The 72,089-nt window shown below is 38.9% G+C and overlaps 1 non-coding gene and 1 pseudogene across 1 annotated transcript; one reads left to right on the forward strand and one right to left on the reverse strand.

Annotated features, from left to right (window-relative positions):
• The first annotated feature begins 40,647 nt into the window (after positions 1–40,647).
• On the forward strand, positions 40,648–40,811 carry LOC136321390 (U1 spliceosomal RNA). Its single transcript, XR_010728648.1, has one exon. It is a non-coding gene; the product is annotated as a U1 spliceosomal RNA (small nuclear RNA).
• Positions 40,812–44,848: 4,037 nt separating this feature from the next.
• LOC136319875 (45 kDa calcium-binding protein pseudogene) lies at positions 44,849–46,344 on the reverse strand (annotated as a pseudogene).
• Between the last annotated feature and the right edge of the window lie 25,745 nt (positions 46,345–72,089).

The raw sequence follows: 72,089 nt of genomic DNA on the forward strand, positions 1-72,089 counted from the left end.
TGGAATATGATGAAAGATTATATGTCACCAAATTCAACAATCTAGAGGAAATGGATAAATTCTTAAAACTATAAAATCTTCCTACACTGAGTCTCAAAGAAGTGGAAAATCTAAATAGATCTATACACAGGGAAGAAATAGAAACAACTATTAGAAACCTCCCCAAATATAATAGTCCAGAACCAGATGGCTACACTAGTGAATTGTACCAAACATTCAAGAAGAATTGGTACCTATCCTTTTTAAAGTCTTCTAAAAATAGGAGAAAAAGCAATACTCCCTAACAGATTTTAATGAGGCCAATATTACCCTGACACTAAACTTGGCAAAGACTCACAAATAAGTAAATCTACAGATAAATATCTCTAATGAATACAGATGTAAAAATCCTTAACAAAATACTAGCAAATTGAATACAACAACTCTTTAAAAAAATAATACATCCTGTTCATCAGCCTTCAAAAGAAATGTAATTTTTTTTAAGTAAAAAGCATGATATGGTAGACCCATAGGAGTCATTGGCCTGGTGTGCAGGATTCCCGGGTTTGATTCCTGGCCAGAGCACACAGGAGAAGCGCCCATCTACTTCTCCAACCCTCCCCCTCTCCCTCCTCTCCGTCTCTCACTTCCCCTCCCGCAGCCAAGGCTCCACCGGAGCAAAGCCACCCTGGGCACTAAGGATGGCCCCATGGCCTCTGCCCAAGTCACTAGAATGGCTCTGGTTGTAACAGAGCAACACCCCAGATGGGCAGAATATTCCCCTCTGGTAGGCATGCCAGGTGGATCCCAGTCAGGCGCATGCGGGAGTCTGTCTGACTGCCTCTCCATTTCCATCCTCAGAAAAATACAAAAAATAAATTAAATAAAAGAAAAAATACAACCCCCCCCCCAAAAAAAAGGCATTCCCTTGTGTTAAAGCTCCCGGGAGCATGGAGTGAGCATGTCCTATGAAACATGGAGCTCTATGTTGACATATAAGTCTTTAAAGAAGGAGGAACTGCTGAAATAGTTCTTTTTCACCTGCAAACTACTATCTTCTTTATTAGATCCAGCTAATAACACTGTTTTGTCTTTTTCCAAGTAGCTCCAGATATATGGAAAAGATTTATATAGGCGGGTGGGGATCCTCAAACCCCTCAGCGAGATCTTCTGAGCATGGCTTTTAAGATACCTAGAGGCAGAAAAAGCCCAATAGAGATCAGGGGAACTACCAGCTTTTAGGATACACCCTTAAAGGCTCCAATGCCCCAAAGGGGTCTCATAGGATGCCATCTGGGTCCTGCTTCAAAAGTGGAAAGGAAGGTCATTGAGCTAAAGCCTGCCAGGCTTACATGCTTCTGCTGTGAGGAAACAGGGACACTGGAAGGTAGGCTTCCCCCTCGCTCCTCTAAGGGAGGGTTCAGTCTCTTCCAGCCCTGCTCCAGCCACCTATGACCTAACCTTGCCCAGAAAGCTGGGGTTTGCCACTGAAGGCTGAAGGTGCCCAGGGCTGTTGGCCCCATCTATGACATTGTGGACGAGCCTAGGGTATTTCTTCCAAGAAGCAGGTAAACTGATCTCGTTTGCACAAGGGCCACTTAACTATGTTTTGCCTGAATAGTCAGGTTTTTTATTCTTCCCTCAAAGATCTCTGCTGTGGGTGTTGATAGTTCTATTTTCTGCTGCTTTGCTTAATATATAGTGTTTCCTTTATCCCTCCTACCTCAATGCTCCACTCATATTTCAGGCTGGGACCTACTCCTAATTTAGAGCTCTCTTTCCCCCTTTTGCCAACTTCTATTATGAATTTACCTTTGCCACCCAGCTTAGTGTATCCCAAGGTTCTCTTTACCATGCCACAGTCACAGAGCTCCAGGGAAAAGCAACCTAGTCTCAACTCTCCAGGCAGAGGAGAACAGAAGCTCCATATCCACGCATGCTGCAAATGGCTTTTCCAGTCTACCTGAATCATTACCAGCTAGAAGCAGTGGTCACTGGGACTTGGACATGAGCTGCAAAGTATAGAATGGTGACAACAATTCCAGTGCCATGCGGACTTTTCCTGTGTGGACTTTTCCTGGACTCCTGCTCCCTGTGACAGCTCCTAACAGACTGAACTGTGGTTGGGTTGCATTTTTCAGGGATTTGGCGTGGTGATGGGGCCAATTTGGACTTGGTGAACATGTTAAGGACACTACTCTTTTATGGATTCTTGCTGTATTGGCCAAGAGTTTGCTTAAAGGCTTTTAATCACTGTAAAAAAAATAGAAGACTGGATAAAGAAGATGGGGCACATATACATCATGGTATACTATTCAGCTAGAAGAAACGATGAGATCGGATCACTTACAGAAGAATGGTGGAACCTTGATAACATTATGCGGAGTTAAATAAGCGAATCAGAAAAAAACAAGAACTGCAGGAGTCCATACATTGGTGGGACATAAAAGCGAGACTAAGAGACATGGACAGGAGTGCGGTGGTTACGGGGGGTGGGGGGAGGGAATGGGGGGAGAGGGGAAAGGGGATGGGGAGGGGTACAAAGAAAACTGGATAGAGGGTGATGAAGGACAATCTCTCTTTGGGTGATGGGTATGCAACAGAACGAAAAGACAAGATAACCTGGAAATGTTTTCTTTGAATATATGTATCCTGATTTATTGATGTCAAAAAAAAAATAATAATACATTACAGTCAACTAGGATTCATTCCAATAGCACAAGAATGGTCCAACATAAGTAAATCAATCACTGTAATACACCACATCAACAAAACAAAGAACAATAATCATATGATCCTATCAACAGATGCAAAAAAAATCAATAAGATTACGACATCCCTTTATGTTTAAAACACAACTATTAAAAACAACCAATACAGTAAAGTCACAGAATAGAAAACCAATATAAAAAAGTCTATTGCTTTTCTTTTTACCACAGATGGCACTTCAGAAACTGAACTCAAAAAACAATTCCTTTTACAATTGCAACTAAAAATAATTAAATAACTATAAATAAACTTAGCAAAAGATGTGAAGGAATTATATACTGAAAACTACAAAGTAGCCCTGACTAGTCGGCTCAGTGGTAGAGCGTCAGCCCTGCATGTGGAAGTCTCAGGTTTGATTCCTGAGAATCAGGGCACACAGGAGAAGCACCCATCTGCTTCTCCACCCTTCCCCTTCTCCTTCCTCTCTAGCTCTCTCTTCCCCTTCAGCATCCAAGGATCCACTGGAGCAAAGTTGGCCCGGGCACTGAGGATAGCTCCATGGCCTCTGCCTCAGGTGCTAGAATGGCTTTGGCCAGAGCAGAGCAACACAACAGATGGGTAGAGCATCACCCCCTGGTGGGCATGCCGGGTGGATCCCAGTTGGGCACATGTGGGAGTCTATCTGACTGCCTCCCCACTTCTAACTTCAGAAAAATACAAATAAAAATAAAAATAAACTACACAGCATATATATTGAAAGAAATTGAAAAAGAAACAAAGAAATGGAAAAATATTCCATGTTCATGGATTGGAATAATAAACAGAGTTAAAATGGCTATATTAACCAAAGCAATATACAAATTTAATGCAATACCCATCAAAATCCCAATGCCATTTTTTAAAGAAGTGGGATTAAAAATCACCAGGTTTGTATAGAAACATAAAAAACCCTGAATAGTCAAACCAATCCTAAGGAAAAGGAATGAAGCCAAGATGTATTATACTACCTGACTTCAAATTATACCATAGAGACAAGACAATCAAAACAGCATGGTATTAGCAGAAAACAGACATACAGACCAATGGAACAGAATTGAGAGCCTAAAAATAAAACCACATATATAAGGATAAATGATCTTTGACAAAAGAGCCAAAAACACACAATGGAGAAGAGAAAGTCTCTTCAATAAGAGGTGCTGGGGAAATTGGAAATCCACATGAAAAAGAATGAAACTTGACTACAGTTTGTCCCCCTAAAAAAAAATTAATTCAAAATTAATCAAAGATCTAAATATAAGACCTGAAACAATAAATTACATAGAAGAAAACATAGGTACTAAACTCATGGACCTTGGCCATAGAGAACAATTTATAAATTTGACTCCAAAGGCAAGGGAAGTAAAAGCCACAAAAAAATGAATTAGACTATATCAAACTAAAAAGTTTCTGCAGAGCAAAAGAAACTGACAAAATAAATAGGCAGCCAACTAAATGGGAGATGATATCTGCAAACAACTCTGATAAGAGGTTAATATCTAAAATATACAAAAAAATCACAAAGTTCAGCAACAAATAAGCAAACAATTCAATTAAAAAATGGGGAGAAGACCTGCACACTTATTCCAAGAGGACATGCAAATGGACAACAAATGCATGAAAAGATGCTCATCTTCACTACCTATTCAAGAAATGCAAATCCAAACTACAATGGGATAGCACCTCACACCTGTTACATTGGCTTATATAAACAAGATAAGTAATAAGAAGTGTTGAAGAGGCTGTGGAGAAAAAGGAACCCTCATTCACTGCTGGTGGGAATGCAAATTAGTGCAACCATTATGGAAGAAGTAGGGTGGTTCCTCAAAAAATTAAGATTAGAACTTCCATATGACCTAGCAATTCCTCTCCTGGGTATCTACCCCCAAATTTGAAAATTTTGGAACATAAAGACACATGCACTCCCGTGTTCATCACAGCATTATTCACAGTGGCCAAGACATGGAAACAACCAAAGTGTCTCTTGATAGAGGATTGGCTAAAGAAGATGTGGTACATATATACAATGGAATACATCACCATAAGAAATAATGACATATTATCATTTACAACAACATAGATGGATCCTGAGAACATTATACTGAGTGAAATAAGTAAATCAGAAAAAAACTAAGAATTGTATGATTTCACACATGTAACAGAAACCCATGGATATAGATAAAAGTGAACTGGCTAGCAAGGGGAAGGGGATACAGGAAGGGGGGTTGGGGAAAAGAGCAAAGAGGGAGAAACATACAGTGACAGAAAATGATTAGACTTTGAATGATGGGTATACAACAGAATCAACAGTTCAAATGTCATAGAAACATTCACCTGATGCCTATGTTCACATATTGATCAATGTCACCCATTAAATTTAATTTTCTCAATAAAATTTTTTTAAAAAAGAGGAGTTGAAGTCTTAGACAATTGATTAGGTATTTTATGCCAAAATTTCCTATTATATAAGAATACTTCCATGCCTGAAATTAGCCATGTTGTCCATCATAATGACCAAATCTTACTGTTTTTCACTTCTTTTTTTGTTTTTTGTTTGTTTTTTTTTTTTTTATAATTTTATTTTTTTAATGGGGTGACATCAATAAATCAGGATACATATATTCAAAGATAACAAGTCCAGGTTATCTTGTCGTTCAATTATGTTGCATACCCACCACCCAAAGTCAGATTGTCCTCTGTCACCTTCTATCTTGTTTTCTTTGTGCCCCTCCCCACCCCCTATCCCTCTCCCATTCCCTCCTCCCCCCCGTAACCACCACACTCTTGTCAATGTCTCTTAGTTTCAGTATTATGTCCCACCTACGTACGGAATAATACAGTTCCTGTTTTTTTCTGATTTACTTATTTCGCTTCGTATCATGTTATCAAGATCCCACCATTTTGCTGTAAATGTTCCGATGTCATCATTTCTTATGGCTGAGTAGTATTCCATAGTGTATATGTGCCACATCTTCTTTATCCAGTCATCTATTGACGGGCTTTTTGGTTGTTTCCATGTCCTGGCCACTGTGAACAATGCTGCAATAAACATGGGGCTGCATGTGTCTTTCCGTATCAATGTTTCTGAGTTTTGGGAATATATACCCAGTAGAGGGATTGCTGGGTCATAAGGTAGTTCTATTTGCAGTTTTTTGAGGAACCACCATACTTTCTTCCATAATGGTTGTACTACTTTACATTCCCACCAACAGTGGATGAGGGTTCCTTTTTCTCCACAGCCTCTCCAACATTTGCTATTACCTGACTTGCTAATAACAGCTAATCTAACAGGTGTGAGGTGGTATCTCATTGCCGTTTTGATTTGCATTTCTCTAATAGCTAAAGAAGATGAGCATCTTTTCATATATCTGTTGGCCATTTGTATTTCTTCCTGGGAGAAGTGTCTATTCATATCCTCTTCCCATTTTTTTATTGGATTGTTTGTTTGTTTGTTGTTGAGTTTTATGAGTTCTTTGTATATTTTGGGTATTAGGCCCTTATCTGAGCTGTTGTTTGAAAATATCATTTCCCATTTAGTTGGCTTTCTGTTTATTTTGTTATCAGTTTCTCTTGCTGAGCAAAAACTTCTTAGTCTGATGTAGTCCCATTCATTAATTTTTGCCTTCACTTCTCTTGCCATTGGAGTCAAATTCATAAAATGCTCTTTAAAACCCAGGTCCATGAGTTGAGTACCTATGTCTTCTTCTATGTACTTAATTGTTTCAGGTCTTATGTTTAGATCTTTGATCCATTTTGAGTTAATTTTTGTACAGGGAGAGAGACTGTAGTCCAGTTTCATTCTTTTGCATGTGGCTTTCCAGTTTTCCCAGCACCATTTATTGAAGAGGCTTTCTTTTCTCCATTGTGTGTTGTTGGCCCCTTTATCAAAAATTATTTGACTATATATATGTGGTTTTATTTCTGGACTTTCTATTCTGTTCCATTGGTCTGAGTGTCTATTTTTCTGCCAATACCATGCTGTTTTGATTGTCGTGGCCCTATAATAGAGTTTGAAGTCAGGTATTGTTATGCCCCCAGCTTCATTCTTTTTCTTTAGGATTGCTTTGGCTATTCGGGGTTTTTTATAGTTCCATATAAATCTGATGATTTTTTGCTCTATTTCTTTAAAAAACGTCATTGGAAGTTTGATGGGAATTGCATTAAATTTGTATATTGCTTTGGGTAATATAGCCATCTTGATTATATTTATTCTTCCTAGCCAAGAACAAGGTATATTCTTCCATCTCATTATATCTTTTTCGATTTCCCTTAACCATGGTTTATAGTTTTCATTATATAAGTCCTTTACATTCTTTGTTATGTTTATTCCTAAGTATTTTATTTTTTTTGTTGCAATCGTGAAGGGGATTATTCTTTTGAGTTCCTTCTCAGTTGTTTCATTGTTGGCATATAGAAAGGCTATTGACTTCTGTATGTTAATTTTGTATCCTGCGACCTTACTGTATTGGCTTATTGTTTCTAGTAGTCTTTTTGTGGATTCTTTGGGGTTTTCGATGTATAGGATCATATCATCTGCAAAAAGTGATACCTTTACTTCTTCTTTTCCGATATGGATGCCTTTTATTTCTTTGTCTTGTCTGATTGCTCTGGCTAGAACCTCTAGTACCACATTAAATAAGAGTGGAGAGAGTGGACAACCCTGTCTTGTTCCTGATTTAAGGGGGAAAGCCTTCAGTTTTGTGCCATTTAATATGATGTTAGCTAATGGTTTATCATATATGGCCTTTATCATGTTGAGATATTTTCCTTCTATACCCATTTTGTTGAGAGTCTTAAACATAAAATTGTGTTGTATTTTATCGAAAGCCTTTTCTGCATCTATTGATAAGATCATGTGGTTTTTGTTCTTTGTTTTGTTGATATGGTGTATTATATTAACCGTTTTACGCATGTTGAACCATCCTTGAGATTCTGGGATGAATCCCACTTGATCATGATGTATTATTTTTTTCATATGTTGTTGTATTCGATTTGCTAGTATTTTGTTTAGTATTTTAGCATCTGTATTCATTAGAGATATTGGTCTGTAGTTTTCTTTTTTTGTGCCATCCTTGCCTGGTTTTGGTATGAGGATTATGTTGGCCTCATAAAATGTGTTTGGAAGTATTGCTTCTTCTTCAATTTTTTGGAAGACTTTGAGTAGAATAGGAACCAAGTCTTCTTTGAATGTTTGATAAAATTCGCTGGTATAGCCGTCAGGGCCTGGACTTTTATTTTTGGGGAGGTTTTTAATGGTTTTTTCTATTTCTTCTCTACTGATAGGTCTGTTTAGGCTTTCTGCTTCTTCTTGACTCAGTCTAGGAAGGTTGTATTTTTCTAGGAATTTATCCATTTCTTCTAGGTTGTTGAATTTAGTGGCATAAAGTTTTTCATAGTATTCTACAATAATTCTTTGTATATCTACAGTGTCCGTGGTGATTTCTCCTCTTTCATTTTGGATTTTGTTTATATGAGTTCTTTCTCTTTTTTCCTTGGTAAGTCTTGCCAAGGGTTTGTCAATTTTGTTGATCTTTTCAAAGAACCAGCTCCTCGTTCTATTAATTTTTTCTATAGTTTTTCTGTTCTCTAATTCATTTATTTCTGCTCTGATTTTTATTATCTCCTTTCTTCGGCTGGTTTTGGGTTGTCTTTGTTCTTCTTTTTCTAGTTCCTTAAGGTGGGAAGTTAAGTGGTTCACTTGGGCTCTCTCTTGTTTGTTCATATATGCCTGAAGCGATATGAACTTCCCTCTTATCACTGCTTTTGCTGCATCCCATAGATTCTGATATGTCGTATTGTCATTTTCATTAGTCTGTATATATCTTTTGATCTCTGCACTTATTTCTTCTTTGACCCATTCATTTTTTAAAAGTATGTTGTTTAGTTTCCACATTTTTGTGGGATTTTTTTCCTCTTTTTTGCAGTTGAATTCTAGTTTCAAGGCTTTATGATCAGAAAATATGCTTGGTACAACTTCAATTTTTCTGAATTTGCTGATGTTGTTTTTGTGGCCCAACATATGGTCAATTCTTGAGAATGATCCATGTACACTGGAGAAAAAGGTATACTCAGTCACTTTGGGATGAAATGTCCTGTAGATGTCTATCATATCCAGGTGCTCTAGTGTTTTGTTTAAGGCCACTATGTCTTTGTTGATTCTCTGTTTGGATGACCGATCTAGAGCCGTCAGCGGTGTATTGAGGTCTCCAAGTATGATTGTATTTTTGTCAGTTTTTGTTTTAAGATCAATAAGTAGCTGTCTTATATATTTTGGTGCTCCTTGGTTTGGTGCATATATATTAAGAATTGTTATGTCTTCTTGATTCAGTGTCCCCTTAGCCATTATGAAATGGCCATTTTTGTCTCTGAGTACTTTTCCTGTCTTGTAGTCAGCATTATCCGATATGAGTATTGCTACACCTGCTTTTTTTTGGATGTTATTTGCTTGGAGTATTGTTTTCCAGCCTTTCACTTTGAATTTGTTTTTATCCTTGTTACTTAGATGAGTTTCCTGTAGGCAGCATACAGTTGGATTTTCTTTTTTAATCCATTCTGCTACTCTGTGCCTTTTTATTGGTGAGTTTAATCCATTTACATTTAGTGTAATTATTGATACTTGTGAGTTCCCTATTGCCATTTTATATCTTGCTTTCTGTTAGTTTTGTGTCTTGTTTGATCCTTCTCTTTCGTTTTTCTATCTTTTGTTTTTATTTGGTTGTATTCCATACATCTTTCCTCTGTTGCTATCTTTTTTATCTCATGTGCTTCTGTGGTGGTTTTTTCAATGGTGGTTACCTTTGAGTAATGAAAAGGGTCCCTACCCTGTTCATTGTAGCGAACTATTTTATGAGTACTTTTGCACTCCATCATCCTTTGCTACTGTTAATCTCCATCTTCTCCCCCTCTTTCTTTTTGTTGTTGTCACAGTTTAAATTTGGTTTTATTGTGTTCTTCTTGGAGCTTTTACTTGTGGCTATGTTTTTTTTTTGTTCTTTGTACCTGATTGGAGAACCCCCTTTAGTAATTCCTGGAGTGGGGGTTTTCTGATGATAAATTCCCTCATCTTTTCTGTATCTGTGAATGTTTTTATTTCTCCTTCGTATTTGAAGGATAGCTTTGATGGGTATAGTATTCGTGGCTGAAAGTTCCTCTCTTTCAGGACTTTAAATATTGGGGTCCACTCTCTTCTAGCTTGTAGAGTTTCTGCTGAGAAATCTGATGATAATCTAATGGGCCTTCCTTTATATGTTGTACTCTTCTTTTCCCTGGCTGCCTTGAGAATTTTTTCTTTGCTGTTGGTTTGTGTCAATTTCATTATGATATGCCTTGGAGTAGGTTTGTTGGGGTTAAGAAAACTTGGAGTTCTGTTTGCTTCTTGAACTTGAGGCTTTAGTTCTTTCCACAGGCTTGGGAAGTTCTCGTCTATTATTTGTTTGAGTATGTTCTCCATTCCATTTTCTCTCTCTTCTCCCTCTGATATACCTATTATTCTTATGTTATTCTTTTTGATGGAGTCAGATAATTCTTGTAGGGCTATCTCATTTTTTTTAATTTTTGAGTCTCTTTCTTCTTCTCTCTGTTGTGCCTCAAGTTGCTTGTCTTCTATTTCACTAATCCTCTCTTCTATCTGACCTGTTCTATTAGCTAAGCTTGTTACTTCATTTTTCAGCTCGTGAATTGAGTTTTTCATCTCTGTTTGATTTGTTTTTATAGTTTCAATTTCCTTGGACATATATTCTTTGTGTTCATTGAGTTGTTTTCTGAGCTCCCTATATTGCCTTTCTGTGTTTTCTTGTATATCTCGGAGGATTTTTAGTATTTCTATCTTGAATTCTCTGTCATTTAGCTCCAAGGTTTCCAATATATTAAATTTTTTCTCCATAGATTTTTGCTCATCTAGCTGTGTTACCTCTCTTTCTTTTGTATCCATGATATTCGATTTTCTCTTCCTTAATGGCATCTGAGGGTGGTTTTGTTGATAGTATTAATGAGATTTAATAAAGAATAAAAAGTTAAAAAAAATCGAAAAGAGTTGTTTTTTTTTTAAAAAAATTAATAATGAAGTAAAGAAAAATAAAATAAAATAAAAATTTTTAAAAAAAGGAAATTATTCCCCCCCTCCTTTTTTCCTCTCCTCTCCTTTCCCCTCTTTCTTGAGAAAATCTTGTGGTGGACTGTGAGTTATAACAAACAATGCCTGTGATGGAGGGCCTGAATTGGGGAAAAGTAATAAAGGGGCAAAAAAGAAAAAAAGAAAAAAAAAAAAAAGGAAAAAAAAAAAAGAAAAAAGAAAAAAAAGCGTATGGACCCACAAAAAACAAATAAGGAAAAAATTTGGGTCAAGAATAAAATGATTTGCTTTTAGGTGTTGGTTGTCTAAGAGTTATGATGAGAGGAATAAGAGGAAAACGGAAAAATGGCGGGACAAATTAAAAACTTACTATTGTATTTAGTGGAACAAGAACTAGATAATATGGAGAGCCAGGGATGGGAGCACTGCTAGTGAGTTAAAAAGGTGAAGTAAAAACCCCCCAAAATGCCACAAACATAGGTTTGAGTCCCAGATAAGATAATTTGTTTGTTATTGAGGTTTGAATGAGAGGAGATGTAAAGGAGAAAGGAAGAAACTAATATAGAGGGAGAAAAGAAAGAGAGAGAGAGGAAAAAAAGAGGGAACCACTAAAAGAAGAAAAAAGGAGAGAGAGAGAGTTAAGGGTTTTGGAGTGCAACCTTCATAGAGAGAAAGGAAGAGAAGAGAAAAGATAATGGGAGATGTAACACTTATGGGTAGTGTAGTTCAAGGAGAGGAGAGAGTAAGACCGGTAGAGAGTTAATCGGCCAAATTGGAGGAGGAAAAAAAAGTCTCAAGAATGAAGATCAGAGAAACAAACGAACAAATATAATAAAATGGGATAGGTTATAAAGTCTGCAGATTATTCTTGATTTTGAGAGGTTATCTTCTTGCTTTTTCTTTTCTCTCCCTCTTCCTGGTCGGTGACTCTGTACCCCGGGTTCTGCCCCTTTGGCACGCTCAGGTAGAGGTTTGCAGTTGATATGTCTCTATGGCAATGTCATGTATTGTGCTTTAGTCTCGTGGGAGTCGAGGCTCATTAGCATTTATAGGCTCCGACAGTGAGAGAGTCCGTGTTCCTGGAGCCTTTCTCCTAGTCTTTCCTTCCTCAATTAGTAGCCTGATAATCCAGGTATGGGATTGCTGCTGCCTCTGCCTGGATAGTAAGAGGCTCAAAGAGCTGGCAACTCCCCACTCTATTTCCACTCAGCACAGGGCTCTGGGTAAGGCTCAGTCAGTCAGAGCTGCTAGCATAATCAGGCGGGCTTTCCGCCCACTCAAAGACCACTGGCTCTGCCACTCTGTCCGGTAACACAAGCGGGCGCCCACTTCTGGGGGGCGCTTGGAGGAAACTCTCACTCACTGTCTGCGACCAGGATATCCAGCCAGCAGTCTCACGCTCTGAGTGAAACCCCCAACCGCAGGGAAAAGTTGTAGCGTTGGAATTGAGTCTCGCTCCGTCCCCGTGCGCGGCTTTTGCAAGGCGCTGGGGCGGCTAGAGATTCCGCTTTGGCCCACACAAAGGCCCCTGACTCTGCCCCTCTCTGCGATAACACGGGCGCGCACTGCCGAGGCACTCGGAGGAATCGCTCACTCCTTATCTGCGCGCGCAAACCAGGATATGAGGCCGGCCGCGGTTCCCTCTGAGTGAAACCCTCACCAGCACGGAAAATCTCCACCGTTGGAAGTAGTTCTCACTCCCTCCCGTGCGTGGCTTTCCCAGGGCGCTGGGGCTGCCCAGAGACTCTGTCCTCGGCCCACAGAAAGGCCTCTGACCCTGCCTCTCCGTGGGGCAACACGGGCACCCACTCTCGGGGCCTAGGAAGAAATTCTCGCCCACTAACTGCGCACCGACCAGGAGACCGGGTAAAATGGCCGCTCCGCTTGTCTTTCTTTGTTTGGGTTTGGCACGAGTGTTAGCTTGTATTGCCCGGGTTGCCACAGGATCAGATTTTCCTCGGCTTGGATCTGTGTGCCACAGCCTGGTTCGGCCGTTTGTGCCGCGGCGGCCTGGATCTATTCACCCCCTTTGCCCGCCTCAGTTTCTATATTCACAGTTACCAGAGAAAGCCGCCCTGTTTAGGTTAGTGAGGAAGGCAGAGCATTTCTTACTCCCTATTTCCTTCGGGGTTTGGTTATATATTTAGCCAATTTTTCACTCAATCATACCTTTGGGTGTATTGCGAAGCATCTGGAAGCTCCAAGTATAGGTTTTTCTGTTTCTGGTTGAAGATCTTGTTGAGTTTTGGGGGAGATTTATCGGTATCGCTTCCTACCCTGCCATTACTCTGACGTCATCTTGTTTTTCACTTCTTGAATGCACAGAATTGATGCAGTGGGTCATTGCTAAGAATGGAGCTAGAAGTATTGAAATTAAATCTTTGCCTGAAAGTTGGCCTTCATGTCATGAATGTGTAATAATGAAGTCCTCCTTCTCATCATTTCTCTTCACAATTAAACTTCAATTATAAATTTTATCCTTATCTAGTGGTCCTATATAACCTTATCTGCACTCCAAATATTAAGACCAAAGTTTATAACCTATATAAATAATTTATTCTACTACATTTTGAAAAGCAAAGGAAGGAAACAATATGAAAGCCAAAAATGCCTCATTTTGAAATATTTTGTTTTTCACATACTAACATTTTTATTTAAATCATAGATTATGTATTTCAAGATAAAGTATTCCCATTCTGAAACCATTATCCTCCCACCTCCTTTGTTAAACTTCAGAATTTATCTATTCTTCTGGAAAGTACAAATTTTCGGGGAAATCCACTCACTGGCTGTTTTAGTCCTTTGTTTTTGAGAAATGAGCTTCTTGCCAGTGGAAGTTTCTAAAGGGATTTTTCCAAAGGAAACAGCACAATGAAGTGACTGCATAGGCGATTATTCTAGGAAAACTCTCCCTACGAGTTGGCCAGACAGGATGAAATTGGATAATTTTCTTTAACCCCAAAGAGAAGAATAAGACACCTGGGAACTAAAAGGGGTGAAGTGCCAGAAACCATTTCTCCACACACAGGAAGGAGTGGGTGAGGACCCAAGCAGAAGATAGAGAGAGGATGATGGCTCGGCCTGCCCTCTGTAACAATGCCTTCTTTGGACCAAGAGCTTTGCTTTGTTATCTCTATGGTTCTCTTTGGAGTTCAACCTTATTTTTCAGAGTAATAAAAATGACTAAAATGAATAAATAAATAACCGTCCTTCCTGGAAAATGCTCTGCCCATTATTAGAGGCATTAAAATTCTAGCATATGTGAGCTATCTGACCCACTAAAAATAATACACCACTAAAACCAGTTAAGTCTACTTTTATAATAAGCAAAATGTCTTGGCTTAGTCTTTCAGTCTTTTTATCAGTGTGCTCAGAAGCATTTCCTTTAAGTGAAATCCTTGCCACGTAAATTTTTAAATTTGGAAAATAACTTTAATTACCATTGAGTATTATAAATATTATTAGCTCTGAGAGAGATTGTAAAATCTCTTCTCATTTTACAACCAAGAAAACAAAGACCCAGAAAGGTCTTCAGTTTCAGCAACTGGTCAGTGGCAAGGTCACAGCCAGGACCTAAGTGTTCATGATTCATAATACTCTGTTCTAACCATCTGATCACCATCCAGAATTCTGCTAAGTAGGATATAAAAATAATAACCATTCATGCAGATACACTTTTTAAATACTTCTGTGAGAATACTAGGCATAAATTCATGAATTGCAAATTTTGTCATCTTTTCTCAGTGGCAAGCATTGATAAATTTGTCTTCTCTTAAACAGATTTTTAACAATTTAGAGCCTTCACTTGATTTTATTTTTTTCTATTTAAACATTAAAGTAAAAATCTCTGCCCACTATAAATACAAAAAGAAATGAATTCAAATTCTACAATGTCAACAGGAGTACAATAATAGCCATCCTAAATGCCAGGAAAAGTATTGTAGATAGTAAACTACAGTAATTCTCAAAGTTAATCCAATAAATTTAGGTTAACAATGAAATAAATCACACAGCATAAAATTATGTTGTGAGACACTACAATATATAGTATATTCTTAAACAAACACTCAACGTATTAAATAGGTTTTTATTGCTACTGTTTTTCCTAACCTAATATCACTTCTAAGAAGGTCTAAATGAGAAGAAATTCCAGATTAGCCTCCATAAAAATATGCATCTTAGTTCTGTGGTTAAAAAAAGAGAAATAATACTAATGTTAACCTAAGTGACATAAAATAATAAGAAAATCAGAATTGATTTAAAATGGCATATTTGGGTGTTTTTCACTGTTACTAATGAGACATCCTGTATTTGTGTCAACAATATACTCAAAAGAGTGGCCTTAACCTTTAGACATGTAGCAAATGAGAAATATCCCTGGAAATGATAAACATTTGAATAATAGCTCAAAAGCTGCTGACTGTGGAACTTGAAACTGAAAATAAAGCAGGCAATGAGGAAATCTGAGGGCTAGGCACAAAGGACACAAAAATTGAAACCACAGTCTTTGCACTACGTTGCCTCATGTCTAGTTGACAGACAGAAATGTAAATGTAACCCATATGTTGGCAAGGGTTACTCTGTCCTTTGAGAGTGCCTATAAAATAGGACTAATTCCACTGGGTTAGTATTCTGATATTTTGTTCTTATCCATCTCTCTGTCTGACCACCATCCTTCTATTCTGCACTGTCTAGATTTCAGTAGAGTCCCCTGTCTTTGATTTCAACTGAAACATCACTCACACCAGGCATCTGCATGTGGTGAACTTTACTGAAGGTATGTGGCAAGGAGGGAAGGAGTGTTATACCACAAGGACCTTAATCATGGGATTGGAGAGATTCCTGTGCTCCAAAGTCCTTTAGCCACTTTCTCTGGTCACTTTTTTCCAGTTTCCTACTTTCCCATTATACTCTGGCTCCCTTTCCCTATCTTTCTTTCCTGCTTACCCTTTAAGCTCCAATTCTTTCTAACCTCTGTAGGTACATTTTCCCCCCTTTTTTCACTGGCTTCTTCAGAGTCTGCCTTTGAGTCTTCCCCCAAGGCAATCTGTTAGGATGTTTTCCTAAATAGAGACAGCTGTCTCCTTAAATATGAACTTTCAGATCAAGTCTATAAAGAACAAAATTCTGTCTAGCAACACACATGATATGGTAAAAATAATCCCTATAAAACTCAGGCTGTATAAGCAGTACGAGTTGTAGAGTGAGAAAGCAACTAAGGCCTGTTTTATTCTCTATATTAATAAAAGTCATCAGTTATCTCTTTTCTCACACAGTTATTGTGAGGATTAACTATTATGAATATCAACTCTGAGTTACATTTTAATGAAAGATTTACTATTCAGCACCTAGTCATGTCTGGCTATAGAAAGCCTTCAAATAATTTGACAGTCACTCTTTTAGACTGAACACAGGGAGCTATTGAGAATGTTTTAGGAACAACAACAACAACAAAAACCCCATCAAGACAACACTTTCAAAACATTTAGTTTTGAAACAGGCCATCATCGGGGTATTCCAGGAAGAGGGAACACAATGGCAAATGTATATAGGAAAGATAATACACAGTGAATTTATAGTGGGCAGTACTGGTGGATAAATTCATATGAGTAGGTTGCAAAGGGGCTTAAAAGGCAAGATAATAATTTTGGATTTAATTCAACACACGAAGAAAAAACCACTTCTGTCATATGTGAAGTGACTGACAAACGCCTTTGTTTGCATAATCTCATCAGAACATTGACAACATGAAATGTAAGAGTTTGTACTCCCTGCTCTGGTCAAGCAATACCTGTAAGTTGTTATTAGATTGAGACTCCACTTTAAGGATCTTGATAAGCTTCAACTCATTTAAAAGAGAGTAGTAGCAAGGAAGCTACTGTGACACATAAGGAAGAACAAAAAGAACAGGGCGTTTACCCTATGGAGTAGAAACTGCAAGGAGCCAATATGTCAGACTGACATTCTTGAGAACCTGGTTTAGTATTTTTGACCTTTGAGTTCTCAGTGCCTGCATATGGTTGCTGCTCAATAAAGGTCTGTTGAATGAATGAATGAATGAATGAATGAATGAATGAATGAATGAATGAATAGCCAGCTGTCATAAAGAACAAAAATTAAATTTGTTCTTTGTGTCCCCACAGGGCAGAGGGTGATGGAAGTTGTAGAGATAAAGATATAGATGGTAGCTTGACATAAAGTAGAGTTTTAATATGTACAAACTACCAACCGTAAATGGAGCTGCTGCCAGAGCTGGTCAGGTTTCTACTCACACACTCGGGTGAGCAAGTTCATGCTAGAAAGGAGATGACTCTGTACTCTGTGACTCTTAAGCTTGGTCAAAATTTATGAATCACAAGCATGATATAGATCTCATGACTTTTGAGCATTTTGTTAATGTTACTTATGTATGCAGAAATAAGCTTTTGTTTTTTAAGAAATGTAAAATTCTTTTCTTAAACTTAGTTTTCATTCTGCATTTTGCTGTATTTCATGAGCCACAAATTGCTGAAAAGATACCATGCACACAGACAACCTCCACTGCCACCATATACATACATTAGAAGAAATTTCTATTATATCAGTTAAACATGTCAAGTCTTATCCACAGCTGGGTGCCCTTACCAGCAAGATACAGCATATATTAACACACTTTCCTTTGCCCCTATTGCCCCTGAAAGGGGCATTTAATTGTTATTTAGACTTTTTAGCAACATCGTGACATACATTTTTTTCTTTTTCTTTTTTATTTCATGAGAGGAGGGGAGGCAGAGACAGACACCCACATGCACCCCAACCAGGATCCACTCAGCAAGCCCATTAGGGGGCAATTGCTCTGCCCATCCTGGGCGTTGCTGCATTGCTCAGCAACCAAGCTTTTCTTAGCACCTGAGGCAGAGGTCATGGAGCCAACCTCAGTGCCTGGGGCTAACTCACTCCAATTAAACCATGGAGGGGAGGAGAAGAAAGAGAGAAAAGTGAGAGAGGGAATGTTGGAGAAGCAGATGGGTGCTTCTCCTGTGTGCCCTGGCTGGAAATCAAACCCAGGACATCTACATGCTAGGGCAATGCTCTACCACTGAGTCAAACAGCCAGGGCCTACCTTTTTTTTTTTTTTTTCACTTACCCCTTCATCTTGGAGAACTTGTGCATTAACAGTTATATTTTTTGTTTACTGCAATCAGGCCGCCCACCTCATTCTTAAACTAAATTTAGAAACAAAAAGATATAACCTCATCTTGGAGAGAAAGCAAAATTACTATCAAGGTGTGGCTGAATAATACCTCTGCTGAGGTTTACCATAATTTCCCCAAACTTATTAGTTTGTATAATTATAAAAGTAACTTTACTCACATGTTGTTTCTAAGGAATTAAATTATTATCTTTGAACATAATATCTAATAATTTCTTAATTCAGCCATTGTCTTTGATAGCTCCTGAAAAGTATACACAAAAGAAATCTAGGGGTCTATATAATGATGAGACTAGATAAAGAAACCTTAAGAAGGAAATAACAAGATAAAAAACCTTAAGAGGAGAATATGGGAGAGTTTTGTCTTTGATAACAAAACAAAAATGTCTTGCTATTAACTGAATGCTTGCATACCAGCACAATTCATATGTTTAATCCTAATCCCAATAAGATGGAATTGAAAGGTGGGGCCTTTGGCAGGTAATTAGGTCACAAGAGTGGAGCCTTCATGAATGGGATTAGTGTGCTTATTGCTCTTTTTCTATTATGTTAGGTTACAGTGGGAAGACAGCCATTTATGAACCAGAAAGCCAAACCTCACCAGACACAAATCTGTTGGCACCTTGGCTTCCCAGCCCCTCAAATTGTGAGAAGTCAATGTTTGCTGTTTAAGACATTCTGTCTATAGTAGTTTTATTATATCACCTTGAAAAGACTAAGACAAGTCTATTTTATAATTCCTTGATAGCTATACAAATGTAAAAGTACTTTAAATCTGCCTTATGACAGCCATCCTTCCAAAAATTGTCAGATCATAAGTCTGAAAGTCTGACCATTTTTAAAAAGGAAAGTACAGTAATTTTAATGGCTACATTGGACACTTTTAATAGTAACAACTGAAACTAAAAGAACCTAAACCCAGTTCTAATACAGATGAGAAACTGGGCATTAAAGTACTTCATAAGGAAACTTATTTTTAAAAATGTATTTACTGATTTTAGAGAAAGAATGAAAGAGAGAGAGAGAGAGAGAGAAATTGACTTGTTGCTTCACTCATCCATGCATCCAGTGGTTGACTCTTATATGTGCCCTAATGGGGGATTGAGCCTACAATCTCAGTTGACAGGAACAATGCTCCAGCCAACTGAGCTACTTGGCCAGGTTAGGCAGCGGATTTACATGTTGACTGTGGTTTTTGGACTTGAGCCAACCCTGCCCCTTTTTAAAAGATTTTATTTATTGATTTTACAAAGAGAGGAGAAATTGAGGGGGGGGGGTGAAACATATCAAATCATAGTTGTTTCCCTTTAGTTGTTCATTGCTTGCTTGTCATATGTGCCTTACCAAGCAAGCCCAGGGTTTCAAACCAATGACCTTACCGTGCCATGTTGAAAAATAGGACAAATTCTCTGTTCTAGAAAGCTCCTTAAAAATTATATTTTATTCCTTTTCATTTTAACCCAAGGAATTCCTTACTTGATAAACAGAAGGTATCAATAAATAATACCCACCAGTGAAAGCAATAAAGAAGATAATGTCTGAAAAGCAAAATTTTAACAAACTTTCATTTTCTCTTAACAGCATTAACAGAACTCTAGAGCAGAGTCAAAATATGCATCCCAAAGTACATTAGAGCTGCAGAATGTAAGCAGTTGCAAAGCAAAGAATCAAACAAAAAAGGTTATTCAAGGAGGGATAATTTCCATAGTGATATGTAAGTCAATGAAACATTGTTGAATATATCAATAGACTTCTACAGGTCTTTAATTTTCTAATTAAAGTTACATATTATATCTTTTGACAAGGAACATATAATTTCCTACATTTATAAAGTGGGCTTGACTATGGAAGCATTTTCTTTAAAAAACATCTTACCAAAGTTTCTAGGAAACACAGATTCAGGTGTTGCAAGGCTAGAGGAAGTGATGTTTTTACAGTGCTCATTACAGTGCCTGGCACAGAGCAGGTGCTCACTGAAAGGTGGTGGCAGTCATGGTGACAGTAATAGAGGTATTGTCACTGTTATCAATGGGCAAGGAAAGTCATAAATTCTATTGTAGCTGGCCCATACCTGAAACACATATAAAGTGTTTCTGGCCCTGGCTGGTTGGCTCAGTGGTAGAGCATCAGCCTGGCATGTGGAAGTCCCAAGTTCAATTCCCGGCCAGGGCACATAGGAGAAGCATCCATCTGCTTCTCCACCCTTCCCCCTCTCCTTCTGCTCTCTCTCTTCCCCTTTCACAGCCAAAGCTCCATTGGAGCAAAGTTGGCCCGGACACTAAGGACAGCTCCATGGCCTCTGCTTCAGGCGCTAGAATGGCTCCCACGGCAATGAAGCAATGCTATAGATGGGAAGAGCATCGCCCCCTGGTGGGCATGCCGGGTGGATCCCAGTCAGGCGCATGCGGGAATCTGTCTGACTGCCTCCTCGCTTCTAACTTCGAAAAAATTTAAAAAAGAATTTTAAAAAAAATCTTCTTTTTTTTTTTTTGTATTTTTCCGAAGCTGGAAATGGGGAGAGACAGACAGACTCCTGCATGCGCCCGACCGGGATCCACCCGGCACGCCCACCAGGGGGCAATGCTCTGCCCCTCCGGGCGTTGCTCTGTTGCGACCAGAGCCACTCTAGCGCCTGGGGCAGAGGCCAAGGAGCCATCCCCAGTGCCCGGGCTGTCTTTGCTCCAATGGAGCCTTGGCTGCGGGAGGGGAAGAGAGAGATAGAGATGAAGGAGAGGGGGAGGGGTGGAGAAGCAGATGGGCGCTTCTCCTGTGTGCCCTGGCCGGGAATCAAACCCTGGACCCCTTGCATGCCAGGCCGACGCTCTACCACTGAGCCAACCGGCCAGGACTAAAAAATAATTTTTAAGAAGGTGTTTTTGGAAACAGAAGAGAGAGAAGGGGGAACCAGTGGGCTTTGAGTACCACAACATTCTGAGCATGCAAACACATGATCATGTAACTATTACAGCCATGCTATGTGGAATGTTTATTATCTCAGTTTTATAGATGAAGAAATGAAGGCTCAGAGCATGTGAACAGTTCCACAGCGAGTAAATAATAGGCCTATCTGAAATTAGAATTAATTTTCCTTTGTCAAATCACATTAATTCTTTAAATATGCTATTGATTTTATATATTATAGTGGGTTTTCTGTATTTGCCTTACATTTTACCAAATGAAGTAGTGCAAAAAGGATAGTCCTAGAGAATAAAACAGAGCTAAGGATCAATCTCATCTCTGCTATTTATGCTACCTTGGGCCTTAGTTCATCATCATCAAATGGAAATCTCTCTCCCCTTCCTTCCTTCCTTCCTTCCTTCCTTCCTTCCTTCCTTCCTTCCTTCCTTCCTTTCTCCCTCTCTCCCTCCCTCCCTCCCTCCCTCCCTCCCTTCTTTCCTTCCTTCCTTCCTTCCTTCCTTCCTTCCTTCCTTCCTTCCTTCCTTCCTTCCTTTTATTCTTTCCCTCTTTCCCTCTCTCTGACCCTCCCTCCATATAATACCAATGATATTTGAGCAAACCAAGTGAAGGGAAGAGTGAAAAGAGGTAAGGTTGGGGGCTAAGCATGATTATGGAAGACATTCTAGGCCATGACAGGAAGGTGAAATTTTAAGTTAAATGTAAGAACAACTGCATGATTTAAAAGCATGGGAAGAATATTATCAGATGATCATTGAAAAGATCTCCTTTGCTGCTGTTTGAAAAAAGAGATTGGGGCAGCTGTGGGGGATACTGATTGAGGGAGAGGAGTAAAAGTAGAGAAACCAGTTAGAGGTTGATGTGTTCAAATGGTGGAGGCCTGGATTAAGAGTTGGCAGTGAACAGGAAGTGAAGAACAGAGTTTCAGATTTGTTTTCAAAGTAGAATCAATAAGGCTTGCTAACATATGTGATATCTAGTTTGTCAGAAAGGAAAGATCCCTAGATATTTGGCTTAACTTTATAAAGCACTATACTTTTTACAGGAAAGGACAAGAGTAAGGGTATGAGAAGGACATGGAAGCAGAAAAATCCAGAATTCCATTTTGAATCTGTTATGTTAAGCAATCGAAGACACATCCAAGGGGAAATACCAGGCAGATATCTGACCTGAGACTAAAGGACTCAGGGGAAAGACGTAGGCTCCAGAGGAAATGTGGGAGTTTCAGCACAAGATGAGATCACTTAAGAACAAAGGTTCGAGATAGAAAAGATGACTAAATGAGACAGAGAAGGGGCCAGCCAGGAAAACAAAAAAGAATGGGCTGAGGAGGGAAAGAAAGCTGGAGAGAAGTGTTTCAAAACCAAGAGAGCAAGGCCCTACCAAGTGGCACATACAAGGAAGTAGCGAATCACTTGAAGGTGGTAAATGGAGGATATTTTGAAAAATTAACTCTTTCTTCCTCTCTGGTGGGATGCAGAGTATAGGAGATTCTGTGACCCATGGGAGGAGAGAGACACTTCCTCCATTATGGGTGGATCTAAGTATAGGTTGGTTTAGAAATGGCAAGATGAGGGAGTCCATGTGCAGTGGTAACCATTTTCCCAGGCAAGTATAAAACTCTCCGATCAGATCAAATCTTGAGATACAGGAAACAAAATAAAACATGAATGATGTTTCAATATGCATGAGCCTCTGTCACCAGGTACGCCACAAAGTGAGAACTATCTGTCTCTGCATATACATAGGCATAGTGTCAACTGAGACTGCAAAATTTCAAGATATAGGCTCGTATAGAACAACTGAGCAGCCTGACCTGTGGTGGCACCATAGATAAAGCATGACCTGGAATGCTGAGGTCGACAATTTGAAAGCCTGGGCTTGCCCAGTCAAGGAACATGTGGGAAGCAACTACAAGACGATGCTTTCCGCTCCTCTCCACTGCCTTTCTTTCTCTCTCTCCTCTCTCTAAAATCAATTAAAAAATTAAAAAGAAAAAAAAAACAGAACAAATGAGGTTTCTGTCAAAACTGAGCCTGTGAAGCACTTTACTGAACAAAAGAATAAACTGCCAGCTGCTTTGAGGGCAACTTTTTTCCAAGGGGCCAATGCCCCAGAGGAAAGAGGTAATAAATGAGGGCATTCCTCCTTCATCCCTCTTTCTCTCCACTGTGATTTCTACTCTTGCTCAAGTCCACTATCACACTCACAGTGAAAGGACAGCATAGGGACACTGCATCTCAGGATAATCAGCAGAGACAGAGAGGGGCAATTTTTTTGTTTTCTAGACTGAATCTTAATCAGTTTCTTAATCTGATTACACCTGCTAACTGGAATGGTATGTAGCAAGAGTTCAACTGAGATATCTGTAGATAAAATTTACCTCTAAAATGTGAGAGAAGACTTAGTTTGAGGTCCTAGTGACCAAAGGACCACTGGTGATGCAACTATAAAACTGTGGAGGGCTGATGTGTGCTTTGTAAATGCCAATTCTAAACCAAGATACACAACGGGTTCCACAAACTCAAGTTATGTGTAAGTTTACTAAGCTGAGGAAATGAGTATATTTATAAATTATTCATAGTTTTTTCCTATTTTCCCCATAACTTATAATTGACCTTTCTTTTAGTCCCTTTGGTTCTAAACTGACTTTTAAGAAAAATACTCATCAAGTCCAGGGACAGCTTCTAGACTGAAATTGCTCACCGCTCCTCCTCCAACATCACAGCCAGCTCCCAACTCTCAGGTCTGAGTTACATCTGGTGCCTCAATCTCATGCTCCTCTCTCTAACTGATGAAGTAGCTCTCAAAATTGGATGGAAAAATATATATATAGCAAAACATACCTATTAAAATGGAGGAAATCTAAAACAGAAACACCAAATGCTAGTGTGGATGTGGAGCAACAAGAACTCCCACTCATTGCTAAAGAGAATGCAAGTGATAAAGCCACTTTGAAAGACAGCTGGGTAGTTTAAATTAAACATACTCTTTATATAACCCAGCAATCATGCTCCTTGATATTTACACAAATGAATTGAAAATTTATGTTCAAAAACCTTCATACGATGTTTATTGCAGCTTTTCCTGTAATTGCCAAAACTTGAAAGTAACTAAGATGTCTTCTAGTAGGTGACTAGATAAATATTCTAGTATACCCAGACAATGGAATATTATTCAGAGCTAGAAATACATGAGATTTCAAAATGTGAAAATAAATGGAGAAATACTAAAATTCATATTACTAAGTGAAAGAAGGTAATCTGAAAAAACTGCTGTTCTAACTACTCTGGAAAAGGTAAAACCATGGAGATGGTTAAAAAAAGAAAAAGATCAGTGGACAGGAGTGAAAGAGGGAGAAATGAATAGAAGCACATAGGCTATTTAGGACAGTGCAACTACAGATACTACAATGTAGATACATACCATAGAATATTTGTCCAAACCCACAAAATGTACAATGCCAAGAATGAACCCTAACATAAACTATGAACTTGGGGTGATTATGATTGGTCAGTGCAGGTTCATTGATTATAACAACGTACTACTCTGGTGGAGGATGTTGATATTGGAAGAGGCTGTGCATGTAGGAAATACATGAGAACTCTGTGTACTTTTTGCTCAATTTGTATGTGGACCTAAAACTGCTCTAAAAATACAGTTTATTTTTTAATGGATGGAAAACTACTCTTTCAATAAGTATTTATCAAATTAATTGAAAACTTTAGATCTCTTGCACACATAAAAGAGTTGCTGTTGCCACTCTAAAACATTTGCATTTGAGTCTCTTCTTTAGCTGAGTTTAAAAAACAAACAAATCTTTAAACCTTATTCTTTAGTGACCCTAATTGCCTTGGAGGCTCTATGTTTTTCCCCATATAGTGCCAGCTCAAATAGGTTATATCACATTCTCACATGTTTTTAGGATAAACCATATTCTGAACAGCATAGCAGTTATAATTTATTGGTTTTAAATTTCATAATATCTAAATTTAATAAATAAAATCACAGGTGAAGAGACAAAAGCTATAAAGTCCTATTTTAGAATGATTTATAAAAGTTTATTATTTAAGTCTGTCTTTATTTTGAGAAAGTGACTTCAACAGGTCATGGTGGGCCTGAATTCAGATGAACAAGCCCAAATTCCATCCCTTACTGCCATGCTAAACAGGAAGGAACACATAAAACTGTCAGGTCATTTCACTGAAAGGTCTGTATTGTAGTTAAAAAAAAAAAGGAACATTTTCAGTAGTCGTCTGGAAGGTTCTATTTCATTTGTTTGCCTTGTAAAGTCGTGCTTGGTCATCTTATTAAAAGACAACCTTGCTATAGAAAACACAAACCTGCTCCATGAAATTATGCATCAACAAATATTGATTTGCACCAGATTGGACCCTGGTTGCAGAAAGGCAAAGCTATGACCCAAATAGTCCCATTGATTCAGGATAGAAGAACTGTGTCTTCTGTCTGTTTTGACTCTCCAGGATTTCCCTAACATTTCCCTCATCAAAAATATATCAGTCTGCGGACTGAGGTGTTGAATGAATGTGCCAGGATGTGTGAAGCGCTGGGCAGAAGTAGAGTGCTCTTAGCATTCCCTGTAGAGTCCTGCCTGCTACTGGCAGCCTTGCTTTGTCTTTCCTCACTAGTCACTGTTCTAGCTTCATACTACCTTTCTTTACTATGCTTTTACTCAAAGGCCATTTACCTAGTACTAGAAAAAAAAAGGACCCACTGTTTTCACTTCACAATATGGCAGAATCAATGTAGATATTGCACAGTTTGGAAAGGGAGCAGAGGTTGTGCTGAGCTTATTAACTACATACAACAAAACTTGATGAAACATAATTGATCCCTCAGTCCAGGCTCTATGTCTTTTTCCAACAAGAAAACTAATGCAGCAGCGAATTAGTACTATTAGAATGGAATGTTACAGAGGCAGTATAGAACATGTTCACTAAATAGAGTCTTGGAGGGCAGAGAAGGAAGGTAAGAAAGCCTTCTTTGAGAAATGATGAGTAAACAGACTCAAAGAATGGGAAGCATTTACCTTCATGTCATATATGGGAGAGTTAAGATGTAAGATGAGTAAGACTGGAAGGTATTTTATTGTCCCTATTCATCATCTCAGGAAACTAGTCAGAAAAATGAAGTAACTTTCTCAGGATCACATAGTTGTTAACTAACAGAGCTGGGATTCAAACTGTCCCCAGAGGGGACAAAATGACCTACATTTAAATCTTAATGAAAGTTACTTCACCCCCATAAGCCTTAATTCTTTCCTTTTTAAAGTAGTAATGAGTTAGATTCTTACTTTAATGACTGTAAAATAAGAATCAGTCAGTCAATCTTATTAATTCTATCATCATTGTATTTTTCATTTAAACTCACAGTGTGCAGGCAGTATGTCCATCTTGCTCACTGATATATCTAAGGGCTTTACCCAATGTTTGTCATATGATAGGTGATTCATATATACAAAGAAATTATTGAGAGAATGAAATGAAAGAACAGATATGAAGTTCAGGGACAATGACAGTACTTTCACAAAAAATGTCAGTGTCATCTTTCCTTAACTTCTACATGTCAGTTAAGACAACCCCTTTTAACCCTACAATTCTATTTGTAATATGAGTTAGTATCTTTAAGTGTCATTTGGTATTGACATCCAGGCTCAATACTACATGAAATGGCTAATAATTGTCCAATCTATACTTTTGGCAACAAGTCAGACATGATCCACTGTTACAGGCACTAGTAGAGATAATAAAGAAGAAGTCTTGGTGTAACCAAAATAGGAAGCAACTCCAACCATGCGCAAGACCTCATTGTCCTTAGAGAAAAATATCTACAAACAAATGCTGTAAGTCATTTGGAGGTCCTAAAAGCTTAAGATACCATTATTTTCTTGTAATAAATGTACATTTCTCTGATTTTCTCCTGATATTTTAACTCTTTCATTAGCATAGCTCTCATCTTTTCAACAGTTATCTGATGTACTGGGAGCAGAAAAGCCCTGGAAAGCTCTTTGGCTCCTCTGGGCTACAGTGAATAGTATCATCCAAGAGACCCCATGTAGTGGGTGACAGAGTGAATGTAGTTCTCACCAAGCGCCTGTTGAAATGGTCACAGCCATCTAATCAGAAAGCAATTCTGGCCATTTATACAGAGATGAAATGGTTGAGAGTTGGGATAAATATTTCCTTTAACACTTGCCATCAATCCTCAGAATGGCAACTAGGCTTAGTCTAAACTGGAGTGATTATAGACCCATCACCTTCAAGAAGAGAGCCATGGAGAGTGAACTAAAAAGCTGACCAATTATCCCTTTCACTCATCTTTCTCTTAATGAGAAGAATGTATTGGGGAGCTTCACAGAGATACTTCAAACAAATTAATTTATACTGATATAATTTCTGAAAATAATGATCATTTTTTATCTCTATTCTAGAGAACCCATATTATCTGACTCCAACACAGATTCCTGGTGCTGCATTCCATGACAATCTATTTTAATAATGAAAACACTAATTTGTTATTAACTCTATTCTGGTTCCCCCACCTCTATTTAATTCATATAGGCCAAAGCCCACCACAAGCTGGAAGTGCTAATATAAGTGCAAAATCCTTGATAACTTTCATGTTTTAAAGGATGCACTCATTTAAAAAATGAAAGAAAAAAATGTCTGAAAACGTCATGCTTTTGATGGAGAACCACCCGAGCTGAAAAGCAGAGCTCCCCAGCACGTGGTTTCGAGAGGCACAGAGCTAATGCCCGCACGGATTAGTAAACTCAAGCCTGAGGCCTTCCATCAAATGCAGCAATCTGTTATTTGTTTCCCTACATTGGTTCTCCCTACAGATTAGTAAACTATTAAAGCAGAAAATAATCATAAAATGGAAATAGGCACTGAATATGGGAAAATGTATCCAGAATGTTAAAAGGCTGCTGAATGCTTAGGGGCTCAGTTGGACAGAACAAATTGTATTTAAGAATTTAATTTGAAGGTTAATTTTTTTTTCATTTTTCCTTTTGTGAATTAGGTAATTCAAGTGAGTGTGTCACTGAAGATTTACAAGCTTGTCAATTAATGCATTACTCTTCTATTCAAAGACCACCTACATATCATCATAAATACTTGAATGAGCAATAAGAAACAGTATGTGCTATAGAATAATCTGTTTAAAATGGAGATTATTAATTTAAATAAAAGTTTGATAAACACCTCTTCTCCTACCCAAAGTCTAATGTTATGCTTGTACTAGAGATTCCATTCACTCTTGTGTCTTGAGGATTTGGCTCCTGCAGGCATCCCCTTTATCTCCTGCAATATCAGTCTTTTCCTCTCTCCTAGATCATTGCCATAAACACTCAAATCCTCTATATCAGCTATAAAAAGCCACATATCAAAAAGTCTCCCCTTGATCCCAAGTTTATCTCTAGCCTGACTCCACTGCTCCTCCTCATAGCAATACTTCTCTAAGGAGTTGTCTATAGTCTCTTCTTCTGTTATTTCCCACCCATTCTCTCCTGATTGCACTCTAAGCAGGTTTTTCTTCCCACAGCTTGGCCCCAGCGAAAGCAATCTGGTTAAAGTAGCAGGTCTGTGTCTCATAAATTCAGTGCTCCACTTATGGTCCTCAGCTAACTGGACCTTCCAACTCTATTTACCCAGTTGCTCACTCCCTCCTATTCACAACATTGTCTCAGTCACCTCTCAATGTACTACTTCCTCATGGCTTTCTTCCCCTCTTCATGATCTTAATGAGTCTTCTCTCCCTGCTCCCTCTCTTCCTTTGTTGCACCAAGGCTCAGGTTCTATCTACACCCAGATGGCTTCATTGAGTCCATTGGTTTTAAATACCAGCTATATGCTGATGACATCTCAGTTCATGGCTCTAGTTCTGATATTGTCACAGCCATCCAATCAGAAAGCAGTTCTGGCCATTTATACAGAGATAAAGCTGCTCCTGTATGTATCCTGACCAGAGAATCAAACTGGCAACCCCCCTGATCCAGGATGATGATTCAAATTGACCAAGCCATCCAGCCAGAGCTTTTTTTTTTCTTCTTTATTATTTTCAGAGAGACAGAGAGAGAAAGAGAGAGTGAAGAAAGGGTAAAGAGAAGCATTCATCTATTGTTCCACTCAGTCATGGTGTGTGCCCTGATTGGGATCGAACCCACAACCTTGCCATCTGGGGATGATGCTCCTAACCAACTGAGCCAACAGGCCAGGGCCAACATATTTTTTTTACAATTCTCCTAAATTTGAATGTACACTACAAGACAGAAACATAATTGTCTTATTCAAGTGTTTATCCCTAGTGACCAAAATAGTGACTGCAACATAATGGACATTCAATAAATAGTATTGTAAATTGCTTTGGAAAAAAGAGAATACTCAAATTAAAAGAATGAAATTGGACCTTTATGCCACTCATAAAAATTAACTCAAAATGGATTAAAGACTTAAAAATAAGAACTGAAACCATAAGATTCCTAGAAGAAAATGGGAAAGCCACTTTATTCTGCTCTTGGCAATAATTTTTGGAGGTCAACAGGATGCTTTGCGAGGTGATAGATATGTTTATGGCCTGGTAGTGGTCATGGTTTCACAGGTGTATAGTTATCTCCAAACTCAAGTTGTATCCATAAGATTTATACAGCGTAGGCCCTGGCTGGGTGGCTCAGCGGTAGAGCGTCAGCCTGGCGTGTGGGGGACCTGGGTTCGATTCCCGGCCAGGGCACATAGGAGAAGCGCCCATTTGCTTCTCCACCCCCTCACCTCCTTCCTCTCTGTCTCTCACTTCCCCTCCCGCAGCCAAGGCTCCATTGGAGCAAAGATGGCCCAGGCTCTGGGGATGGCTCCTTGGCCTCTGCCCCAGGTGCTAGAGTGGCTTTGGTCGCAGCAGAGCTACGCCCCAGAGGGGCAGAGCATCGCCCCCTGGTGGGCAGAGCGTCGCCCCTGGTGGGCGTGCCGAGTGGATCCCGGTCGGGCGCATGCGGGAGTCTGTCTGACTGTCTCTCCCCGTTTCCAGCTTCAGAAAAATACAAAAAAAAAAAAAAAAGATATATACAGCATTTTTACATGTCAATCATACCACAATAGAGGTGTTTGTTTGTTTGTGTTTTTTTTTTAATATATACTGTATTCACCTAATTTGAGTGTAAGGTACAGCACAATTTAAATACCAGTAAAAAAAAAAGCTACCAACATGGTATGCCATCATTTGTAAATTGTATGTGAACTGCAGAGATGACAAAAAGTAAAAGGTGGGCAACTTAGAACCAATGAGACATAGCAAGAAGCTTAATATATATTTAAAGAAATCAAACTCATTCACCTAGTAATTTCTAGTAATAGTTGTTGCAGTGGGTTGAATGGTGGCCCCCAAAAAGATATGTATAGATCCTGACACACAAGCTTGTGAAGGTGACTTTACTGGGAAAAAGGACTTTTGTAGATGTAATTGAGGATCTCAAAATTAGATCATTCTGATTATCCAGGTGAGCCTTAACTCCAATGACCAGTGTCCTTACCAGAAACACATAGCAGAAAAGGAGAAGGTCATGCGAAATGCAGGCAGAGACTGGAGTTATTTGGCCACAACATAAGGACTGCCAGGAGTCACCAGCAACTGGATGAGTCGAGAAAGGAATTCTTCCCTAGTGCCCCAGATAGAGGCCCTCCCAGATTCTGAACTTAGATTGTTGGCCTCCATAACTGTGAAAGGATACACTACTGTTGTTTAAACCACTAAATTTACTGTAAGTTGTTACTTCAGCCCCAGGAAACTAATATAGGAGGATATTCATAATGTTTTTAAAACAGTAAGAAAATATAAATGAATAAATAAGAAATAAATAAAAATGTGAAAAGGAGATTGGAAGAAAATACATAAAAGGTTGATACTGATTATATTTAGGTGAAATGATCATAGAAGATATATGGTTTCTAGAATGTTATTTTCCAAATTTTCAACAATGGGCATAAATAACTTCTACAATCGGAAAAAAATAATAAGTGATATAAAAATATAACATGGAAAGAAGTCATTTGTAAAAGGAAATTGTTCTACTCTTGTAACGCTGGTGGTTGAGGCAGGCAGGTTCTCAATGAATTCGGGCAGATGGTAGAACTGCAGAGCCGGAAAGCGTCGGGCCATACCCGTTTATTGGAGGCTCGCAGAAACAAGCAAGTGAATAAAAAAGAAAGACCTTCTTTTCACATGGAGGGCAAGGGATCAGGAAAACTGCCCCTCATGGTGAGGGGATCAGGGAACCACATATCACAGTGGCAGAAGAGCAATCTGGGAGAATCGCCACCAAGGAAAAGAACCCATAGTCTTTCACATGCTCATGTACTAATTGTGCAAAGTGCTTGCAGCTGGGAAACCAGTGAGCAAGCCTAACACAGCTGTTTTCCCACATTCCACCCCTTTAGGGTTGCTCACCTCAAAGTATATGCAATAGGTATCTTCCATGATGGTCCTTGTGCAAGGAATGAGGTTCATTACATAAATAGAACAGTACAGACTACAGCAACAGAATTACAAACACAGCTATAGGTGAAATAATAGAGTGATCAGCAGCACCAATAAAGGCAAATCTTTCCCTTCTGTCAGAATACAGGCCAGACAGCACAGTAGCTGATACCAGAGGCCACCCCAGATGGGTGTACCAAAACTTGTTGGCCTATACACCAGGCTCTGTTGGTTCTATGTGTAACAAAATGGGAGAACACATTAAAGACCATAAAGAAATTACAAAGGTGCCCTTCATAATGCTGTCCCCCTGAGCACTCAAGGGATAATACACTTCTACTTTAGGCGGCCAGGTGCTGGTTGCCCATGGAGTTAACTGGAGGCCCACCTTTAGCCTCTTGACCCACAGTGCCAATAGGGCCACCCATTATAGGTGTGGGGCCTGTACAGTCCAGGGCTATGTCCATTGAAGCTGTTGGCCTTTAAGGAGAGCTATTGAGGTGTGCACGAGCACAATGTCCTGTGGTCCAAAGCCCAGCTTGAGTAAAGTGTCCTTGGCGCATATTTGCAACTGAATGAGAACAGCTGCCTAATACAGGAGGGCCTCCACTGGAGCTGGGTCCCCCCATCAACATCTCTCATTCAAAATCCAGAGTACTGTCCACAAGTGGCATGTCCATCCAGTAAGGGAACTGGTGACCCCTCCTGTCACAGTCTCTGCTTTAAGAGTTCTTTCTACCACTCAGTGATACCAGTGGCCTGTGGGTGGTAGAAAACATGAACTTCCAGTCCACTCCTAGCTCTTAAGCCCATTGCCTCACCACAGAATCAGTGAAATGGGTACCACTATCACTTACAAGGACCAGCAGCCGCCTATATGCAGCAGTCAGGTGGTCCAGAGGTTAACTGCCAACTAGTCTGGGTTATGGGCAAGGTAAGAGCAAGCAGACTGGTGGAAGTATCTACATAGCTGACTGCATATTGGTACTTGTCGACATTGATAAAGGTCCAATGATATCTATCTGCTACTGTGTCAGTGTAACACAACCTCTCTGGATCTGTCCAACTGATGCCAGTTGTCTCCAAGGGTGCTCCTTAGAACACGCTGCACATTGAATGCAAGCTACAAGTACCTCTGCATAGGACACAGGCAAGTTCCATGCCTTAACCATAGCCCACATGGTTTCCTGTCCTGCATGGAGCAGATGCCAGTGGAACCACTGCATCACATCACCTGCAGGTGCAGTCTCCAACCACCACACTCTTGCCAAGGTGTGTGCCTCATTATTCCCAGAATAGGCTACAGGAACATACCATGTGACATGATATACTGTCAACTGCTTCTGGTGTCCTATTTCCTAAAAGTCCTGCCACATGCCCTGACCCCACAGCAAATGGTGCATTACCATCCAGCCCAGCTGTTAGTGCATTTCACCAGAGGTGAAGGTTCATTACGAGCAACTAGCCATACATCACTTAATTCTGCCCATTGGCTGTTTTGACCCATACTTGTGTTCATCTGAATAGTCTCAGTGGCCAGATAAAAGGCTATAGCCATCCATATGATAGGTTGGCCCCTGCTAGAACCATCAGTATACCAGGCAGCCTCAGGGATGGGTGTCTACCCCTCCTTCAGGTTCTGCCTCCTGAGCCCTAGCTGCACTTAACTCTGAAGTCACACAGGTGACTAACCCCAAACTTCCTGTAGTTCTTCCCTTAAATAAGCTGGTGCTAAGAGCATAGCATTTTTGCAAGTATGCTGCCCAACTAGCCAGGATGAACCACTATGTGGTTTTGTTGCCAATCTCTCACCCATCCTGAAATAGGTTATGTTGTCTTGATCGTACTTGGAGTTGTGGTTATAATATTCTCAGTGGCTAGAAGGGAAGAAAACACAACTATCAACTGTTTCTCCACTAATGAGTAACAGACTTCAACACTTTTCCACAAATGAGGCCAAAACCCAACAGGTTGCTGTAAGCTCTCTGTCCATTGCCACAAGACCCATCTGAGCCCCTCAGACGAACATGGACATCAAGCTCATAGGCCTTGATGAGATTAAACATATTCAAGGCCAGTGAGGCCTTCATAGCTTGCTTAGCTGCTGTAAATGCACCCTATGCCACTCAGTCCAATCCTAGTGAACCCCCTTCCAAATAAGGTTATATAAAAAGTGAAGTAACTGAGCCAAATGGAGTATAAATGCTTGCCAATACCCCAACAGATCTAGGAATTCTTGTAATTGTCTTACCATAGCAGGCACAGGGAATGTCTGGATCTTATTGATACTGCTCACAAAAAATAAGGGGGTATATTTCAAAATGAATATGAAGCAATAAAAAAAAAGAAGCATTTGATTTTTTTTTATTAGACAAGAACATCAGAAAAGCAAACAACAAGTCAAAGAAAGTGATTTGATTATGCAAATAAGATGCAAAACCAACTTTTATTTCATTGGTGAAAATGCACTATACAAAAGGCTGAAAGTACTGGAGTATCTGCACGCTCCCTGGTCCTCTGATTTATGTGAGCAGTATATAAATGCATCAGGGATAACTTTTGTCTTACCCGACCAGGCAACCCCCAAGAACTTAACAGATAACCCAGATCCTTGTAATTTGCCCTCGTTGACTGCACAGCCACACCCTTTCATATGGGATAGCAGGGTAGACACTGCTTGTTTCAATTCTGGAAGAAAGTCACTGGTTAGCCTAATATCATTAATATAATATACATACAAATGGCCTCTGGCTGTTTCCATTTAGCCAAGTCAGCATCCACCAGCCCATGACACAAGGTGGAGCTATGCAAATAGCCCTGGGGTAATAAAAGTCCATTGTCACCCTTCCCAAGTGAAAGCAAATTGGTCTTGACTCTCTGCAGCAATATCAATAGAGAAAAATGTATTAGCCAAATCTGCCACAAAGTGGTATGTTCCCAACTCATGGCTTAGCCCCCTGGTCAGCAAACTGTGGCTCGCAAGCCACTTGCGACTCTTTGGTCCCTTGAGTGTGGCTCTTCCACAAAATATCATGTGCAGGCACTACCTCAGTAAGGAATGTATCTACCTATATAGTTTAAGTTTAAAAAATTTGGCTCTCAAAAGAAATTTCAATCATTGTACTGTTGATATTTGGCTCTGTCCAATCCATCTGGTTAGGTATCAAGGGAAGAGCAGCATGCAAAGGGGGAACAAATTTATTAAGTTCCCTGTAATCCACTGTCATTCGTAAGGTCCCATCTGGTTTATGCACAGACCACACTGGGGAGTTGTAAGGGCTGTGCACTGTCTGGATGATCCCCACCTTTTCTAGCTCGAGGATCGTCCCTGTGATTTCTTCATAACCAACTGGCAGGCAGTACTGCTTTGTGCTAGTCACACACTGGGGAATGGGTAATTGCAAGGGGAAATTTGCTGCATGTCCCCACAACACTGCCTTCACAACCTGGACCTGCAGGTGGAACTCACCAGCTGTATTTCCCATCCACAGTTTTTGTAAGACATCTACCCCCAAAATATTCAGGAATAGAAGATACATATACCTTGTATGGCTTAGGAGGCAGTCTTTTTATTCCCAGTGGAATAGTTATTGGCTTTACTTGAACAGTTTGGCTCCCATAGCTGTCAATGGCTATTGGGATCCCAGCAACCTGCTCAGGGTTCCCATGGAGGAAGGAACATTCTGCACCTGTACCACCACGGCCTAACACCCTTTGTACATTAGAAGGGACCAATGGACTGACAATTTCACATGGGGCCTCCAGTCTCTGCCTGACCCTGTTAGACAGATCCCTTGGCCTTCCCCCTATTCAAACTAGAAGAACAGGTTTTAGGTGTCCTCCTTTTCCTCAGCTGTCTCCATCATGTAATCTTGCAACTGTGCCACCTGCGCACCAACTCTTTTATTGGTAGCTGCTGTGACCATTCATCTCAGCAGCTGGAACCTCTATTCTGGTTTTAGCTGCTGCCAAATTTCCAAAAGAACTTTATTAGACTTGCCATCTAATTTCTCCCTATCAGCCCTGGACATAATAAAATCTATTCACACCTTTGTTCATGTCATAGGCTCATTTCTCATTAGTCAGGGTAGGGGCAGCCTTGGCAGAAGCCCTCACAGTTCTATGATTTTGTGTTTCCTCTACCTCAACCAAATCTGTTACCACTAATGTAACTGAGTAGATGAGCTGCCACACACAAGGGCTCAAGATAGCCACTAGTGACCCAAAAAGGGCTGATGGGTGCTATAGAGAATAAGGTCACTCATCCCTACTGTGAACAATTCTTCATCTGGTTCACAGGACCTCAGGTGGAAAGCAGCATTCTTCATACCTAGTTCCCAGAGGACTTGCTCTAGCTCTGTATATGTCTGCCACCAACTCACTGCCTCTGGCAGGTCTCCAGCATTCTGCCAGACTGTACAAATGGCAGCCATCACCCATTCAAATAGGGTATGGTTTCCTGCTTGTCTTGGCAGTTCTGAGGATGCTGCCTCAGGGAGGAAAGCATGGTAATGGCAGATAATTTCTCCATCTCTGTTCCAGAGAGCATAATGCCATCCACCCGTATGTCCCACAGCCACAGCAACCAAGCTGCCAGGGGCTTGATGGGTTTCTGCCTGAATTGTTCCCCCAACTCCATCAGCTCTGCCTGGGTGTGGGGCCAGACCACAGAGTGCTCCCCTACCTGTAGAGGGGGCTGTGTCTTCCCCTGAGGAACTCTTGGATGCTGGGTTTTTTACTTCTAGATGACCACCAGACAGACTGAGTCTGCAGATGACAGTTTCAGTCCGAACCTCCTCCTCAAAAAAAGAGGAGTTGTAAATGGTTGCTCCCACCAACTCAGAGCCACTCTGCTGGCATGGATACAGCTCCATCTTTAGCACTCACTTTAGCTCCTGTGGCTGCTAGCTCTCAGCCTGAAACTGAAACTCAAGCTTTTGAACCCACAGTTGTTTCTCTAACAACCATCACTGCCAATATTCAGCTTCCAGGGCAAATTGCAGCTCCTAAACCCATAATTTCTTCTCTAGCAACCATTCCTGTTTCAGGCGCCATTGGTGTTCAGCTTGTATCTCACACTGAAGCTCTTGAGAGAGGATAGTCTCCTTCTCTAGTACTCGTTCCAGTTCAAGCCATCACTGGGTCTCACCCTGTAACTTGACCTGCAGTTCTCAAATCTGAAACTCTTCTCCGGTGACTATTCCAGCTCATGCCATTGTTGATGCTCAGTCTGCAGCTTATCCTGGAGCTTTTGACTTTGGGAAGCTTCTCACACAGAGCTCTCAGTTTCTTCTCACAGGGCTATAAAAAACACCCAACCCATGGCCCCCAAAAGGACAGTCACAGGGAACCATATACTGAAGAATGACCACTCCTCTATCCCACCCTTCAAGGGTGTTGGCATATCCATACCAATCTGATCCAAATCCTGCTTACTATACCAGATGTAATGCTGGTGGTTGAGGCCAGACAGGTTCACATTGGATTCAGGCAGATGGTAGAACTGTAGCTGTAAACGGTCAGGCTATAACCCATTTATTGGAGGCTTGCAGAGACGGGCAAGTGAATAAACAAAAAAACAAACAAACCATTTTTCACAGTAGAGGGCAAGGGATCAGGAACACTGCCCCTCATGATGGCAGCTGAGGGAATCAGAGAACACAGCTCGCAGTGGCAGGAGAGCAATCTGGGAGAATTACCACTAAGGGAAAGCACCCAAAGCTTTTTATAGAGACATACACAGGGCTTTCTGCCAATACTCACACACTAATTATGCAATGTGCTTGCAGCAAGGAAACCAGCGAGCAAGCCTAACACAGCTGTTTTTCCCCACAACTACTACAACTATATTTTCCTCATGTTCCTTTCTAAACTTTGTCTTTATAATTAAACAAAAAATAAAAAATAATATATATATTGTCAATCAAATGCAAAGAAGAAATATTATTTAAAATTTTATAACATAAAACTTTGGAAGGATATATTTCTATATAGTTTCTTCTTTAAACTGTGTTCACCTCTTAATACATCCCTAGAGTTCTCTTGAGCCTCCTTTTGCTCATCTCCTCTCAAGTCTGGTGTCTAAGCAGCATACAAAATACAAAGAGGCCCACACTAAGACACATTATAATTAAAATGGCAAAAGTGAAAGAAAAAGAGAGAATCTTTAAAATATCATAAGAAACACAGTTGCCTACAAGGGAAGTCCCATAAGATTGTCAGTTGATTCTCAACACAGCTTCCATTAGACTGTCAGCTGATTTGTCAACAGAAACTTTTCAGGCTAGAATGAATTGGCACAAAATATTCAAAATGATTAAAAGCAGGACCTAGGCCCTGGCCGGTTGGCTCAGTGGTAGAGTGTCAGCCTGGCGTATGGGAGTCCCGGGTTCGATTCCCAGCCAGGGCACACAGGAGAAGTGCTCATCTGCTTCTCCACCCCTCCCCCTCTCCTTCCTCTCTGTCTCTCTCTTCCCCTCCCGCAGCCAAGGCTCCATTGGAGCCACATTTGCCCGGGCACTGAGGATGGCTCTGTGGCCTCTGCCTCAGGTGCTAGAATGGCTCTGGTTGCAACAGAGTGACGCCCCAGAGGGGCAGAGCATCATCACCTCCTGGTGGGCATGCTGGTGGATCCCGGTCCAGCACATGCAGGGGTCTTTCTGACTGCCTCCCTGTTTCCAACTTCAGAAAAATACGAAAAAACAAAAACAAAAAAAACCCCAGGACCTATAACCAAGAATACTCTACCCAGTAAGGCTACCATTTAAAATTGAAGAAGAAATAAAGAGCTTCCCAGACAAGAAAAAGGTAAGGAGTTCATCATCAACAAGACAGTATTAAAAGAAATGTTAGAGACTTTCTTAAAAAATGAAAGAAAGGCCTGACCAGGCGGTGGCGCAGTGGATAGAGTGTCAGACTGGGATGCGGAAGACCCAGGTTCGAGACCCCGAGGTCGCCAGCTTGAGCGCGGGCTCATCTGGTTTGAGGAAAAATTCACCAGCTTGGACCCAAGGTCGCTGGCTCAAGCAAGGGGTTACTCGATCCGCTGAAGGTCCGTGGTCGAGGCACATATGAGAAAGCAATCAATCAACAACTAAGGTGTCGCAATGCACAACGAAAAACTAATGATTGACGCTTCTCATCTCTCCGTTCCTGTCTGTCTGTCCCTGTCTATCCCTCACTCTGACTCTCTCTGTCTCTGTAAAAAAAAAAAAAAAAAGAGAAACATAAATATCAATAATAAAATGGTAATAAATACATACTTATCAACAAGCAATTAAAATGTACATAGATTAAATGTCAAATCAAAGACATAGGACAGCTGAATGGATAAAATTAAAAAAGATGCATATATATTCTGCCTACAGTAGACCTATTTCAGATTGAAAGACACACACAGATTGAAAGTAAAGAAATGTCTACTTTCACTACTTTTATTCAATGTAGTAACAGCAATGGAACATAAAGATAAATAAAAGGAATCCATGCTGGGAAGAAGTAAAACTGTCATTGTTTGCAGATGACATGATATTGTATATAGAGGACCCTAAATATTTCACCAAAAAACCCTATAAAATTGATCAACAAATATAATAAAGTAGCAGTGTACAAATTAATATTCATAAATTGGTTGCATTTTTATACACCAATAATGAATATCAGAAAGAAAAACAAAGAAAACAATCCTATTTTTTAATTGCATTTAGAAAATACCTAGGAATAAATTTAACCAAGGAGATAAAAAAACATGTACTGAAAAAAGAAATTAAAGAAGATACAAATAAATGGAAATATATACCATGTTCATATATCAAAAAAATTTAACATCATTAAAATATCCAAAGTACCCAAATCAATTTATAGATTCAAAGCAATTTCTATCAAAATACCAAAAGCATGTTTCAAAGAACTAGAACAAATATTTCCAAAGAGTATATGGAACCCAAAAGGCCTCACATAGCCAAAGCAATCTTGAGAAAAAAGAACAAAGTTTGGGATATATGCTACCTGATAACAAATTATTCTACAAGTCAATAGTAATCAAAACAGCATAATACTAGCATAAAAATATAGTCACATAGATCAATGAAACAGGATAGACCAGAAATAAACCCATCCTATACAGTCAATTAATATCTGATGAAGGATGCAAAAATGTAAATGGGGTAAAGACAGTATTTCAACAAATAGTTTTGGAAAAATTGGACAGATACATGTAAAAAAGTGAAACTAGATCATCTTCTTATACCACATACAAAGAATAAGTTCAAAATGAATTGAAGACTGAAATGTAAGACTTCAAAGCATAAAACTCCTAGACAAATAGGCAGTAAAATCTGACATTTCTCTCAGTAATATTTTTTCCGACACATTTCTTTGGACAAGTAGAACAAAAGAAAAAACAAATAGGACTACATCAAACTAAGAGGTTTTTGCACAGTGAAGGAAACCATCAACAAAATCAAAACACAAACTATTGAATGGAAGAACATATTTGCGAATATATCTCATAAGGAGTTAACATCCAAAATTTATAAAGAATTTATAAAACTCAACATCCTCCCCTGAAAAAATAAACAATCCAATTAAAGAATGGGCAGAGAACCTGAATTAACACTTCTCCAAAGAGAACATACAGCTGGCAAATAGACATATAAAAAGATGCTCAAAATCACTAATTATCGCCCTGGCCAGTTGGCTCAGTGGTAGAGCATTGGCCTGGCGTGCAGGAGTCCTGGGTTCGATTTCTGGCCAGGGCACACAGGAGAAGTGCCCATCTGCTTCTCCACTCCTCCCCCTCTCCTTCCTCTCTGTCTCTCTCTTCCCCTCCCACAGCCAAGACTCCATTGGAGCAAAAGATGGCCCGGGTGCTGAGGATGGCTCTGTGGCCTCTGCCTCAGGTGCTAGAATGGCTCTGGATGCAACAGAGCGACGCCCCAGAGAGGCAGAGCATTGCCCCCTGGTGGGCATGCCGGGTGAATCCTGGTCCGCACATGTGGGAGTCTGTCTGACTGCCTCCCTGTTTTCAGCTTCGGAAAAATGCAAAAAAAAACAAAAAAAAACCCCACTAATTATCATAAAAATGCTAATTAAAACCACAATGAGATATTGCTTCACACCGGCCAGAGGCTGCCATCAATAAATTAAGAAACATCAAGCGTTGGTGAAGATGTGGAGAAAAGGGAATCCTTATACGCTATTGCTGGGGATGTGGATTGATGCAGCCACTGTGGAAAACAGTATGGAGGGTTCTCAAAAAATTGACTGGCAGGGAAGTTACCATTATCATGAAGGTGGTTTTCCCAGAGCGAGGCTTATTCATTGCACTCCGGATGTGCTGACCCCTGCGATTTCCCCAAATGTGGAAAACTTGACTGGATAATTTATGACAGTGGGGGACTGCATTTGTGTTTCCCCCTAAAAAACAAAAGAAAAAATTTGAAATTGCCTTATAATCCAGCAATTCCACTTCTGGGAATATATCCAAAGAAACCTGAAATACTGATTCAAAAAATTATATGTGTTCCTATGTTCACCACAGCATTATTTATAATAGCCAAGATATGAAAGCAACCCAAGTACCAATTAATAGATGAGTGAATAAAAAAGTGAAGGGATCTATACAATCAAATACTACTCGGCCATAGAACAAATGAAATCTTTCAAATGAAATCTTTTTTTTCTTTTTTGTATTTTTCTGAAGCTGCAAGTGGGGAGGCAGTCAGACAGACTCTTGCATGCACCCAACCAGGATCCACCCGGCACGCCACCAGGGGGCGATGCTCTGCCCATCTGGGGCGTTGCTCTGTTGCGATCAGAGCCACTCTAGCGCCTGAGGCAAAGGCCATAGAGCCATGCCCAGCGCCCGGGTCATCTTTGCTCCAATGGAGCCCCAGCTGAGAGAGGGGAAGAGAGAGACAGAGAGGAAGGAGAGGGGGAGGGGTGGAGAAGCAGATGGGCGCCTCTCCTGTGTGCCCTGGCCAGGAATCGAACCGAGGACTTCCACACACCAGGCAGACGCTCTACCACTGAGCAAACCGGCCAGGGCCAAATGAAATCTTACCATTTGTAACTGCATTCATGGTTATAGAGAGTAGTATGCTAAGTAAAATGAGTCAGAGAGATAAAGACAAATACCATATGGTTTCACTTATATGTGGAATCTAAAGAACAAAATAAACAAAATAGAAACAGATTCATATAGAGAATGAACAGACGGCTGTCAGAGGGGAGGTGGTTTAGGGGGAGTGGGTAAAATAGGTAAAAGGACTAATAAGTACTAATTGGTAGTTACAAAATAGTCACAGGGATGTGGAGTACAGTGTGGTGAGTATGGTCAATAATACTGTAATAACTATGTATGATGCCAGGTGAGTTCCTGAAGTGTGGGAGGCATCGCTGTAAAGAGTATGATTAGCTATTCTGCTACACACCTGATGCTATTACAAAACAGTGTTGCATGTTGCAGGGATTTGGAATGGTGTTGGTGCCAACTTGGACTTGGTGAACATGTTAAGGACATTACTCTTTTATGGATTCTTGCTGTATTGGCCAAGAGTTTGCTCAAAGGCCTTAATCATTGTAAAAAAAAAAATAGAAGACTGGATAAAGAAGATGTGGCACATATACACTATGGAATACTACTCAGCCATAAGAAATGATGACATCGGATCATTTACAACAAAATGGTGGGATCTTGATAACATTATATGGTGTGAAATAAGTAAATCAGAAAAAAACAAGAACTGCATGATTCCATACATTGGTGGGACATAAAAACGAGACTAAGAGACATGGACAAGAGTGTAGTGGTTATGGGGGGGTGGGGGAGGAGAAGGAGGGAGAGGGGGAGGGGGGGAGGGACACAAAGAAAACTAGATAGAAGGTGACGGAGGAAAATCTGACTTTGGGTGATGGGTATGCAACATAATTGAATGACAAGATAACCTGGACATGTTTTCTTTGAATATATGTACTCTGATTTATTGATGTCACCCCATTAAAATTAATAAAAATTTATTTATAAAAAAACAAAAATAAACCCAAAAACAGTGTTGCATGTAAACTGTAATTGAAAAATAAAATAAACCTTATTTATATATTGCATTATATATTATATTTATATATAACATAGGTTTATATTATGAAAAATATATAATTTAATTTACATATGCTGATTTTAATGGTTTCAAGCTATATATTGGGGCTGTTTACACTGGTTCCAGGAGTGAGAGATGACTGACTCTTAATTTTTATATTGTGAAAAGACTCAAGTAAAAAAAAAATTTATATAAACATTTTAAAAAGTATGCATAGCAAATGTCAACCAGAAAAAAAATGAAATGTAGACATATATGCATTTTAACCAAAACCATACTTTTTAAATGCCTATGTATTTTTAAAAACTGAACAACCATATACCAAGATCTGAATGGTGATTATCTTTGTATGTTAGGTAATTTTTCTTACATTCTTCTTTTGTACTTTTTCTTATATTTTATAATACAGTATATGTAAATTTGTTTTATAATGGAGAGAAACATATTATATATTTTATTAAAATAAAAACAGCATACCTGGCTTTGATTCCAGTCTGTTTCTCTTTAGCTGTGAACTAGATAAATTATTTGATCTCTTTAATCCTCATTTTCATCATCTGTAAAGACAATTAGCAATGTCTGCTTTGCTTATCTATTGAAGTTTTATAAGAATTAAATAAAAATCTTGTGGAAATTCTATATAAATCACAAGATTACTGCTATCATATTTGAAATGAGTCTTCACAGTAGTGCATAGACCATTTTTATCATGTGCATAACACATAAATAAAGAGTCAGAAAAATATCTTTAAATTGATGTTTCTAATATTTAGACATCTGTGTTTGTAAGGCTGATGTATATCTAATAAATAGGTGGACAGTGCAAAGTAAATTACAGAGAAAATAGAATAAATCAAAAGGAGTTCCAAAGCACATCCATTCCCTAGCACTTAGAAAAGGTAGAATGAGAAATTGAGTTGCCTTGGAGACTAGGGTCAAGGGAAATCACACAACATTACTTTTCAGTTACATGCTAATTAGCCTCTGTCCCATCCTTATGTCAGTAAGAGCATGCACTTGCTTTGAGGGCTGGCTAATAGCTTGCTAACAGTTAGAAGGAAAAGAAAATATAGTGCCAAGATCCTGGGTTTTGTTTTGCCCTCAAATATTTTTTTCTAAAATTAACTTTAACATTTGCCTTCAACACTTGCCTGGATTTAACTAACCCTGGTTTTGTCACTTTATGGCTGTATCAGCATCAGCACATCCTTTCATGTTTTTGAGCCTCTTTTTCTTATATTTCAATGAGATGATAGTGTGTAACTTGCAAATAATGAAAAGACTAGAGATAGTCTTAAGTTCAAGTGTCCGACACATACTAAGTGTTCAGTAGGGGTAGCGGGGTCATACATTCTTACACTCCATGTGCAGGTCTCAACTAGGCACGATGGGGCAATGAATGGGTAGATTTGGTGGTCAGTTCTATTTCTCCACTATTCTGCATAAGAATATTTCCACTCATGCTTATGTCCAGTATTCTTATATGCATCAGTTTGAGTAACTACCATCCTCACCCCATGTTCTCCCAGTATGGTGTGTTATGGTGAAATAGCAAAAGTCATTGAGCATTTAGTGTATGCTAAGCACTGTCCTCAGCCTATCAGATGCATAATCTCACTGACTCTCCACAACAACCTGTTAGGTTGAGACTGTTACAAATGATGAACCTGTGGAATGAGGATGGCAATGGTACCAGCCAAGGCCATCTCCACATCAGAGCTTTTAGGACTCGAACTCTCATGCTCTTCCTCATCACATAGTACTAGTACTTGTATCCACATCCACTTGGATGAAGTGGTTCTCTTCTGGCCTAGGCAATCAGTTCCCAGCCTTTTCCTGAATAGTTTCTCTTTAAAGATAAAAACTATACAGACATCTATTATATCTCTCCCAGTGAGACTTGTATTTTTAATTTCCTTTGAGACAATGCACAACAATAAATGTCACCTTGATTGCAGATATGGTTTCATATAAATTTGCATGCTGTTAGATGACAGCAAGTAAATACATTTAAAAAATAGATTTACTATGTGTGGGAGATAAACTGTTTACCTAAATCAGCAGCTGTCTCAGTGGGATTCACTATCTTGTTCTTTTTTGAACCTGTCAAAATTTATATTTGACCTAGAAGATCTTCTTTTAGATGTGTGGGTTAATCTACCTATATTTTATATTACTACACATTTTAACAGAGATATATATCATATTCACTCTCATAGAAATAAAAATTTTAGATATTTTTCATTTATTCTGTATATATTCATATATAAATTCATAATGTATGTACTTAGTATATGCTGGGCACTGAAATACAATAGTGAGCACAATTTTATTTTATTTTATTTTATTATTTTTTAGAGCAAGTTGATGTGATTCTTGCCACAAGTGTGTGTATATTTCTCGGAGACTGAACACTGACAGCAGCTCTGAGGCCGCCCACCCATCGCCACACTGGTTTCCAGCAGGAGGGTCACCGCAGCCTCAACTTCTCATCATCAAGGAAACCAGGGAGCTGCGTTATTTCCCGTGACATGAGGAGCCAGAGGCCCCGATGTGATCAGTAACCCTGGGTAGCGTCCAGTTCTCAGAAGAACGATGCAGCGATTACGCGGGACTCCTGCGTGCGTCGAACACGCCCTATGGGCACGTGACGCAGATGGGTGCAGGAGGGCTCAGAACTCCTCGTGCACATTGGCGGCATAGTCCATGAGCTTGCTGCCCGTTAAGAACTCACTGTACTTGAGCACCTCTTCAGGCTCCAGGTGCTGGTTCTGGTTCTCATCCGTGATGGCGATCATCTGCTTGGCCTCGTTGAGGGCGTTGTACTTGTTCATGGGGTCCATGTACTCCTCCAGCTCCGCCATGGTCACTATCCCGTTGTGGTTGACATCGATCAGCTCCTCAAACTCCTTCTTCCTGTCTCTCACCCAGCTGTCCTCGATGTCCTGGCCTCGTTGATTCTCCACAGTGCCCACAGGCGGAGAGATAAACTCATGCAGAGAGAGCAGCTTGTCACTATCTTGGTCCAGATCCCAGACGATCTCCTTGACCATGAACTTGAGCATGCTGCGGCTGTGTTCGGGGTGCAGGAAGGACAGGAACTCGTCTTCGGTCAGCAGCAGGTCCGAGGGGGGGTTGTCCGCCTGGTACCAGCGGTCTTTGAGGTTCTCCAGAACTTCCTGTGTCTCCTCATCCACTTTCAGCTCCTGGTTGTTCTTGATCTTCTCAGCAACTTCTCTCTCGTCGTGGCCAATGCTCGCCAAGAACTTCACCTTGTACTTATCCCACGACATGCGGCCGGCGCCATCAGGGTCCACTGCACAGAAGTGCGCCCTGCTCTCATCCACGGCCTCCTGGAAGTGCTCGGCCGTCTTCTCCACAATCCAGCGCTGCATCTCCTTGGCACTCATCCTCCTGTCGGTGTTCACATCCACCTTGGAGAAAATGACCATCAGCTTCCTCCGGCTCTTCCGAGGCTCTGCATCTTCCTGGAACCCATCGGTGTCCTTCACCAGGAAGACCTACTGGTGGAAGTCCTTGTTGAGGTGCCCATCCGTCTCCAGCTTCACTCCATTCAGGTGGTCTGGGGGCAGGATCTCATTGTCCTCCCTGTGGCCTGCTCTGTCTTGGGCAGAGGAGTGGTTAGCAGGCCGGGCAGATACGTCCATCAGAAGGGTGACACCCAGGAGCCAGATGCAGCAAGAAGCCAGGCCACAGTAGAGAGCCTGCCTGGACGCCATGGCCCTTTAGGTCCAGACCACGGGATGGCCTTCAAGGGTGGCCAGGAGCGCCCAAGATCCGCCGAGCGCAGCCGAGCGCCGTGACCAGACTCGGCTAGGCTGCGGCCATCTTTCTTCCGGGAGTGAGCACAATTTTAATGTCTTCTTTAAGACTTCGCAATCTATAGGGATGCATGGATAAGGAAGTCTACCATCAATTAAAACACATTCTGGAAAGTGCTATAAAAGGCAGTACACAGTGCCTTAGGAGTAGGCTGGAAGGAGATAAGGCACCAACAAAAGCCTCCAGGAAGGAGTGATGTCTACCTTATGGCAATAAGAAGCACAGGAAACAGTCAAATGAAGGTACCAATGAAGAATTAAAGAGTAGGGTATGGATGAGAGAAAGGACGGAGGATTTAGGGAACTGAAGAAGTCTGGGGCATACTACCCTTCCCTGGAGCATGCCTGTGCCTCCCCCCCACACACACTTCCTTCCCCCACAGAACTGCATCTCCTAAACTCTAAGGGACCCCAGGACACCTGCAGTCAGGGAGCAGTGGGCAGTGGCAGCTCATCCAGGCTAACCCCGTGATCTTGCCTCTCTAGAAAAAATCTTTGGCTTTCCAGACAGCCAAAGTAGTCTCACCTAGACTCTCTCCTATTGCTTATTCTATCCTAAGCCCTCCCTTGTTTCATTGCCCCCAGCTTTAATAAACATACTCTCAAAAGTTAAAAATAAAAAGTTTGGTATAAGGCAAAAGTAGAAGGTAAGGGTTAGAGTGTCCAAAAATGTGGCTGGAGACCTAGGCATAAGATTTAAAAGTCACTGTTAAGGATTCCAGATACCATGTGATTGGACTGGCATGAAGAAATATTATGCCTCTTTAAATGGCCCAACATAGATGCCAACCTAGTCTACCTCATGTACCTCTGTGCCACTCTTTATAAATCCTAACCTGCTGTTGCATAGTACCAAATTATTTTTACAGATATGGTGCCTCCACCCAACCCCTAGCTGCTGTGAGTGTTGACGGCTAACAGTTCACAGGTACTCCCCTCCAGAAAATTGCCCTGGGCTGGCAGATGCCACTTTACCCAGGGAAGATATGCACCACCTGACAAAGGCTCTCTCCTTTGATCAAGCTTTTATTAGCTCCTCTGAACACTCCGCTCCACTAGGCTGAACCATAGGATTTCTTCTCTGTCTTTGAAGAATCCAGTTTGAGTAAAAATCCTGCTTAATAAGTTGGGCAAAATATCCCTCACTCTATCTCATCAAATTCCTTTTTCCCTACACATGATGTCTTATCACCCTGGCCTGCATTCAGCAAGAATTCTGTTGAGTCACCCTAGCAACAATCCTCCTCGTTCTTTAGTTATTTTCTACCACTCACTGACCCCGACCCTGCTCCTTGGTTATGAATCCCATTTATCCTCATTGGAGTCCAAGCTGAGTCCTCTTTCCTTTACTACAAAACCCCATTGTAATAGCTTCCCTTGAAGAAAGTATGTATTGATATTATCAATCTTTAACAAGTGTCATAAGTGACTTTATTTAGCACACCCCATGACTGAGTGCTAATGGTATGGGATTAATTCTCCTGTGCAGTTGTTGACATAAGAAACGTCCAAACCTGTAGAGAATTTTTATGAGTTTGAGTCAAACTGATGAAACATGCCAGGAAGCAAGATCTCAAATGCTCTGGAGGATAATAGTTTTGCAGATTCATTTATGCAATGGAAATTAAGGAGGGACCTAAAAATTAGAGACAGCAAGGCGGGGACTAAATTATGGGATAGTTAACAAAATTATGTGTTCTCTGGAGGGTTAATACCCTCTTGGAGAGGTATCACTTCTGGTATTTTAAAGGTGTGTTAATAGATGCACAAGAACAATAGACAGCCTGTCTTAAAACCTTTCACTAAAGAAGTTAAAGGCCCAGGACATGAATACCCACCATGACCCTCACAGTTAAGAACTTATAATCAGATAACCCTGTGGGATTACTTTCTATAAAACTCTTTTCTCATCACATTTAAGGGCCCAAAACTTCTCCACGCACTAAACCAAAACTAAACTTGACCTCAAACCACATCTTCACTTCCCTCTCTCTCCTTACTTCGCTGCACGCTCTCTTGCAGAAGTTCTTCTGAAGAGGACTCCCTCCACAAATCAAGTGCACTTGATTCTTGGTCGGGCTCTGTTTATAAGGAACCCACTAAAGGAATGCACAAAAATTAAAGAAAAACTTTATGAGGTAAAATACATATAAAGGATATTAATTAAGTAAATTTATCTCTGAATAGATGACTCAGCAGCAGTCTATTCAGGTGACGCAGCCTCTTGGAATAGTACCATAATTGAGAAAACCCAGTCCAGAAGACAAAAAGACTATTTCAAAATTACTCATTTTTAATGTGTAATCTTTGAAATATCAGAGACTATATGGACTACATTAACACTTCATAAATTCCTTCTCCCTCCAGCCAACTTTCCTCACACCAAAGTTGCTTTCCAACCTCTCTCCTTGAAGATTCCCTAGCCTCTTCTACTCCAATTCCATCTTAAGTGGCCCTTCTTGTCCCCATTTCTTTCTAATTGTACACCACCAAGGTATAAAATACCCCCACATCACACACCCTCAGGGGTTAAGTAGAACCAAGTGGTAAGTGAGGGGGAATGAAATGCTATAAACATGCATATAGTCATAATTTCTGTTCCTTTGTTGTCGAAGTGCTCCACATATTTTCTGATTGTTCATTTGAGATCTAAATCCTTAATGTTTTTCTCTAACATTCTTTCCATTTTGTTTCTTAGCAAGTTCTGCTCTATCAACAAAGCAGAAGCACAACTAAACCACTGAAAGAAAAATGAACCGTATAAAATAGATCAAAACTAAGATGTGCTCCTTACCCTTATCTCTCTTCACACATACCTCGGGGCAAAAATGCCTATTATTATCCATATAGAGTTCCTGACTACCAAGAGAGCCTTCCTTAAAGTGTATGAACTGGGGCAAAGTGAAAATATAGAAAGATTAAGAATTATCTTCATGAGTAATAATATACACTTTCCAACCAATATGGCAGTTTTGAGATTATGAAAACACATTATACTCATCCTAAGAAGCCCACAATGACATTCAGGTGTCCACGGAGAATCCTTCCAGATATACTGCCAGGAGTTATCTGTACTTTGTAGAGTGAACCACCAGAACTAAGAAAAGTCATTAATATCATAGCCCTGGAAAATGTACCTTTGAATTCTTCCTTCAGTTGGTAGTGGCACCAGGAGTAACAGCAGAGCCCCATTTATTGTGACATGTCAACACAGTCCCGTCACTCTGAATGTCTAGCACTGTGGACAGCAGAGTTTGGCTCTGCCAGAGCCCTCAGGAAGCCCACTTTCTGTCAAGTGGATTGCTTTTCTACTTTATTAGATGCAAACTAAGGAAAATCCCTGTTTTTATGGCTTCAAGAATTCTGTGTGCACACTTCAGGTGTCTGATTTATATGTTTTTCTAAGCAACTATAAAAAGAAAATATGATCATAGATTTTTTTTTAAGAATTACAATGCCAGATTTTATTCCAGGAAGTTAAAGCAATGGATGGCTAAGGCTGCCACCTCCTAGTCTATTTAATCAGGATGAGATCAATCTGCCCATGCAGTTGTGTGTTACTTGAACAAGGTCTCTGTCTTATTAATGTTGCATTGTATTCAAAGCACCTATTATATAGTCAATTAGTGTTTAATGTTTAATATTTTTCAGCTGGATTTCTTCCATCCACATAATAATAACATAAGAAGCTTTTCTTATACATCCAGGAGTTACTTTGATAAACTGGTGCCTAATAATGCATTTCTCCTCTAATTTTAAATGACAGATTTGCTGGATAGAGTAGTCTTGGTTGTAGGTTCTTTTTTTATTTTTTATTTTATTTTATTTTTTTGTATTTTTCTGAAGCTGGAAACGGGGAGGCAGTCAGACAGACTCCCAACATGCACCCGACTGGGATCCACCCGGCATGCCCACCAGGGGGCAATGCTCTGCCCATCTGGGGCATTTCTCTGCCGCAACCAGAGCCATTCTAGCGCCTGAGGTAGAGGCCACAGAGCCATCCTGAGAGCCCGGGCCAACTTTGCTCCAATGGAGCCTTGGCTGCAGGAGGGGAAGAGAGAGAGAGAGGAAGGAGAGGGGTAGGGGTGGAGAAGCAGATGGGCGCTTCTCCTGTGTGCCCTGGCCGGGAATCAAACCCGGGACTCCTGCATGCCAGACCGACGCTCTACCACTGAGCCAACCGGCCAGGGCTTGGTTGTAGGTTCTTATTTTCATAGGTCAAGAACAAATATTCTAAAAATTTATATGGAACCAAAAAAAAAACAAAACCTGAACAGCCTCAGCAATCCTGAAAATGAAGAACAAAGTGGGAGGTATCACACTTCCTGATCTCAAGCTATATTACACTACAATGCCATTGTAATAAAAACAGCCTGGTATTGGCATAAGAACAGGTATACAGACCCATAGAATAGAACAGAGAACCCAGAAATAAACCCACGACTTTATGGTCAATATTTGACAAAATAGGCAAGAGAATACAATGAAGGAAAGACAGTCTCTTTAATAAATAGTGTTAAAAAATTAGACAGGTACATGCAAAAATATGAAATTAGACCACCAACTTATACTATTCACAAAAATAAACTCAAAACAGATAAAAGACTGTTTTAAAAGTCATAAAAGCATAAAAATTCTAGAAGAAAACATAGGAAGTAGACTCTCAGACATTTCTTGAAGCAATATTTTGCTGATATATCCCCTCAGGCAAGGCAAATAAAGGACAAAATAAACAAATGGAACTATATCAAACTAAAAAGTTTTTGCACGGCAAAAGACACCATTAACAAAATAAAAAGACAGCCCCTTCTATGGGAGAATATATTGCTGATACATCTGATAAGGGGTTAATAACCAAAATTTATAAAGAACTTATAAAACTGAACACCAGGGCCTGACCTGTGGTGGCGCAGTGGGATGAAGCATTGACCTGGAACACTGAGGTCGCAGTTTAGAAACCCTGGGCTTGCCTGGTCAAGGCACATATGGGAGTTGATGTTTCCTGATCCTCCCCCTTCTCTTTCTCTCTTTCTCTCTTTCTCTCTCTCTCTCTCTCTCCTCTCTGAAAATTTAATAAATAATGTCTTGTAAAAAAATTAAAAAAACAAAAACAAAAACTGAACACCAGGAAGGTAAATAATGCAATTAAAAAATGGGCAAAGGACCTGAATGGACACTTCTCCAAAGAGGACATACAGATAGCCAACAGACATATGTAAAGAATTCTCACTGTCATTAATCATCAGAGAAATTCAAATTAAAAACACAATGAGATATCACATCACACCTACCAGAATGGCTTACAGTAACAAATCAACAAACTACAAGTGCTGGTGAGAGTGCGGAGAAAAGGGAGCCCTCCTGCTCTGCTGGTGGGAATGCAGACTTGTGCAGCCACTGTGGAAAACAGTATGGCATTTCTTCAAAAAATTAAAAATGGAGTTGCCTTATGACCAAACTATTCCACTTTTAGGAATATATCCTAAGAATTCTAAAACACTAATTCAAAAGAAGATATGCACCCCCATGTTCACTGCAGCATTGTTTGCAATAGCTACAATCTGGAAACAGCCCATCAGTGGACGAGTGGATAAAAAAGTTGTGATACATTTACACGATGTGGTACATTCTACATGGTCATTAAAAAAAAAAAGGAAATTTTACCTTTTATGACAACACAGATGGACCTGGAGATTATTCTGCTAAGTAAAATAAGCCAGGCAGAGAATGACAAACACCGTGTGATGTCACTTATACGTGAAATCTAATGAACACAAGAAACTGAGGAACAAAATAGAAACAGAGGCAGGGTCACAGGGAACAGATGAACAGCTGTCAGAGGGAAGGGGGAAGAAGGCATGGATCAAAGAAGGTGAAGGGAGTAAAATTATATATATATATATAATATATGTAACACATATATACAGAAAACATGGTAGCAATAGCCCATGGGAAAGTGAGGTAGATGTGGGGAGTGGGAAAGAGGGGGAAATGGGGATGGAAAGAGACTTTGCATGGGACATGGCGGGGGGCCTGATGTGTGTGGTCAAGGGTGCTATATTGAGTGAGACCTTTGAAACCATGTCAACACAATAAATTAAAAATAAAAGTAAAACAGAAAGAAATATACTTCTACCAGATAAAATCAATCTGTTAATAACTGGCATTAACATATAGTTCAATATAAACATTAATTATATTTTTGTATTATGTTGTATATTTTTTAGTTCATTATAATGGATAATAAGATTGAAGGATAAGACAGAATTGCTTTAAAATAGTTGTAGCCTCAGTAAATAAGTATTGTTGAACTTCTGCTTATTCCCTACCTATTTTCTGCTATCTCAACCTCTTCTGGTGACCAGAATGTCATCCTGTTGAAAAATAAACTGGAAGAAAGGTACTAAACTGCATGCAGCATAATCACAAACTCAACCTAAAATGGAAAACAGGGTTTTTTGCATAATAAGCAGACTTGAAATCTCTACATGAAACTTGAGCTGACTCTGCTTAAAATAAATCCCTTGAAGAGAGCAGAGTGTAGGGTGAAATGAATCCCAGAACACATATGCTGAAAAGACTATTTCATGTTGAAAATAATTAAGAACATAATTGATATATCTTCAAGATATTTTATGATAGGATCTCACCTAGAATATACATGTTTGATAAATTTATAAAATTATCAAAAAGAACTTTTACTGGTAGGTAGTATTTGACATTTTAGAAAATTAAATGGCTTATATTAAAAGTCTGGTGACTTGCCTCATTGGGTCCAACTTTTCCAAAGTCATCTGCATCTAGACCACAGCCCTGTTCCAATGGAAAATAGCTATTAGCATGATCTCAACTGATAGCAAGTAATGATTAAGTGTTTTAGGCTAAACTTGGCTAACAATGGGGGTTAGATTTAAGAAAATGTGAATAATTATAGATGTCAGGAATGAAATATTTTTCTTTATTTTGTATTTCTAATAAGGATTTGCTCTTTTGGAGTTTAAAAGCTAAATTTCTTTTTTTTTCTTTTTTTTTTAATTTTTATTTATTTATTTATTTATTCATTTTAGAGAGGAGAGAGAGAGACAGAGAGAGAGAAGGGGGGGAGGAGCTGGAAGCATCAACTCCCATATGTGCCTTGACCAGGCAAGCCCAGGGTTTCGAACCGGCGACCTCAGCATTTCCAGGTCGATGCTTTATCCACTGCGCCACCACAGGTCAGGCCTAAAAGCTACATTTCTAATATGATTAGCTCCAAATAATAATTGTTTTATTCAATGATTTATATTAAAATCCTATTTTCCCCTTCCTTTAATAGCTAAGCCAATATAGAAAGATGTAACATTTATCAGCTATTTGGACATTTATCTCCTGAACAAAAGCCTTCTATATTAAGAAGTTTAGCTGGATTTAATGACCAAATGTAGACCACAAGAAATGGACATATCTGACCTCAACCAAGAGAACAGTTCTGCATATGAAGAAATTGTGAGGTACAACTAGACACAATTCTATGCAAGCACATTTTAGAGGTATTTAAAGTTACACACATATACACACAAATGATATTGTAAGGTAAAATTTATTTGAAAAAGAAATGTCCTGGCCTGTCCTTTCAGCTCACATATAAAACTGAAAATAAAAATATTCTCTTACGTAAGTCTAATAGATTTGTGATGGTAAGAAAAGACCATGGTGATATTGTTAATTAGTTAAGAATCATTGAAATGACGTATGTACTGAAAATGTAGACCAGCAGCTTCGCCTTTTAGCATTATGACTCATTGATTGTAATTGCTTTTGCAGGACTTTTACCCTTTCCCCAACCTTTATTTGATTAGCACAAAGGCAACAAAAATCAGCAGAAGGTAGCAGAAGGTCGCTCAGTTAGCATTAACTTCTTGGCGAGGTTATGCCTTAGAAAATAAGTGGCTCTAGACTGTAAAGTATCAGAAAATGTGGAATTATGTCCTCTGATGAGCCCTACCTCTCATTTACAAATTCAGGACCCTAAATGAATTCTTCATTCCAGTTAAAAATAGTCATGCCAAGTAATAACCTTTCCTTCTAGAATTAAAATTCCAAACAACAACAAAAAGCTTGTTATTAAATACCATTTTATAATTAATCCTAAACTGGCAAAAGCAAGTAATCTTAAAATAAATCAAACTGTACAATGAGGGAATAATGTACAGAATGGGGGAAACTTTTACCCTGTCCAAATGTATGAGAACTTTTCATAATATCGTTAATGAAGGAAAGAATGAGCACATGCTTTTATATCAGTCCCTAGTCAAATATTATGTTTGGAGAGACATATATCAACATGAGGAATATCCTAGTGTATTTAAGACCAAATCATATCCTTGGAATCTCCTGTAGTCTCAGCATGAACCTAATACCTGGAATTGAATTAACAGGCTAACCATGATATGCTACATTTGAACATAACTGATGTTTTCTAACTAAAATTAGCTATACTTTGAGTTTTATTATTGTATGTAATACTGTTATCTATCTTGTTTTCAATTTTTTCATAACAAGTAAAAAAAATTTTTATCACCTTTAAGTTTCTCTGAATATTCCTCTTTTTAGTTATCCCAACCCATGGAAGGGTGAAAAGTCACAGTCTCATTTCCCTATATATTTTTTTCTTTTTGAACCATGCTAATCCAAGTTAAGCAGTACATATTAAGTACCTGTTGTGTCAGGGAATTAATATCAGTGAGTGAGACAATTAGAAAGGAGTTTAATTTGGCATCCACTGGCTATATTTATAATTAAGTTCACAAAGTCACAGGTTATTTATTCCTGAATCAAGATACTTTGCTGAATACTCTATTCAAAGTTAACAAAAAATAAATAAATAAAAATAAATAAATAAATAAATAAACTCCTCCCTCCAAGAACATATTTGAGAGGCTTTTAAAGAAATAGCCATTTGTTTCAGTTACTTCATTTCATCATAATTTGGTTTCGAACTCTTGGCTTAGTAATAAAATCCCATCATCAACTTTGCAAGATGCAGAAAGAATTCCTCCTACATGCTTAGCCCTGCCAAGGTCCCACCTAACTGGGCTCTGTCCCGGGCTTTCTAACATATTTCCTGGCTATAGCTCCTAAGATATAAGTTCTCATTGTGAATGAGCTAAAATGCAGACTCAAATGAGATTCTTCCTGTAAATGTGTGTATTATACAGTAATCACTCTGGTAACATTTTCCATGGAGGATTTAATTGCTAGAGAGCTTTTCTCTTTTATCTGCCAAATCTCTTTTTTTTTCTTATGCTTTTTGAATAAAGCATATGAGCCTGCTAATACATACAGTATAAATAATACTAAGCTGAATTTTTAAAGACATTCTATATGAAACAGAACTCACATGTCTGATTTATTATACATTCTTTAGACAATGGGCCAATAGACTTAAAAAGAAAATTATGGGCCTCAAAATTTTACTTGACAATGTGGAAGATAAAGAATGAATCTAAAATATCATCCCTGTTTGCAAGATCACAATCTCCTTGAAATAATGAATAATACAGTAAGCAAGGCAAAGTGTTCAAGATATTATATTAGGAAAGCTAAATTATGAGTGCTTTCTTTAATATAGGGATGTCTAAAGACATCATAAATTTAACAAGCCAAAGCTGAAATTTGGTTCTTATAGCCCCAAAGCTATTCTCCCATAATCTTCTCCTTCTAGGTTAATGGCAAATCCTTCCTTCCATATGTAGTCCTACATGATTCCTCTCTCTTTTTTTCACACACCACATCAAGACCAAAAGCAAATCTTGCTGGATTTACTGATAGACTACATGTACAGTCTAGCCACTCTGACCACTCTTACTGCTACCACCCCTTCCAGCCCACTACCATTTCTCATCTACATTACAGTTATAGTCTCCTAACCAGTATCTCCTCTTCTTTCTTCTTCAATTAAGTTAAATCTCAACCCAGCAACCTGAGTGATTGTGTTAAAGTGAAAATTAGGTAATGCCTTAATGCTAAAAACCCTCCAGTGGCTTTTTGACCCATCAAAGTTATATGGATAGTCAGGATATGAATCCTATCACTCCTCTAATCTCATTTCCTACATCTCTTCCTTTCCATTCCAACCACAGTGACCTTCTGCTACTACTCTAGCATATGTGACATAAACCCACCTACAGGCCTTTGACTGGGTGTTCTGAAATGCCAGCTCTCTTAGGGCTTGTTTCCTCATCTGCTTTAAGTCTTTGTTCATAAACTGTCTCCTTAGTAAAAGTTTCTCTGATCATTCTATCTAAAAGTACAATTCTCCAGCCCATCTCTGATTTATTTTTTACCAAATTATAATCACCTTCTAAATTATAAACACTGTAATGGTTTGTTTATCTTGTTTATATATATAATCTTTCTTGCACTGATATATCCCCAGTACTCAGAAAAGTGCCTGTCACATAGTAGGTGTCAAATAAGCATTTGTTAAATGAATGAGCTGACTTAAAAATCGTGGAAAGGCAAATTAGCCTTTTAAAAAAATTTTTTTAAGTAGGTTTATTTTTTTTTATTCATTTTAGAGAGGGGAGGAAGAGAGAGAGAAGGGAAGGGAAGGGAGAAATAAGAAGCATCAACTCCTATATGTGCCTTGACCAGGCAAGCCTGGGATTTCAAACCAGTGACCTCAGCATTCCAGGTTGACATTTTATCCATGTGCTACCACAGGCGAGGCAAAAAAAATTTTTTATTAATAATAAAATACCACTTTGTGTAATTTTTGTCTTCTTAGTAAAAATTAGCAATGTATCAAACTTTAAATTTAAAATTTCTGCAGTGAGATGTCTGATTAGATTTCTAGAAGTCTGTTCTATTTGTCAAAATAAACTATGCTATATTTTCTTAGGTACCTTTTTCTATCTTCATATTTATTATCTATTCAGTCCAAAAATGAGGTAAAGTTATTACTCCTTGGACACTTTATCTATGAAGAATAATAATAGCATTGGCTGCTGAAACAAACAACCCTCAAAACTCTGTGCCTTAACACAACAGCAATGAATTTCTCACATGCATTATGATCTGATAGCTCTTTCCGGTGGATTTCTTCCAAGCGCTAACTCAGGATTCAGGCTTCTTCGATTTAGTGACATTGCCATCTTAGACATGTGGTTATCAAGGTTGCCAAGGAAAGGGAGAGTGGTTGGGGATGACTATGCAGGAGTTTTATAATCATGCCTGCAGTGTCATACATCATTTTCCATATATCCCTCTGGACAGAACACAGTCATATGACTCTAACAGAACTGCCCAACCTGCTGGAATATGTAGCTTACCTGTGTGCCCACAAAGAGAATATCAAGCAGGACCTCAATGTCCAAATGGAAGAATTTTCCACAAAAGTTTTATCCATTTGTCCAACTGTTCTAACATGAAATTTTTGGTCATCAATTCTAAAAATCATAAACAAGATCCTGAGATGAAGGCAAAAGATGCATGGGGACCTGTGCGATACAGAAGGGAAGCACTGGGTCGCTTCTACAAGAAGAGTTATGTTTCTCACATGTGCATGAGTTTTTGCTAAAGAATCTCTACAAAGGCAATTTTTTAGTTTAAATTTTAGAAGACTCCTCATGTCCATTAAATATAATAGACCAATGGACAGTCAGAAGTTTGTCTAAGCTGTCTCTCAATGAACAATTTTGTCTATATCAAAAGATTCCCAGAGTGAGCACTGCAATTCCAAATTGTCTTTGGTGAAATTGTGAGAGAAAACATGCACAAGAGTTACCGTAGTGAGAAAACATAGGAGAAGCAGGTGTTTGACCTGGCAGAGGTACAGTTTTAGACTGAAAGACCCCACGAGAACTGCAACATGACTGTGAGACTGCTTGCTCATGTAACCTTTTGTCACTGGAGCTTGGGGAAAGGCCATTGTCACCCATCCGGGACCAGATAAAACCTCCTGATTCTGGGCAGATGAAACTAAAACTAAAGTAATGCTCAGGGACACAAGAACAAAATTGAGGAAAAAAGTAATTATTAGGTTTGAAATGGTGACCTCGAACATAGTTAGTCCAAAGGATGATGAGAAGAAATCTTCTACACAATACAATATACAGGCAATATAGTATAGAATTATTTACTTGAAACTTATATTGTTAACAATGTCAATAAATTCAATAAAAAAGTAAAAAAATATATATAAAATAATTTTAAAAGTTAAAAAACATCTGAATTTGTGTAATCTGTAGGCTGACCTGGGAACAGATTTATAGGCCCATATTCTTCCTATAGACTTTCCCAAAAAGAAATATTCAGGACAGACAGACAGACAAAGTAAGGCATTAGATAAGCAGGTAACAGGTGCTAAAAAAAAAACTTCATTAAAGTATGATGCAAATCTGCTCAGAAAACCAAAATGTCAAGTAAGAACTTATCCCTATAGCTCTGGCCGGTTGGCTCAGCGGTAGAGCGTCGGCCTAGCGTGCGGAGGACCCGGGTTTGATTCCCGGCCAGGGCACACAGGAGAAGCGCCCATTTGCTTCTCCACCCCTCCGCCACGCTTTCCTCTCTGTCTCTCTCTTCCTCTCCCGCAACCAAGGCTCCATTGGAGCAAAGATGGCCCGGGCGCTGGGTATGGCTCTGTGGCCTCTGCCTCAGGTGCTAGAGTGGTTCTGGTCGCAACATGGCGATGCCCAGGATGGGCAGAGCATCGCCCCCTGGTGGGCAGAGCGTCGCCCCTGGTGGGCGTGCCGGGTGGATCCCGGTCGGGGCACATGCGGGAGTCTGTCTGACTGTCTCTCCCTGTTTCCAGCTTCAGAAAAATGAAAAAAAAAAAAATGAACTTATCCCTATAAAAATAAAATAAACTCAATGTGAAGGGGCTTTATGAAAGTACCAAAACTCAATATAAACAAAAAATTATTATTATCTTATAAAATATGATTGTTCTTCCTTACAAATAAGAAAAAGACAGAAACCCAATGCTGAAGGGCTTTGACAGAATGCCAGAGCTCAATTCTGCATGACTTTACCTCCCGACCACGGTTAGGTCGGCTCTTCCAGCAGAGAAAAAAGGGGTCTTAGAAGGGGTTTTAGATGTGTGCAGTTATTGAAGAAATCAAGATGGAATATCAACTGACATTTGGAAGTTGGCCTGTGACTCAGTGTTAGCCCATGTATTTTCCTATTGGGCAAACTCACAGAACAATAACTTCACACAGGGTTACTCTGAGACCATAATAAAATGAGAGAAAGTAAGGTTACCTCATAATTTTATCTAATCAAAGACAAAACCAAATTCACTGTGACACCCACAAAATACCAAATACTTCTGTTAGCCAAAATGACTGACCACTACTTTACATGTTATAGCTTAATCCTTGTCCCAGTTTTCCCTTTTGATAGGTAAAATTTATTGGGGTACCCAATCATACAATTAGCCCTACTTTCTAACAGCGTCTATCCAGACCTGCTTCCTTAGTCACTTCCCCAAGGTGTTTTTTTCCAACACCCTTTCACTGAGTGTATCAGTATACTGTGGCAGCCTAATAAATTACCACAAATCTAGTAGCATAAAATAATAGATATTTATTTCCTCAAAATTCTGGAGGCCGAAGTCTGAAATCAAGGTGTCTGCAGATATCTAGGAGACACCTTGGAGACCATCTGGAGGCTCTAGGGGAAAATCCATTCCTCACCTCTTCAACTTTCTGATAGCTCTTGACACTCCTTAGCTTGTAGCCTTGTGGCTACATCATTCCAATCTCTGCCTCCATGGTCACGTCATCCCCTCCTCTGTTTGTCTCATATAAAGATACTTGTCAGGGATTTAGGCCCATACAGATAATTCAGGATTATCTCATCTCAAGATCCTTAGTTTAATTATATCTGCATAGACTCTTTTCCCCATTAAGGTACCATTCACAGGTTCTAGAAATTAGGACATGGGCACATTTGGGGGCCACCACTCAATCCACTACACTGAGAGATCTATGGCTCTCCATATTCCTTCTCACTGCAATTAATAATAAACTGAACTTATTCAACTGCAGGTGTCTTGGTGGTCTTTGGCTAGATGGCATTGACAGAATAAAAAATAAAAGAGGATTGTATGCACATATTTGAGATACAGGTATGTGGACTTTAATGTCCAAATAAAATAATATTCCAGAAAAAGTTCAATTATAATCATTCAACTGCTCTGACATAAAATTTTTGGCCATCATCTTAAAAATAAAGGTTGATAAAAAAAAAACAGAGTATTTTTATGATTCATAGAGTGATAAGAAATGATCAAGAGAAAAAAGAAACAAGGAGAAAGCAAATAATTTAACCTAAAAAATAAGAATAAGAGCAGATGGGTTGGAATATTCTCAGTCATGAAAACAGCACTTCGTTCTAACTCCCTTCTTTCCTTCCTCAGGTGATCTTCCCTGACCTTTTATTCTAGTTCCTCATTAAATTGTTCTTTTAGTATAATTCGTAGGCCAAAATAAAAGCAACAAAAGACAATAGAAATGTGAAATCTGCACCAAATAAAAGGAAAACTCTCACAGTTTCATACCTATTCAGTGCAGTTTGATGTGGGCTCATGCACAGATTTTTTAGGGCTCCTTAGGTAGCTATCCCGTATAGCCTCTACAGACTCGTCACTGACTGATGGCCTACCAGAACGAGGTTTCTCTACAAAACTGCTGGTTTCCTTCAACTGCTTATCCCACCGACTAATGTTATTCCTATGTGGTGGCGCTTCGTTATAAAAGTGCCGATATTCACGTTGCATTTTGGTCATGGATTTGAATTTAGCGAGCCACAGAACACACTGAACTTTCCTCTGTACCGTCCACAGCTAGACTGGCATGGCCATGGGCTGCTCCGCTGTATACACTGTGTTACATCATCATCTGTGCATGCGCACATGATGCCACATCACCCTACAGAAACTGGGAGGGTTTTCCTTGTATTTGGTGCAGATTTCACATTTCTATCGTCTTTTGTTGACCAGTCAAAAGTGCATTATGACTTTACGGACACACTGTGTATGTGTGTGTGTGTATACACACACACACACACACACACACACTGTGTGTGTTATATATATTATATATATATAATATATATAATATATATAATTATATTATATATATAATTATATATATAATATAATATATATAATTATATTATATATATATATAATTCAGTTAGTTACATGAATAAACTTCCAATATCCTTTTCTCTTTTGATCTTATTAGCATACTTTATCTTAATGGGAAAACTCTTTTGTAGGAAGAAAAAATAAAGTCAATAATTCAATACAAGTTTGACTGTCATATCTTATTAATGGTTCAGACAAGTCATCTTCTTTTTGAAAAACCTTTATAAGAGAATAGCCCAAGGACTTGTAAATTGAGGAGTAACTCTAAACCATTGTTTCTAATCCTCAACAGAGGAGCTTTTTAAAAAATTCTTATACTAGAAATCTACTCCAAATCAATTAAACCTGAATTTCTTGAGATGGATCTCAAGAATTCTTATGTTTTAAAATTTCTCTGAGAGATTCTTGGATGCTTTTAGAGCTAAGAACTACTGTTTCAAATGAAATAAGCATGATATTACAAATTAGTTGCCTCATTTACTACAGTTTATTTTCATAAAGAAGATGCTACAGACAAGTATACAATATTTCTAATAAAAACATCTATAACAGCCATAATTTCTTGCTAAGAATCTTAAATAATTGGAAACTTCAAAATCAATATTATGGAAAGCATTTATGTAATGAATTCCAGCAAGATTATGGCAAACAATTAATTTAATTGCCCTCATGGTTTGTGAAGATGTAACAGGTATTTTAAAATGTCAGGACTTACTACAGGATCATTTTTAATACACTGTATACAAAACTGTCCCTTTTTAATGTTTATAAGTGCCAGAGTCAAACATTAAAATCTACATTTTTTTTTTTTTGGTCATAGTACTTCTCATAGCACTAATTGAAATAGTAAAAAACTCTAGGATTTGCTATTATTACAAATAAGATCCTCTAATACCAGCTGGTTCATAATGTCATTAAAAATATTTTTTTTTAATTTTCAATAAAGTGGTCAAATCAATGAAATCAAAGTCTGGCTCAAGGACCTAGTAAATTCACCAAAGAAGTTTTTTTGATTGATCAAACTATTTCTCCCATTAACCTTACCAGATGAACTCTTAGACGAAGCTAAAGGATAAGTATAGTTCTGCCAGGAAAATTGTGGGCTCCTTGTTATTTTCCACTCTAGTGCCATCTTCAAATAAAGAATAAGAGGCACTAACTCTAATTAATCTTATGCCTGCTCACATCAATTCATTGGGGAAAAACTCTAGATCTTACTGGTAAGCAGTAAGGTCCAGACGAGACAAGTAAGGTGGGGAGGTAAATATCTTAACATTAATTCCTTTTTCCATTGTCAGTGTAAGCAAATTTTTCTATTCAGAAGAATAAAGTGATTATGCTACTTGATCTCTTCCTCATGTCAAGCAATAAAGGCAGTAGAGTTTAATTGAAGGTTAAGAGCCTGGGTTTGAATACTGTATTTGTCTAGTGCAAGTTGCTTAACCTCTCTGCACCTCAATTTCATTTACTGTATAATGGAGACGTATAATATTATCTACCTTGGAAGGCTGAGAAAATCAATGATGATATGTGTATAGCATATATAAATATAATATCTAGCACATTACAACTAATGAGTTACATGGGTACATGCTCACATGGTTATTGTGCAATAGTCAACCTCACTGAGACCAGGTCTCTTCTGCTTTCCCCACAGGAAAAATCTCATCCCAAAGTCACACAACAGGCTGATAACCTCTAGCCAGATGTAGAACTGCAAATCTCTCTCTTTTTCACTTGTGCCCATCAGTGTTGCCTATTTGAGTAATTGCTGTGTAGGAAAACAAATTGGTTGACTGATAAAAACATTCACTGTTTTTCTAATGATTTGCAGTCAAGAAGAGACACAGCCTAAGGATAAGTAGTTAAGCTAATTACTTTCAGGATCACAGAATAGTGGAAAGCACGCTCCCCTCAACATTGAAAATGTTGTTACTTAGGAAAAGCACTGCAAAATTTATAGTGTGGTGGATGAATGCTGTTTGTTAAGGAAACAGAACTAAAGTATACTGTGAAAAGTATTCCTGGTTGTCAAGATTTATTTTGTTTATAGTGCCATTGCCTAGAGCTGTTCTATTAAATACCACTTTTGTCTATGTCCTAATTTTTTTTATTTAAATTTTGTTCTATTTTGCATACATATATTGAACTTATTATTTATACTGTTTTCTTCCTTTAGCAAATATGTTTGGCAAGAATGAGATTTATAATTTGTTGCTGATTTGGGCAATTATTGACTTGGAATGAATAATTCTTCTCTTATTTCTCCCTTAAGGGATGGGAATTATTTTTCAGTTATTGACCAACCCAAGAGTTTTCATATAAAGATGTTCTTTCATATATACTCTACTGCAATTTCCCAGGTTCATTAGTTACACAAAATGTATTTTAATTTTAGGTATTTTATTTAGTATATTTGTCTATATCTTTTAAAATATTACTTTCCTAGATTTAGCATACTATTTTGCTATCATTCTTGTGCATCCATATTCAGGCATCTTCATTATTTTTACCTAGCAGTTGCCTCAAATCTCTACACTCCTCCATCATTTATTTCTAGAATTCAGTTTCTCAAAGCTGACTAGTGCAATGCAGAAATGATAAAACCATCTTCATCTTGGTCCATCAGGATGCTTCCTTAATAGGCCAAAGTTACATCAGTCTTAATTTATTGACACCACATATGGCAAAATCATTTGCTCTCTGGTTCCATCTGTCTCTTTTGGCAATTCAGTAGTCTAGGTTTTTTTCTGCTCATAAAACACTTGAGTTTTGGGTTATTATTTTTCAAATTATTAATATACTTAGAATTTATTTTAATTCTTAATTGTCCAAATTACCAATTTATGTCATTACTTTTATTCCCCCAAAATTTGTCTGGGTTATTCAGCTTGTTTGTTTTTAAGATTTTTATTTATTCATTATAGAGAGGAGAGAGAGAGAGAGAGAGAGAGAGAGAGAGAGAAGGGGGAAGGAGCAGGAAGCATCAACTCCCATATGTGCCTTGACCAGGCAAGACCAGGGTTTTGAACCGGCAACCTCAGCATTTCCAGGTTGAGGCTTTATCCACTGCACCACCACAGGTCAGGCTAGGTTATTCAGTTCTTAACAGTTAAGTATTTTCAAAAATAACACTAAAATATTAATAATCATTTTTAAATTTCATAGCATATTCTCTTGAAATTTTATAGTCTATAAAGCCATTATTTAATTATATACAAGCAAAATTATATTTTAATAAAATAAAAATAACAGAAACTAAAAAATTAAAATGTTATACATACTATTTTTTTAAATGATAGAATTAATGTAAAAAAATAATGAAAATGAAGGGGATGTTAAAATCACACATTACTTTGAACCTTCCAAATAGTGTGAAGAAATAGATCTATCTGAAAATATTTAGAAGGATCATAGAATCTTTGATTTGAATGGAATACATATTGAAATTCCTAACAAGTCTATACTTGCCTCCTCACATGTTTATAGATTGCTATTTTAATTCTAGTTTCCATTCCTTTTCTTCTTTTGATGTGGTTTTAAAACCTTTTAACAATCTTAATGTCTACCCATGAACATGCACTATTTTTCTATTGTGCTTTTTCAACTGTGACACCTGAAACTGAACAATTAATTCTAAATGCTCTTTAACTGGTATTGCGAGCAATATAGTCAACTGGCAGTGTCAGGCCACCATTTGCAAAGTGAATAATGATACTTGAAGTTATGTAACACAGTAGCCCAGATTAGTACTCAACAGTTTATTGCCATTCCTTCAACTATGTTGTCTTGTATTCCAATGACTAGAAAGCTTAAGACTCCAATTCTCAAACTTTCTTTCAGCTAGGAATTTAGTCTACCAATTAGAAGCAGTCATGAGATATTTGGATTGCACAAGTAAGGCAAAGGCCATTTCACCTTCATACTGCTTTTGGTTGTTTTCTGCCACCAGGAATGTTTATAGAGATTCCAGCATCCAATTACCATCCTCATGGGTGTTGAGAGATATTCACTGCTGAGGCAGCTGTGTTCCATATACAGTGTTCAGGCAGTTGCCGTAATTGTCCTTTCCTGATCCTAAGACTGCAGCTGCAGTGGCATATTTGTGAACTCACTCTTTTCAATAGATACTTTCTGATTCTCCATCATTCTTCTCATCCCACAGGTAAATCTTATGGTATTTGTGAGTCATTCCTGGGGGACCAGCCTACCATCTGCTTTCCAGCCCTTCCAACAATTATAATTCACTGTTTCAAAATTATTTTCTGTTTAAAATGTGTAATACATTATTTTGTTTCCTGCATTAAACCTTGTTTGTCATAAATACTAAATATAATGAGACTATTGTGCACACTGACCCAGACTCTTTACCTCTTATATCGAAAGTATTACATTGACTTACTTATCCATATTTGAGTTATATATCAAGCATATTCTACTAAACTCACCAGCCTTCTGGCTCTCCAGATGGGCCAGAAGGCTCCAGTGTCCAAACACAAACCATTGAAGACTGCAGACGCAAGCAGTTAGCAGCAACACATAGAAAAGTTGGGAGAAAGAGCTGCTAAAAGGGGATCCAAGGGGCACTTAAAGTGTCTATTACTCAACTTTTGGGCAAGTTGAGAATTAATAAAAGTTGAATATGTACTTTAACCACAATGTTGATAAATATGAGGTATAGGACTGGGTCCATCCTAGAGAACTCTATTTAACAACACTATAATATTGTGATGAGAAAAGTCCTATCAAAACTCCTTCTTTCATTGTAAGGTAGTCAAAAGAAGGTAGCCAAGAATGGGAAAGTAATGAGAAATGGTAAGTGTTATCACCAAAAACAGACTTTTGTCTAAGCCCTAAATATTTTTTGTCTACAACTTGGATGATAATCTTGACTATTCTAATCTTGTTGAAGTTAATATGTAGCTTCAAGATTATATTAAGAGTCAGACATTATACAATATATTGAATAATATCTCCTAAAGGCTCAAAAGAGTCATCCCTGAGGCTGCTTATTTATAATATGTCTATTTGATAACCTAGAGAATAGATGAGGAATATACTCTCAAATCTATGTGTTACTACACAAGGTCAGAGTGTTAATACTCAAATTAAAATTCAAAAATAGCCTTGATTAGAATATACTTCTCATGATGACTTCAGAGTAATGGCTGCGTGAGAAGTATTCCACTTCTTTCCCTTTGAAATTTCAACAAATTGAACAACTATAACACAATGAAGAAACCCAGCTGATAATAGAGGTGCACCTGAAAGTTCTGCACACTGAATAGACTAAAGAAAGAAAAATTTGAATACCATGGCTACACAAGACAGAAACCTAGGTCAGAAAGAAAATGAAAATTTTCAACCATGTAGAAACCTTGAAGTTAAATAATAGAGAATTCAAAATAAAACTTCTTAAAATACCTGAGATGCAAGAAAACACCAATAGGAAACTTAATGAGCTCACCAAAGAGATTGAAAACCTAAAAACAGAGATAAAGAACTCAATACATGAATTGAAAACTGAGGTAGCAAATTTAGCTGACACAACAAGCCAGATTAGGGAAGAATCAGTGACATTGAAGACAGGCTCTTAGAGAGGCTACAGAGATAAGAAAATAGAAACTCATGAATTTAAAAAAAAGATAGAGAGAGCTCTATAAGAACTGTCTGCCTTCATGAGAAAGAGCAATATAAGAATAATGAGTATATTAGAAGAAAAAGGAAGAAAAAAGGGAATGAAGGGCCTATTCAAACAAATAATTAATGAGAATTTACCAAGCTTATAAAAAGAGTTAGAGCCTTGAATTTGAGAAGCAAACAGGACACCAAGTTACCTCAACTCAAATAGACCTACTCCAAGGCACATTGTAATAAAATTGTCAAAAATCAATGACAAAGAAAGAATCTTACAGGCAGCAAGGGAAAAGAAGAATATAATATATGAAGGAAAGCTCATTAGGTTACCATCAGACTTCCCAGAAGACATTCTAAAAGCCAGAAGAGAGTGAATCCAAACATTCAATGTACTGAAAGAGAGGGATTACCAGCCAAGAATACAATATCCATCAAAATTACTTTTCAAATATAAAGGACAAATAAAAACTTTTGCAGACATACAGAAGCTGAGGGAATTTATCAACAGAAAATCCACACTGCAGAAAGTATTCAAGGAGGATATTCGACCAGACACAAAGAGCAAAACAAATAAAAAATACAAGTAAAAGCTCCCACAATGTCACAATAAAAACAAGGATAATCTATGACAACAATAACATAAAAGGGGAGAGAATAAAGATCTGCAGTAGCAAAGGAAGATGGAATGCAGAAGCACTCATATGACAAAGAACTCTTGTACATACAAACATTTTCTCTTAAAAAATTAACAGTAATCACTCATTAAGGCCACCACTGAAATACACAGCTTAATAAGAGAAGAAACCAAGGAGAGAAATATAGAATACCACCAAAAACAAACAAACAAAAAAACTGATAGAAACACAAAAGAGAAGAACCAAATGAGAAACAGAGCTACCAGAAAATAGCACATAAAATGACTATAGAAAACCCTCAAGTGTCAATAATTACCCTAAATGTTAATGGACTGAACTCACCATTAAAGAGGCAGAGAATAGCAGATTGGATCAAAAAGCAAAATTCAATCAAATGCTGCCTTTAAGAGACACATCTAAGCTTCAAAACCAAAGTAGACTCAAAGTGAGAGGATGGAAAAAGATTCCCCAAGAAAACAATATCCAAAGAAAAGCAGGTGTAGCCATACTTATATCTGACAATGCTGATTTTAAAACAATAAAGATTAACATAGACAAAGATGGACATTTTATAATGATAAAGGGGACAATATATCAAGAAGACATAAAACTTTTTAATATATATGCATCAAATCAGGGAGCACCAAAATATGTATATAAGACATTTATTAACTGGTCTAAAATTAGAAGCAGACAAACACACAGTCATACTTGGAGAGTTCAACACAACATTGATGGTTTTAGATAGATCATCCAAACAGAAAATCAATAAAGAAATATTGGCCTTAAATGACACACTAGACCAAATGGACACAATACACATTTACAGGACATTTCATCTCAAAATATCAGATTATACATTCTTCTCCAGAGGGCAAGAAACATTCTCAAGGATAGATCCTATGTTGGGCCACAATACTAACAAATTCAGAAAGATTAAAATTATACCAAGCATATTTTCTAATCAAAAGTGTTTGAAATTAGAATACAATTGCAAAAAGGAAGTAAAGAAACCCACAATATGTGGAAATTAAGAACATACTTCTGAAAAATGACTGGGTCAAAGAAGAAAAAAAAGCAAACAAACAAAAATGACAACATGACATATCAAAATTTCTGAGATGCAGTGAAAGCAGTAATAAGAGGAAAGTTCATATAATTACAGGCTTATATGAAGAAACAAGAGAGATCCCAAGTAAACAACCTAACATCACATCTTAAAGAACTAGAAAAAGGAGAAAAAAGACAACCCAAAATCAGAAGATAAAAGGAAACAGTAAAAAATAGAGCAGAATTAAATGAAATAGAGAACAAAAAAAATATTTAAAAAATAATAAATCAGAAAGCTGGTTCTCTGAAAAGATCAATGAAATTTAAAAAATACCTGGCTAGACTCACTAAGGAAAAAAGAGGAAGGTTTTATATAAACAAAATCCAAATGAAAGAGAAATACCAAAGACATCATAGATATACAAAGGATCATAGTAGAATAGTATGAAAGATTATATACCACCAAACTCAACAATCTAGAAGAAAGGAATACATTCCTAGAACTATACAATCTTCCTAGACTGAGTCATGAAGAAATGAAAAACCTAAATAGATCCATAAGCAGGGAAGAAACAGAAACAACTACCAAAAAACTCCCAAAACACAAAAGTCCATGACCAGATGGCTACATTAGTGAATTCTACCAAACATTCTAAGAGGAGTTAGTACCTATTCTTTTCAAAGTCTTTCAAAAATTAGAAGAAAAAGAAATACTACCTAACACACTTTATGAGGCCAACATAATCCTGATAGCAAAACCTGGCAAGGACAACACAAAAAAAGAAAGCTACAGACCAATATTACTTTTTTTTTTTTTTTTTGGAATTTATTCATTTTAGAGAGGAGAGAGAGAGAGAGAGGGGAGACAGAGAGAGAGAAGGGGAGGAGCTGGAAGCATCAACTCCCATATGTGCCTTGACCAGGCAAGCCCAGGGTTTTGAACCGGTGACCTCAGCATTTCCAGGTTGATGCTTTATCCACTGCGCCACCACAGGTCAGGCAAGACCAATATTTCTAATGAATACAGATGCAAAGATCCTTAACAAAATACTAGCAAATCAAATACAACACATTAAAAAAATAATACATCACGATCAAGTGGAATTTATTCCAGGAGCACAAGGATGGTTCGACATACAGAAATCGATCAATGTAATATACCTCTTCAACAAACAAAGAACAAAAATTATATGATCCTATCATAGATGCAGAAAATGCAATCGATAAGATACAAGATACAACATCCCTTTATGTTTAAAACACTAAATAATGTGGGTGGAGCGCAGAGTGCATTCTAGCAGCTGTGGTTGATGCAATGCTGTGAGAACACTCCAGCAAGGTTAAACACTCCTAGGCACAACCAGAAGTGAGCTCTCCCACTGTAGGGAAGTGACTTAGTGCCAACCAGGCAGCTCCCTGTTCCTTTTAGCCATTGGCTGTGAAGGACACACTGTAACACCCTATAGGCTGAACCCATGTATAAAAGCTAGCTTACTTCCTGGATAAAGTGGATCTGCATCACTGAACCTGGTCCCCATAGTCAGGTCATTGCATCTCCATCGTCCTCACCCCTGGCAGGACTTGTCCACAACTGGCGCCCAACATGGGGCCCACTGGTTCAGTCTTCACCCATCCAAAGCCACAGCCCTGGCCTTCTCCACATTGACTACGCCTGAGGGGAAGAGGTCCTCAGCGCTTCAGAAGAAGAGCTTGCTGCTGGCATGCACACCCCATCACCTGGGGGGATGTGGAGGCTTTGGCAGGGCAGGCCCAGAGAATTGCCCCTGATGGGTCCCCAGGCCCTGGTGCTCTGTTCTTGCTTATGTGTGATATAGTAACCGTTGACTCCCAGACACAGGCGGCAGCAGCCCAGGGCTCGAGCCCAGCAGTACAAACTAGTGTTTTCAATTCATCTTTGGAGAATGAGGAGAATTGGGCTGGAGTTGTGATTCACAGACTCCAGAAGGTAAATGGCAGCAGCTGCAGCAGGAGGATGAATGGAAGCCAGGCTTGCATTGTCGAATGGCCACTGGAATGGCAGGGAGTGCCTGCTAAGCCGCTGGTGTGTTCACTGGCATTTTGGGACATAGGGGTGGCTGCCATTATGCTCTCCAGAGCAGAGATGGAAATGCTGACTGCCATTGCCATGTGTTCCTCTTTGTGACAGTGTAAGACCTGCCAGGATGGCAGGAATGAGGGAGGTGGCTGATGCCCCATGTGCGTGGACTGATTTCCTGGACAATGACTGGAGTGGGCATTGGCTCCTTTGTTGGATATACTTACGGATTTTGGACAATGTGAAATACCCTGATGGGGGTGGGGGCAGCTTTGCTGGAGGCCCTTCCCTGCCCCGAGAAGCTTTTCCCATGGCTAAAAAGAAGGCCGAGGACATTTTGTGCTTTTGGGAAAGTGTTCAGAGACTGGTGAAATGTACCTTTGTAATTGTTGAAATTGTATGATTTGTCATGTTGTTGTAAGTTGTGTAATGTGCCTTGCAACCATATGCAGTATGCAGCCCATGGCAAGCCATCCATTCTGTGTTTGGATACTGGGACCTTTGTGGGAAGGTGGCGTGCATGGACCTACGTCCATTTTTTATGTTCAATCAGAATGGAACTGTGTTTAATGGCATTCTAGAAGGTCTCTGTAACACAATCTGAAGGAAATGACATCCTGAACTGTAAGAGGAATCCCCTGTTTAGGACCCCGGTTCTATTTCCAAACTAGTCAAACATTCCAGAAGCTTGCTTCATTGTTTAATCCAGCTAATCTATTAACATATAGTATAATAGGTATTATAGTTGTTTAAGTTCTACTAGGATTCCATTGCATAATGCGTAGCATTCAGAAACTACAACGACCGCAAACTGTCATTCATCAAGTCCAATTGGCCTTAATTAAAAGAGAAGGGGGAGGTGTGGGTGGAGCGCAGAGCACATTCCTAGCAGCTGTGGCTGATGCAATGCTGTGAGAACACTCCAGCAAGGTTAAACCCTCCAAGGCATACTCAGTAGTGAGCTCGCCCACTGTAGGGAAGTGACTTAGCGCTAACCAGGCAGCTCCTTGATCCTTTTAGCCATTGGCTGTGAAGGACACACTGTAACACCCTATAGGCTGAACCAATGTATATAAGCTAGCTTACTTCCTGGATAAAGTGGATCTGCATCACTGAACCTGGTCTCCAGAGTCAAGTTGTTGCGTCTCCATTGTCCTCACCCCCGGCAGGACTTGTCCACAAATAAAATCAGAATAGAAGTCAAGTATCTCAACATAATAAAGGCCATATATGACAAACCATC

The sequence above is a fragment of the Saccopteryx bilineata genome, chromosome 1, assembly GCF_036850765.1.
Source record: "Saccopteryx bilineata isolate mSacBil1 chromosome 1, mSacBil1_pri_phased_curated, whole genome shotgun sequence".
Taxonomy (NCBI): Eukaryota; Metazoa; Chordata; class Mammalia; order Chiroptera; family Emballonuridae; genus Saccopteryx; species Saccopteryx bilineata.